A 65,492-nucleotide genomic window follows, 5' to 3' on the forward strand; every position below is an offset into this window, starting at 1 on the left:
CCAAACCTGTACTGACTTGTTATTGTTAGACATGACAGATTTTGGTTACACCGTTACTGACTTGTTATTGTTAGACATGACAGGTTTTGGGTTACACCGTTACCGACTTGTTACTGTTAGTTATGAGAGCATTTAGGTTACACCGTTACTGACTTGCTGTTGTTAGATACGACAGAATTTAGGTTACACCGTTACTGACTTGTTATTGTTAGACATGACAGATTTTGGGTTACACCGTTACTGACTTGTTACTGTTAGTTATGACAGCATTTAGGTTACACCGTTACCGACTTGTTACTGTTAGTTATGACAGCATTTAGGTTACACCGTTACTGACTTGTTATTGTTAGATATGACAGATTTTGGGTTACACCGTTACTGACTTGTTACTGTTAGTTATGACAGCATTTAGGTTACACCGTTACTGACTTGTTATTGTTAGATACACCGTTACTGACTTGCTGTTGTTAGATATGACAGCATTTAGGTTACACAGTTACTGACTTGTTACTGTTAGTTATGACAGCATTTAGGTTACACCGTTACTGACTTGCTGTTGTTAGATACGACAGAATTTAGGTTACACCGTTACTGACTTGTTACTGTTCGTTATGACAGCATTTAGGTTACACCGTTAACGACTTGTTACTGTTAGTTATGACAGTATTTAGGTTACACCGTTACTGACTTGTTGTTGTTAGACATGACAGGTTTTGGGCCGTTACTGACTTGTTACTGTTAGTTATGACAGCATTTAGGTTACACCGTTACCGACTTCTTACTGTTAGTTATGACAGCATTTAGGTTACACCTTTACCGACTTGTTACTGTTAGTTATGACAGCATTTAGGTTACACCGTTACCGACTTGTTACTGTTAGTTATGACAGTATTTAGGTTACACCGTTACCGACTTCTTACTGTTAGTTATGACAGTATTTAGGTTACACCGTTACTGACTCGTTATTGTTAGACATGACAGACTTTGGGTTACACCGTTACTGACTTGTTGTTAGATAATCTCAGTGGTGATCGGCATGGATCTTCTCCTACACGTTAGTGGATTAGCAGTCAGCCTATGGAAAGGATCAGCTTGTCTTTGCTTTTTTGATTTTTAGTATTTCGCTCCTGATTTAAGAAAATTGTGAACATCATCGTGCATGGTTTGATAGCAGTTGTAAAGAGGGCATCTGTTCTTTCTTTACAGATCAACGCTCGTCTTAAAAGATCTGGACTGGTTTCTGCGGGGGTTTGGACTGTAAAAACACGTTCCGATTTGAGCCGGTGTTACAGTGATGTCTAACGAAAGGAACTCCGGGCCATAGATCGATGTGTGCGGAAAGTTATTGACATGATATATGCTGTGCAAGAACGATCATGCACAGACGATGACTTATATATTGATGTGTGTGTGTGTGTGTGTGTGTGTGTGTGTGTGTGTGTGTGTGTGTGTGTGTGTGTGTGTGTGTGTGTGTGTGTGTGTGTGTGAACACAGAGGTGCTGGGTCTGGAGCAGTTCCAGATCGGCCATGAAAGAGGGGGTTCTCAGGACGTATCCAGAATCATGTGAGTCTGTACTCTGGTTTCCTCCGGCGACACAGTCGTCCCTGCATCACAGTTCTGACCTTGTTGATTGGGAGACCATTCCATCCTTTTATCTGAGAAACGAACAGATCCATCCTTGCTCTAATGGACAATGGTAAACATCCAAGATAGGCAAAGATGTCTAATGGAATTATACAAGTTGAGCATGAATGTTAGCAATTGTTCAGTACGTCTAATAGAGCTATACAACTTGAGCACGAATGTTAACCATCATTCAGTTGGTCTAATTGAACTATATAAGTTGAGCGTGGATGTCTGATGGAGCTATATAAATTGAGCATTGATTTTAACCATTGTTCGGAAGGTTTAATAGAGCTATACAAGTTGAGCACGAATGTTAACCATGGTTCAATAGGTCTAATAATGCTATTTAAGTTGAGCATGGGTGTGCAATGGCGCTATACAAATCGAGCATTGATGTTAACCATGGTTCTAATGGAGCTATACACGTTGAGTGTGGCTGATGACCATTGTAACGCCTGGTTCTAATGGCCAGAAGCACTTTTTCTGTTTCTGCAGTCGCCTGACCTACCACGATGATTTCTACACCCGGCTCACGCCAGCTACGTTTGAATGGTAAGTAGGGTGTGTGTTTTTGGGCGGGGAGGGGAAGGGGCGGGGACAGCAGAGGGGGCGGGGGGGCGGGGCGGGGGGGGGGGGGGTGGACACGGAAGGCGATTAGCGAAAGGACATGTCACAGGAACTCTATAAAAGCTACATCTCCTGCATCCACGCCTACCTACAAATGGCTGCTATGTGTATGGCTGTTTGTCATGTGTATGACCGTTTATTACCCCACTGTATTCTTTCAACGTGTATTTCCGTTTTTCACCCCACCGTACAGGTGGCCAAACACCGCTTCCGGGGACTAGCTGTGCATGCTGTGTATGTTCAATCCTGTTTCCGTATACAGTCCTACCGAACACTATCATGGATAATGAGATCTATAACGGGCATATTTTCACCATGCACACAAAACATATCATAAGGCACAAACAGGTCTGCACGTTTGTTGACCTTGAAGATGGGAGAAGTCTCCACACATAACTCACCAGACGCCGGTACTGGAATGGAACTGAGGACACATCAGTAAAGGTCAATTTCTGGCTGTTTCACTGGGTCTTTTGCTGTGCTTGCTGCTTATTGGTTATGCTGGAGACGAAAGCAGTCAAGAGAGAATAAGAAAGAAAGTAATAGAGTAGCAGAGAAAGACAGAAGAAAAAGAAAGAATTGAAATAAGAACTTGAGGAACGAAGTCAGGCTCAAACGTTTCGTTGTCTTGGTTCGCTAAATTGTCACCTGCGACGATTCAGCGTAGGCGACAATTCAGCGGTTAACACCTTTACTTTGAAAGCGAATGCTTCAACCATTCGGTAATTGCGCCCTTTCAAACAATAACTATAATGCCTATCATGATAGATAATAAATAACTAGAATTGGTAACCAGCGAGAAATAGTGAGAGTGAGAGATCAAAATAAGCTGGACTGTGGAAACTGCAGGCGTTCAGTTGCTTTGCCGCACATTTCAGTTGGGCTCAAGTGGAGAAGGAATCGGGCCAGCAGCTGGTGTACAAGCCTGGCGGGCTGCAGCTGTTTGAACGTGGCTCCACGGAGCATCTCCTGAACAAGTATGAGCAAGCCATGCGTCGCAACAATATTCCGTAAGTGAAGTGTGTGTGTGTGTGTGTGTGTGTGTGTGTGTGTGTGTGCGTGCGTGCGTGCGTGCGTGCATGTGTATGTGTTCCTGCGTGAGTGGATATTGGCATGTGTGTATTGTTGACACTGTGCGTTTGTGTACTGATGCGAATTGTGTGACCGCGCGCGCTTCACTTTGAACGCAAGTAACATACATGCAGGGTTCATTTATGGGCTCAGTCACGGATATGTTTGCACCTGACGTATTTATGTTAGTGTGTAGTCAGTACACATACATTACTTCTAATAGTCATCTTCAACTAATGCTGTAATCTGTTCGCCTTCGTACAAGTCCACAACCCGTCTCCCCCCCCCCCCCCGCCCCGTCCACCTGCTGGATGCACAATTCTGTCCACTGCTTATTTCCACACTTGTGTGATTTATCAGTGAGAGAACTCGTACAACTAGAAGTACTTATTCACATACACAACCGGCGGTACATTTGTTCTGGGAGTCTTCTGGCTTGAAACCGACACACTTATTCCAACACATGCGTCAGGGTGACATCATGTATGCATTCGTTTAATCATTAGACGTAGAAACTTGGTGATATATATTCACTTAACGTGTGTGTGTGTGTGTGTGTGTGTGTGTGTGTGTGTAAGAAACCATCACTGGTTCAACGGGCAGAAAGGCGATTCCCAGCAATGCAATGGGGTGGAGCGCTAAAAGGGCGCAGTGAGACACATGCAGAACACTGCTTGCCATCTACTGCACGCTGACCTATTTCCAGCCGTCTTGACTGTGTCTCGCCACTGGGTCCACATAGGCCCGGACGAGAGAGTGAGGCTGTCAACCTGCGCAACACTCCCTCACTTTAATCCAAGTCAAGCGCAAGTCATGACTTCAAATTAAGCCTTCAGGGCCAGGATTGGCCTCATCGGTCACCTCTGGACCCACGGCCACCGATCTTCCATCTGATATTTGAAGCCATGGTCATCTGCGAATCCGAAGGACGAACACCATGTGTGTACAATTATATATCCTAACTCATGGACGAGCGGCGCTTGTGAAAAGCTGTACACATCCATGGAACAGTCCCTGCATTATAAGTTGTTTTTTGTTCATATCTAGATTCGAACGTTGGAACAGCGCACAGCTGCGGGCCCGCTACCCGCAGTTCACCACGGGGCCCGAGGTGGAGACGCTGTTCCAGAAGGACGCGGGGCTGGTGGACGCCGCGCTGGGCATCTCCACGCACCTGCAGCTGGCCCGGGGCAACGGCGCTGTGGTCATCGACAACTGCCCCGTCCTCAGGATACGCAGAAACGCCTCGGGAAATGTTGAGGTGGGGAGGTCGGGGAGAGGGGATGGGGGGAAGGGGGGGGGGGTGGCGCGCGCGGGGTGGTGGGGTGGTGGTGGTGGTTGTTCGCCCTGTCACTGTCCGTGTGAGACAGAGGGTGTGTGTGAATGCATGGCACTGGTATGTCCATGTATAACAGACCCTGTCTGCTTGTCTGTCTGACTATGTATGTCTGCGTGCCCCTGAAATTTGATTGAATGACACAGGAAACGAATGATGAGCGCCCAATGGCAGCCGTCAGTCGGCTCTACCCAGCCTGACCAGCAGCATAACGCAGTGCGCTTAGTGAAGCCCTCAGTGCCTATCACAGTGGATTTCTTCCACAAAATTTTGCCACAGGACAACATTCTCGTTGCCATAGGTCATTTTTCAGTGCGCTAAGTGCGTGCTGCACACGGGACCTGGGTCACATCCGAAAGACTAGACACTCAGTTTGATTTTCCAGTCAAACTTGGGAGAAAGGGCGAGAGCGGGATTCGAACCAACACCCTCACAGACTCTGTATTGGCAAATGAGAGTCTTAACCATTCTGCCACCATCCTCTTGTGCTTGTTGCGCAGAAAGAAAAGATCTGAGCACATCACTCCTCTTTTGCAACATCTCCACTGGCTCCCTGTCTCACACCGAATAAAGTACAAGATCAGCACTCTATGCTACAAATGTATTCACAAATCAGCCCCTTCCTATCTCTGTGGCTGCCTTCACCTCTACACTCCATCTCGCTCACTACGATCAGCTTCGGATCCACTCCATTTACGCATACCCAGATTCAAACTCTCGACTGTTGGCCGCCGTTCTTTCTCTGTCTCTGGACCTTGCAAATGGAATGAACTTCCTCTTTCGCTTCGTCAAGTCTCCACACTCAGCTCTTTCAAGTCTGGCCTTAAAACCCACCTCTTCCCAAAATAGCCTCCCTTCCCTGCCTCTTCCTTGTCTTTAGTTTCTCCAGTTTTAGAGTTATGCGTGCGTGAGAATGACTGGTGCGAAAGCGCTTAGATTTGTTTATGCACAAGATTCAGCGCTATATAAGTACCATTATTATTATTATTTGTATGACCTTGGTCAGTCCATGTCAACAGACCCTCAGTGAGACGCTGAACTCTTTCCTGACGTCAGGTGACGACCACCAAGGGCACCTTCACGTGCCGAAAGCTGGTGGTGGCGGCGGGGGCCTGGCTGAACGACGTGCTGGGCTCCATCGGGGTGCACGTGCCCGTCACCGTCAGCCAGGAGCAGGTCACCTACTACGCCACTCCCCACATCAAGGATTTCACCAAGGACAAGTAATCATTGTTCTTCTGATACAGCCACACTACCCAGAAATCTGCTCTGGGTGTTCTACATAACACACGGTTTTATATATAACATTTCATGAATGTTACATATACACACCAAAATGTGACCAGCAAACTACCTACCTACCTACCTACACACACACACACACACACACACACACACACACACACTTTAACATACTTTCAAAACATACATATGTACATACCAGCCCCCCACCACACACACGTACACATACGCACTCATAAACACATAACCGCATAAACACACACACACACACACACATTTAGTTTTTCTCCCTACTATATTACGCCTTCATTATTTTCGCCGTCATTTTTGTCATGTTGTTGTTTTGTTTTTGCTCTTTTGACAACTGTAGGTTCCCCATCTGGTTCTACCACACGGCACAGTACGACTTCTACGCTCTGCCCGTCTACAGCAACTCTGGCACCAAGATCGGCATCGATGCAGGGGGCCCCCACGTGACGGGAAACACCCGGAACTTCACCCCTGACCCTGCCAGGGTCAAGATCTGCACTGACCTCCTGAAGAGGATTCTGCCCAAGGTGTGTGGTACTGTAGATCGCAACAGGCAACACTTATACCGCTTTCACCAGCACCTGAAGCAATGATGACACTGCTTTTAACAACTAAATGAAGCAATGCTTTCACCAGCACCTGAAGCAATGATGACACTGCTTTTAACAACTAAATGAAGCAATGCTTTCACCAGCACCTGAAGCAATGATGACACTGCTTTTAACAACTAAATGAAGCAATGCTTTCACCAGCACCTGAAGCAATGATGACACTGCTTTTAACAACTAAATGAAGCAATGCTTTCACCAGCACCTGAAGCAATGATGACACTGCTTTTAACAACTAAATGAAGTAGTGCTGTCACCAGCACCTGAAGCAATGATGACACTGCTTTTAACAACTAAATGAAGCAATGCTTTCACCAGCACCTGAAGCAATGATGACACTGCTTTTAACAACTAAATGAAGCAATGCTTTCACCAGCACCTGAAGCAACGATGACACTGCTTTTAAGAAATAAATGAAGCAATGCTTTCACCAGCACCTGAAGCAATGATGACACTGCTTTTAACAATGAAGCAATGCTTTCACCAGCACCTGAAGCAATGATGACACTGCTTTTAACAACTAAATGAAGCAATGCTTTCACCAGCACCTGAAGCAATGATGACACTGCTTTTAACAACTAAATGAAGCAATGCTTTCACCAGCACCTGAAGCAATGATGACACTGCTTTTAACAACTAAATGAAGCAATGCTTTCACCAGCACCTGAAGCAATGATGACACTGCTTTTAACAACTAAATGAAGCAGTGCTTTCACCAGCACCTGAAGCAATGATGACACTGCTTTTAACAATGAAGCAATGCTTTCACCAGCACCTGAAGCAACGATGACACTGCTTTTAACAACTAAATGAAGCAATGCTTTCACCAGCACCTGAAGCAATGATGACACTGCTTTTAACAACAGCGCACGCGCTTAAGCATACATGAAAATATATGTGTGTGCATGCTTGTTCAACACTCAATAATATCTGAATATGTGAGTGCACGTTTTTATCCACACAACCATATCTGAATGTGTGTGAGCATATTTATTCAACGCTCAAACATATCTCAATATGTGTGTGCATATATACTTTACACAAGCATATATGAACACGTGCGTGCATGTTTCTTCTGCGTTCCTTCCAAAGTGGTGAAAGGAATCCATCTCAAAGTGTGTGTGTGTGTGTGTGTGTGTGTGTGTGAACAGTATCTGGGGCCGGAGATGTACACCAAGACCTGTCTGTACACAATGACTCCAGACCGGAACTTCGTCATCGACAAGTGCTCACGCCAAGGATTCTCTGACGTCATCGTGTGCTGCGGCGCCGGTCACGCGTACAAGTCAGTGTGTATTTATATTCACGTGGTGTGTGTGTGTGTGTGTGTGTGTGGAAACTGGAGGGTGTGGGATGTTTGACGACCAAATTTCCAAAACAAATACCTGGAGCTGACAGCTGTAACATGGTTCCTATGGGGCCCAGATACAGCGCCGGACGAGCGTGTACAGGAGAACAGTTCTTCAAGGTTTAAGAAATTTGAAACAACTTGCCCGTTTGTGTGTGTTTGCACGCAATGCATGCGTCATGTGCATGTGCACTTTCGCATGCACTCATATTCTTCGTGTTGTTGCCATTTGCATGCATTCGTGAGTGTTTGTGAAAATGTGCATGCGCCTGTGTACCTATATACACACAGTCTGGTGTTGATATGAAGTAAGCAGGTGATTATGCACGTGTCAGTGCATGTACACGTGTGATGCCGTGTGTCCAGGTTCGCCAGCCTTCTGGGCAAGATCCTGAGCGAGATGGCGGTGGACGGCAGAACGCAGTACAACATCTCCGAGTTCAGCATGGACAGGCCCGCCATCAGTGACCCCAACTACGTGCCTGCCTTTCAGTTCGGAGTGTCGGAACTCAACCCGGGCAGCAAACTGTGAACCTCCTGCCCAGCACTACACTGCTGGCTTCCCGTGTGCTGTCATTCTACACAGCGCTGCCATTTAGTTTTCACATCATGTGTGGGTATGGAAACTAATCCCACACAGACGGTCCATGATATAAACACTGATAGCTTTCTTCAACCCGTATCCAAGACGAACGCAAATGCTACCAACACCAAATACAGTTTAGTTCAGTCTGCAAAACCAAAACCTCTTTCAAATGACATAACGCAGTTAATATCTACATGATATGTGCATAAGGCTTTAGTTCTTTTTTCACGGCTGGTTTGTGTATGACATGAACACGGGCAAAGTTTAACATTGTTGTCAAGAAGATTTATTCAGCAGAATTTCATGATTGCGATCTTTCCATGAAGCTTTCTGAGGTGAATTGCAGAAAAGTAATATCTGACAAACAGGTACAAAGCAGGAAGGTGAAAATCACGAGTCCGTGCATCTTCTGTGTGTGTTTACTTGTATGATATGAAAAGGTCATGACTTGTTTTGTTTCTTGTAAATCCATACCTGTTCTGTTGGATTTTCTTTCATGTAAATCCATACAATACTAATTCTCACATCTTGTAACTTTTTACTTTGTTTGACTGATATTGTGTTCAATCGATTCAAGAATCAAAGATTAGTTTGCTTTTGGTTCTGTTAAAGAATCAAAGCTTGTGTTCGTTTGCTCATTTTTTCATTGTTATAATTTGCTGTATTTTTACATGTAAATAATACTGAAAGCGGTTGCTAAAAAAAGATGAAATGTCTGCATATAGTGTGTGTGTGTGTGTGTGTGTGTGTGTGTGTGTGTGTGTGTGTGTGTGTGTGTGTGTGTGTGTGTGTGCATTTGTGTTTGTATGTGTGTTTGCATGGAAATACACGGATATTGATTGTATGTTGCTTATTAGAGAGAGCACGTGCATATGCCAGACTCATCACCAAAACTAATACAACACTGTCAGCACATCCACTTTCAGTCCACATCCGACAGACTGACAACACTGCAACGCTGTAACACTGCCACATCCGACAGACTGACAACACTGCAACGCTGTAACACTGCCACATCCGACAGACTGACAACACTGCAACGCTGTAACACTGCCACATCCGACAGACTGACAACACTGCAACGCTGTAACACTGCCACATCCGACAGACTGACAAACACTGCAACGCTGTAACACTGCCACATCCGACAGACTGACAACACTGCAACGCTGTAACACTACCGCATCCGACAGACTGACAACACTGCAACGCTGTAACACTGCCACATCCGACAGACTGACAAACACTGCAACGCTGTGACTTAATCGACCAAACTGGCAAACACTTCCATGCAATGACATTTCCACGTCAGGGTGTAAAGAACACAGGATGGTTGGGCTGAACACAGAGTGAGGCAGGCACCCTTCAACAAAACCAGCACCAGTAACAGTGACAACTTCAGTAACAAGAGAAAAATGTCTTGCACCGTTCTTGCAGAAAGCACACATGAGGCCCACACATAGACAACACACACGCACACATGAGGCCCACACATAGACAACACACACGCACACATGAGGCCCACACATAGACAACACACACGCACACATGAGGCCCACACATAGACAACACACACGCACACATGAGGCCCACACACAGACAACACACACGCACACATGAGGCCCACACACAGACAACACACACGCACACATGAGGCCCACACACAGACAACACACACGCACACATGAGGCCCACACACAGACAACACACACGCACACATGTACACTATAACTGACTGTTTCTGACTGCATGAAAAACAAAAGACAAAATGACAACAACAACAACAACAGCACCCCGACTTCTCTCTCTCTCTCTTCTCTCTCTCTCTCTCTCTCTCTCTCTGAATTTCTAAATGATTTCGACAAAACTGCTGGGCCAGATCAGCAGGAAATAAGTAGACTCAGTTAAATGCCGTAAAAAAACAACAAAAAACCAACAAAAACAAACAAAAAACAAAACAAAAAACTGCGGTTTGGAAAATAAAGGTCGGCTTCGTAAAATGCCGTAAAATACTGCAGCCTGAAAACTGAAGGTGAGGTTGATTAAATGCCGGACTCACCAAAGAAATCAACTCTGCTTTTCAATCTCCACATGTGTAGGCAGACATTCTTTTACAGAACCCGTACAATATGAATCAGAGCACAGCACAGAGCAGTCGTTTACATCGTTTACTCGGCAATTGTCAGGTTGAAAGCAAGCTCAGGGGATGCCACTTATCAACTATCAACAAAGGGACTAACACTGAGTTGCTTCCCTTAACAGTACAAACCGCAATGTGGTTGGGAAGGTATGTCAAACTAAACGATCCAGTCAAAGTGAACAGCTCAACATGTGTACTGTAAAGATAACATGTCGTAGGATAGTCAAACGTAGTTCTTTTGTTTTTGAAGGATTTCTCCGACTGGTTGCACCAGTGAAAGTACGAGTTTTGTCGACATTTTAAATAGCAGGGGTGCCTGAGGGTAAATGCGAACGGGCAAGTCTAACTGCAAACGATGGGTTTGGGTACATGTAGACAATTAAAACAGAAGCAGGTCTTTAACTCATTAGACATAACATGTTATTGGAGCATCGCACGAAACTGTTGTATTGTTGTTTTTGATCACACATGCACACAAACACAGAAACAGACACACATTTAAACACACACACCCCACACAGCACACAAACACATCCTTTTGAGAGTGCTCAGTAACTGTCATTCGCAAATAGACTCACGTCAAAATATGCTATGGTCTCATTGCAAAGGACACTATTTTGCAGATTCCTGTCAAAACTGACGTCACCAATATGCTTTCTTAAATTCTCCCGGCACTGGTAATACACATTTAGCATATTCGACCAAACCAATTATTTTAAATTGTGTCAAAGTTCAAGTCCTACAACTTGCTTCCCTTGAAGTCGGCAATGGTACTCGAAGAGAAGAAAGAGCGCGGAAATAGCCAGAAATAGCGAATGTTTGACTGGTTCTTTGAAATGGATATTCACTGAGGTGTTAGAAAAAGGTCGAAGCAGACGTTGAATTGTAAAATGCAGCCGTTAAGAACGCTTCGACGTGGGACAGTATGCGAATCGTTCGCAATTACACGCTGTTCGCAATTAATCATGCCTACCCAAATGTGTGTGTGTGTGTGTGTGTGTGTGTGTGTGTGTGTGTGTGCGCGCGCACGCTCACTCCCACATTCTGATTTGACTTGCCTTGATTTAATTTGTTATGGTTCCATATTTCTTTCATTTCGGTTGTGAATTTTGTTCAAACTGCTTGTGAGAGTGCATTTTGGATGTGTGCAGGTGAGTGTGTGTGTGTGTGTGTGTGTGTGTGTGTGTGTGTGTGTGTGTGTGTTCGCGCGCGCGCGCGTGTCTGTGTGTGTGTGTATGTGTGTGTGCATGTGACACAGAATTTGTTTTTTTAAACCTACAACTTTTTCAAACCTAACTTTACGTCATGATGAAGCATATCTGTTTGGCAAATCACCCAGCATGCCAGTATACAAACCAGTGAGACCTGCAAGTGAGAAATATCCAGACAAAAAGAGGGCGGGTGGAGAGAGAGAGAGAGAGGGTGGAGGGAGAGGGAGAGAGAGAGGGTGGAGGGAGAGGGAGAGAGAGGGGGTGGAGGGAGAGAGAGAGATGGTGGAGGGAGAGGGAGAGAGAGAGGGTGGAGGGAGAGGGAGAGAGAGAGAGGGTGGAGGGAGAGGGAGAGAGAGAGGGTTGGTGGAGAGAGAGAGAGGGTGGAGGGAGAGAGAGAGGGTGGGTAGAGAGAGAGAGGGTGGAGGGAGAGAGAGAGAGAGGGTGGAGGGAGAGAGAGAGAGAGGGTGGAGGGAGAGGGAGAGAGAGAGGGTGGGTGGAGAGAGAGAGAGGGTGGAGGGAGAGGGAGAGAGAGTGTGGAGGGAGAGGGAGATAGAGGGTGGGTAGAGAGAGAGAGAGGGTGGGTAGAGAGAGAGAGAGGGAGGGAGAGAGAGAGAGAGGGTGGAGGGAGAGGGAGAGAGAGAGAGAGAGGGTGGAGGGAGAGGGAGAGAGAGGGTGGGTAGAGAGAGAGAGAGGGAGGGAGAGAGAGAGGGTGGAGGGAGAGGGAGAGAGAAAGAGAGAGGGTGGAGGGAGAGGGAGAGAGAGGGTGGGTAGAGAGAGAGAGAGGGAGGGAGAGAGAGAGAGGGTGGAGGGAGAGGGAGAGAGAGGGTGGGGGGAGAGGGAGAGAGAGAGGGTGGGTAGAGAGAGAGAGAGGGAGGGAGAGAGAGAGAGAGGGTGGAGGGAGAGGGAGAGAGGGTGGAGGGAGAGGGAGAGAGAGAAAGAGGGTGGAGGGAGAGGGAGAGAGAGAGAGAGAGGGTGGAGGGAGAGGGAGAGAGGGTGGAGGGAGAGGGAGAGAGAGAGAGAAAGGGTGGAGGGAGAGGGAGAGAGAGAGGGTGGGTAGAGAGAGAGAGAGAGGGAGGGAGAGAGAGAGAGAGGGTGGAGGGAGAGGGAGAGAGAGGGTGGGTAGAGAGAGAGAGAGGGAGGGAGAGAGAGAGAGGGTGGAGGGAGAGGGAGAGAGAGGGTGGAGGGAGAGGGAGAGAGGGTGGAGGGAGAGGGAGAGAGAGAAAGTGGAGGGAGAGGGAGAGAGAGGGGGTGGAGGGAGAGAGAGAGATGGTGGAGGGAGAGGGAGAGAGAGAGGGTGGAGGGAGAGGGAGAGAGAGAGAGGGTGGAGGGAGAGGGAGAGAGAGAGAGGGTGGAGGGAGAGAGAGAAAGAGTGTGGAGGGAGAGAGAGAGAGAGGGTGGAGGGAGAGGGAGAGAGAGAGGGTGGGTAGAGAGAGAGAGAGGGTGGAGGGAGAGAGAGAGAGAGGGTGGAGGGAGAGGGAGAGAGAGAGGGTGGGTAGAGAGAGAGAGAGGGTGGAGAGGGAGAGAGAGGGTGGAGGGAGAGGGAGAGAGAGGGTGGAGGGAGAGGGAGAGAGAGTGTGGAGGGAGAGGGAGAGAGAGAGAGAGGGTGGAGGGAGAGGGAGAGAGAGGGTGGGTAGAGAGAGAGAGAGGGAGGGAGAGAGAGAGAGAGGGTGGAGGGAGAGGGAGAGAGTGGGTGGGTAGAGAGAGAGAGAGAGAGAGGGTGGAGAGAGAGAGAGGGTGGAGAGAGAGAGGGGGTGGAGGGAGAGGGAGAGAGAGCGGTGGAGGGAGAGAGAGAGAGAGAGAAAGTGGAGGGAGAGGGAGAGAGAGAAAGTGGAGGGAGAGGGAGAGAGAGAGGGTAGAGGGAGAGAGAGAGAGAGAGAGGGTGAGAGACAAAGGAGAGAGAGGGGGTGGAGGGAGTGAGGGAGAAAGAAGGAGAAGGGTGAGGGGGGACGAGAGAAAGGGAGAGAGAGAGAGAGAGAGAGAGAGAGAGAGGGAGAGAGAGGGAGAGAGGGAGAGAGGGAGAGAGAGAGAGAGAGAGAGAGAGGGAGAGGGAGAGGGAGAGGGAGCGAGAGGCATACAGAAAGACAGAGGCGGAGAGGTCACACAGAAAGTGTGTAATAAATCAAGACCGTGTAACGTCTTAGTTTCAAAAGCCTATGAGAGATAGGTATACCCTTGCAAAGCAAATGCTGCTGTAGCTCTCTGCAGTTGTTTGATGTGTTGGTGCTGCATTTCTTCTACACTGATATGTAAAAACTGGCACACTTCTGGTAATGATGGTATTTCTATATGAGAAACATGACCTTCAATGCAAGCGACAAAAAACAACAACAAGCAAACAAACAAACAAAAAACAACAACAAAAAACCCCCACAAAAAAACAAAAACAAAACAAAACAAAAAAACAACAAAACAAACAAAAAACAAACAAAAAATAAAAACAAAAACACAACAGACACACACACAAAAAAGAAGAAAAAATGAGAGAAGCATAAAAAAATCTGTCCCTATGAATCTAACACTTTTAAACAACAGATTTATGTACACAGGAAAGGGGCAACAGATGTATATATATGAACAGCACCAACGCTGTCTGCACATGACAACAGCACCGTTCTGTGACGAGCTCTCCAGGCTTTGCGTGTGTGTGTGTGTGTGTGTGTGTGTGTGTGTGCGTGTGTGTGTGTTTTCCCCCTAAAATCATACTCCGTGATTCACACCACTGACCGCATATAGTGACGATCCCTTACTTGTCTGTCTTCACGCAGCTGATTTCAGTCTGAACCTGGTCATGGTTATAATGCATTCGGGTCTGCAAGACTGGGGTCAGCTCTATGTTTTTCCCATGTTCCCACGTCTCTCCCCCCTTCTCTCTCTCTGTGTGTCTCTCTCTTCCCCTCTCTCTCAATCTCTCCTTCTCTCCCCCCTTCTATCTCTCCCCCTCTCTTCCTCTCTCCCTCCCCCTCTCTGTCCCTCCCTCTCTCTTCTCTTTCTCTCTCCCCTACACTCTCTTTCTCACCCCCCTCTCTTCTTATCACGCTTACCAATATTACTGGAGACAAAAAAAAAAAAAAGAAAAAAAAAAAGAAAAAAAAGAAAAAAGGTCATCGGTCTGTCTTTAGAATCTCTGATTATCATAATAATTAATTTTTACGTCAGAATGTTGAAAGCTGAGGGTTTCACTGTGTGCATGGGGGTGGAGGGAAGGAGACTGGGGTAGGGGTGGGGATAGAGAGTTATCGTTGTTTGATGCTTAGTAATAGTCTTTTTCATTAGCTTCTCGTGTGATTTCCAGTGGAGTTTCGTCGTTGATATCTTTCTTGTTAACACGTCTGTGTTCATTTGATCTGGCTCTACCCCCCACATCCCTCTTTTTCCCGTTTTTTATACCACAGGGCTGGGTGGGGAAAAAGCATATGTTTTTGCTTATCTCATTACCCTGGTGAAATAAAATTTCGTCTCGTTTCGTTTCGTTTCCTCTCTCCATTTTTTTTTCTCTCTCCCTGAATGTTCCCCATCTCCCCCCTCTCTCTCTTTCTCTCTCTCCCTCTCTCCCCCTTGTCTCTCTTTCTCTCTCTTTTTCTCTCTCCCCCTCTATGTCCCTCCTTCTCTCCCATTCTCTCTCTCTCCCTCTCTCTCTCTCCCTCTCTCCCATTCTCTCTCTCTCTCTTTCTCTCTCTCCCTCTCTCCCATTCTCTCTCTCTCCCTCTCTCTCTTTCTCTTCCCCCTCTCTGTCCATCACCCCCACCGTCTCTCTCTGTGTTCTAAACAAATTTTATTCCACAGAAACATCAAAGCATCTCTCTCTCTCTCTCTCTCTCTCTCTCTCTCTCTCTCTCTCTCTCACTCTCCACCTCCCAGTGCTCTTTCAGTATCTCAGCTCCGTTTCAATCATAAATCAAGGTGGGTATACTTACTTAGAAAGTCGGAGAGGAAGAGGCAAAGACAGGGAAGAAAGAAGAATGTGTGAAAGACGATGATCGATTGGACAGAGACGTGGAGAGACAGACACTGGGGCAGTGACTGAGGCATGGGGGTGGGGGTGGGGGTGGGGGTGGGGAGGTTATGGGGAGGACGATTTCTGCAAGGTGTGGCGGAAATGGCTTCTACCACAGTGTGAATGATCTCACAATCCATCTGTGTCATTGGGCCTGCAGCTGCCTCTCATCTCTCTGTCTCTCCGTCTGTCTCTGTCTGTCCGTCTGTCTCTCTTTCGATCTCTTTCAGTCTCTCTCCCTCCCTCCCTCCCCCCTCTCTCTGTGTCTGTCTGTCCCTCTGTCTGTCTCTTTCCCTCTGTCTGTCTGTCTGTCTGTCTGTAGTTGCCATCTGATGTAAGTTTACAACAGATGCCCGCCTTCGGTAAACGAAGAATATCACGGAGTGTGAGACACGGTGGATTCTGAAAACTTGACACATTCGAGCTTTCAGTGAAAAGGGGGATTTGAGACACAGTCATCAGCTGTGTTTTCAGGGTCGGAATAAAGTAATGTGATGCAGTGGTTGAGCGTTAGATTCAGTCAGCAGTTTGAAGTGCTCCACACTCTGCATGTCGGAAACTTGCACAGGACTGCTTTTGAGTTTGATTTGATATGGATACTTATATAGCGCCTATCCTCGTTCGAAGACCAAGCTTTAAGCGCTTTACAAACTGGGCGTCATTTGCACAACAGGCTGCCTACCTGGGTCGAGCTGACTGACGGCTGCCATTGGGCGCTCATCTTCTTCTTCGTTCGTGGGCTGCAACTCCCACGTTCACGAGTAGGCTTTTACGTGTATGGCCGTTTTTACCCCGCCATGTAGACGGCCATACTCCGTTTTCGGAGTCAGTCAATATTACACATATTTATACAACCACCATCAGGGACCCCTTTGCCCTTTTTTCTCCACTTTTATCCCTCCCCCCTCCACCTTTCCCACTGCCCCCTCCTTCTCCAAACACACGTAATCTTCCAGAGCCCCCTGCCCCCCCCCCGCCCCCCCCCCAACACACACCGAAAGTGCCGACTCCACACCTCTCTGCCACCTGTCCTTTTGACCCTTCCCCCGTCACACACAGGACTTCCAACTTTGAAGTTTTCACCCCGAGTCCTTGACTCCATCCGACAACATTAAATCACGGCCCCGACACAGGTATGCAGGGAGGGTTGGGGGTGGGGGGTAGTAAGGCACGGTGAAGACACCCAGGTTAGTTCACTGTGGTATGTTTAAGGCCGCTAGCAGTCAGCTAGGGACACGAGAATGCACATACATCAGTCTTGAGGGGTAGGGGTGGGGTGGGGGTGACGCCAACGCCGGCTCAGACCCGAAGCAAGCGGGACTGTCCCAGTGGCACGAAAGGTGAAGCGTGACCTATGGAAGGAGGGAGAGGGGTGGGAGGGGGGGGGAGGTTCTTGCATTGACATGTCACAACGTCCTTCCGTCCGCCGTCCTGCATGTCACATCTGCCCCCCCCCCACTCCCTCCTTGTCGGTCAGCAGAACTGCCACGTCTGGCTTTGTGGAACCGGGTTCAAAGATGGGCGACTGTCGGCGCCCGGCATTATTTACCTCCTTCTGTCCGTCACTGTCAGTCGTGTGGCTGTCAGCCTGGCCAGGAATAAAGCAGGTGAGATGGGCGGCTGTTGTCACACCAAAAGGGTCACTTGACTGGTCCCTCACTACAGACAGGGAACTCGCTGCTGTCAGGGACTGGTCAAACACAAAGGAACGCGTCGTTGATCAAAGTCACACAAAGGAACGCGTCGTTGATCAAAGTCACACAGAGGAACGCGTCTTTGATCAGTCACACAGAGGAACGCGTCGTTGATCAAAGTCACACAAAGGAACGCGCCGTTGATCAAAGTCACACAAAGGAACGTGTCGTTGATCAAAGTCACACAGAGGAACGGGTCGTTGATCAAAGTCACACAGAGGAACGCGTCGTTGATCAGTCACACAGAGGAACTGATCAAAGTCACACAAAGGAATACGTCATTGATCAAAGTCACACAAAGGAACGCGTCGTTGATCAAAGTCACGCAAAGAAAAGCGTTGTGATCAAAGTGACACAAAGGAACGTGTCGTTGATCAAAGTCACACAGAGGAACGCATCGTTGATCAAAGTCACACAGAGGAACGCGTTGTGATCAAAGTGACACAAAGGAACGTGTCGTTGATCAAAGTCACACAGAGGAACGCATCGTTGATCAAAGTCACACAGAGGAACGCGTCGTTGATCAAAGTCACACAAAGGAACGCGTCGTTGATCAAAGTCACACAGAGGAACGCATCGTTGATCAAAGTCACACAAAGGAACGCGTCGTTGATCAAAGTCACACAAAGGAACGTGTCGTTGATCAAAGTCACACAGAGGAACGCGTCGTTGATCAAAGTCACACAGAGGAACGCGTCGTTGATCAGTCACACAGAGGAACGCGTCGTTGATCAAAGTCACACAGAGGAACGCGTCGTTGATCAAAGTCACAGATAGGAACGCGTCGTTGATCAAAGTCACGCAAAGAAAAGCGTTGTGATCAAAGTCACACAAAGGAAAGCGTCGTTGATCAAAGTCACACAAAGGAACGCATCGTTGATCAAAGTCACACAGAGGAACGCGTCGTTGATCAAAGTCACACAGAGGAACGCGTCGTTGATCAAAGTCACAGATAGGAACGCGTCGTTGATCAAAGTCACGCAAAGAAAAGCGTTGTGATCAAAGTGACACAAAACAACGCGTCTTTGATCAAAATGACACAAAGGAACTCGTCGTTGATCAAAGTCACAGAGAGGAACGCGTAGTTGATCAAAGTCACACAAAGGAAGGTGTCGTTGATCAAAGTCACACAAAGGAAGGTGTCGTTGATCAAAGTCACACAAAGGAACGCGTTGTGATCAAAGTCACACAAAGAAACGCGTCGTTGATAAGAGTCACTCAAAGGAACGCGTTGTGATCACACAAAGTAAAGACGTTGAAAGACAGAGCCAAAGTGCAGCAACCAACAGGCTTCCGGCATTGAACAGATATGAAGATGCAGGTAACAGAACCAGTCCCGTTGAGCTACACATGATGGCTGTACTGGTGACGGAGGAAGATGGCAGGATGGTAAAGAAGACGCTCATCTGTGAATGCAGTGCCCGTGAGGGTCTGGGTTCGAATCCCGCTCTCGCCCTTTCTACCAAGTTTGACTGGAAAATCAAAGTGAGCGTCTAGTCGTTCGGATGAAATGATAAACCGATGTCCCGTGTGCAGCATGCACTTGGCACACTGAAAAAGAACCCATGGCAACACGAGTGTTGTCCTCTGGCAAAGCAGAAGAAATCTACTCTGGAAGACACACAGATGTAATTATTTGTATTTGTATTTGTATTCCTTTTTATCACAACAGATTTCTCTGTGTGAAATTCGGGCTGCTCTTTCCAGGGAGAGCGCGTCGCTACACTACAGCGCCACCCATTTTTTGTTGTTGTATTTATTTTTTCCTGCGTGCAGTTTTATTTGTTTTTCCTATCGAAGTGGATTTTTCTACAGAATTTTGCCAGGAACAACCCTTTTGTTGCCGTGGGTTCTTTTACGTGCGCTAAGTGCATGCTGCACACGGGACCTCGATTTATCGTCTCATCCGAATGACTAGCGTCCAGACCACCACTCAAGGTCTAGTGGAGGGGGAGAAAATATCGGCGGCTGAGCCGTGATTCGAACCAGCGCCCTCAGATTCTCTCGCTTCCTAGGCGGATGCGTTACCTCTAGGCCATCACTCCACGCATACATTCAAGGCCTGACTAGTGCACTGGGTTCTGCTGCAGTCAGGCATCTGGCTAGCAGATGCTGTGTAGCGTATATAGATTCGTGGGGTGGGTGGGTGCGGGTGTGTGCTGTTTATCTGGTTGTGGTTTTCCGCAATTTATCTTTATTCTTATCTGTCTATTATAATCAATGTGCAATATAGTAGGCTATGCTTATGATCATATTCAAAATAATGTTTCTTAATTCTTTCTGTTTTTACATTAAGAATACTAGTTATTACCTGCAGTGTGCGGATGTATGTATGAAACGGTGTATGTGATATTTTTCACATTTGTGTCTTCGTAATATTCGTAAAAGCTGTTGTTGAGACTTTTAAAGTTATGGTCCCCAAGTTGTTTACTTGTCTATGTTGTGATAATGCACCTGACCAAATTTCTCCAGTTGGAGATAATAAAGTTATTCTTATTCTTATTCTTGTCCCAACACAGTGACGCCATCCTTGAGAAACTGAAGACTGAAACTTTTATTGTTTACACAGTAACGTGGAAGTACTATTGTGTAATTGTTACCTCTCAGGACATGATATGAATGTGTTTCATGTGTGAAGGTTCATACAGTGTAGTTGTTACCTCTCAGGACATGATGTGAATGTGTTTCATATGTGAAGGTTCATACAGTGTAGTTGTTACCTCTCAGGACATGATGTGAATGTGTTTGATATGTGAAGGTTCATACAGTGTAGTTGTTACCTCTCAAGACATGATGTGAATGTGTTTGATATGTGAAGGTTCATACAGTGTAATTGTTACCTCTCAGGACATGATGTGAATGTGTTTGATGTGTGAAGGTTCATACAGTGTAGTTGTTACCTTTCAGAACATGACGTGAATGTGAATTTCACGTGTGAAGACACGGTGTGATTGTTACCTGTCCCGGAAGAAGAAAACACGAGAGGAGGTCATTTCCTGCCGCCTCTTCTCACTCATCCTTTGTTTGAAAAAAACCCCCACAAAAAACAACCCCACACACACGCCGAAAAAGAGCAGCTGGCATCATCACACAGTTCTGCTGATGAATAAATAAAGGGAGACAGGAACAAACATCAGACCCACAGAACTAACGCAAAGGAAAATACACACACACACACACACACACACACACACACATACACGCACACACACACACACACACACGCACACACACACACACACACACACACACACACACACACACACACACACACACACACACACACACACACGCACACATACAACAAAAACAAAACAAAAACAAAAAAACCGTGCGTTATAATATCAGCACATTCCTTGTTTTCAGCTGTCGACAAAGTCCGGGTTTGGTGTATGTGATGCACGTGGGAATGATCAGCAGTGAAACCAGTATCACCTGCACATGATCACCATGCTTAACGCATTCAGAGAAATGATCACAGTGATTGTTCTCTTTTTCTCTTTCTTTTGTGTCACCTTCGCAGCAAACTGAACAAACTCGATGGATCGAGTTGTCAACGGAAAAAGATGTTGTTGACAGAAAACCTTCATCCGTCTTCGTTTTGCACGTGCAATAGAGTACATCTTGTAATCGGCTTCTTCCGTGTGTACTTGTGTTCTCCACAAAAACAAAGGGACTTCAGCATTTTTTTTCTTGAAGCCGGAAATAACTGTTCCCTGTGCCTTTTTCTTTTTTCTTTCTCTTTTCTGCTTATGTTGGCCCAGTTCTCATGTGCACGTATGTGTGTGTGTGTGTGTGTGTGTGTGTGTGTGTGTGTGTGTGTGTGTGTGTGTGGAGGCGGGGGGTGATGGGTGGGGGTGCCAAACCATCTCAACGATCCCACTGTTCATCCACCCCACCCACCCCCTCCCCACATACACCCGTTTCCATCCCATGTAAAATGAACAACAGACCACAGTGTCTTCACCTTTAATTCATCTCAGGTTTTCAATGATGACACATTCCATGCATGATGACAGATCACAATGTTTTTTCCATGACGACACGCAAACCAATGATCTGAGTTGTTTTCGTTCAGCACGACAGCAAGTGATCAACGCTCATGGTCGGTCAAAGTGTTTCCCGCTTTTCCAACAGAGAAAAAAGAAAAGTATTGAATGAATATGCCTATCATCTGAAACAAGCACTTGTCAGTTTTGCCAGCAGAGGAAACAAGAAAGTATTGAATGAATACTATCATGATCTGAAACGACCATTTATCAGTTTCACAGTGACTTTAACACGTCTTGTCGTGTCGTTGTCTCCTTATTAATTTATCCTAAAATAGTTTGTCACATAAAAATCTTGTTTCAATGTGCTTCAACAGACAGACCGTGAAGTCGTGTTTCGTAGAATCAAAATTGACAACTCGTCAGGCGCAATTTCCCGCAACGACGATTCATCGAAGCGTCAACAAATTGGAACGAAAATATCATTATGATTTTCGATTTGTGTTCGTACCTTGTTATGTACCCCCCCCCCCCCACCCCCCTACCCCATGCCCCGATATCCCTTGTGACCCCGGTACACTTGGTTATTACTCTATTCTATTCTATTCTGAACTGTGATGAATTCTGCACAAACGTGTACTGACATGCTTTCCCCCACTTCTTGCTTTCTGAGCTTATCACTCTGAGTTTTCTGAGCTCCCTTCGAGTTTATTGAGCCTCTCACTTTGAGCCTCTCCCTCCGAATTTTCTGAGCCTCTCCCTCCGAGTTTTCTGAGCCTTTTCTGAGCCTCTCCCTCCGAGTTTTCTGAGCCTCTCCCTCCGCACCATTCTTACTCGAAAACCTTCACTTGGTCCGCTCATGACGGAACGAACTGCGACACCATTTCCAGTATGTCGCCTCTTTGTCAAATCGCGGCGGTGGGGATAAAAGTCATTGAAACCACTGTTCATACTGCTGCCTCTCGTTGACAAGACTCCACAACGTTTTTCACGAGATTTTAATGAATCTTCAGCCTATAATGCTTCAAAGGAAAATGAACAACAAAATGGACATAAAAGGAGCGATAACAACATAGAGGTATCAGTGACATAACATACCATCTGCGAGACAGCATAGGTATAATGGTATAAAACATGTGACATACTATTTGTACGACAACATTGACTTTATGGTATCAATGATGTAACGAGCTATCTGCACAACAAGACAGGTATAATGGTATCAAACATGTAACAATGTTTGCACGACAACATCGACTCAATGGTATCGATGACGTAAAAAACTGCACAACAATTCAAACATCATGGTATCAGTGACATAAGATACTGTTTGCACGAAAACATAGACATCATAGTAGCAAAGACTGAACTTATTAGCAATGCACCGCGGCTGTAGTGCAGGCGTACTTTTGACAGTGTGTATAACAGTATGCCGTCACAATGAAAGCGCTAACATTCATCACTTCTCTCTAAGTATTTTATTTCTTATTGTTCTTTACCAGTATCTCCATATGTCAAAAATATGCAAAGCAAATATCGTCATAAAAAAACATGTTTTGGGAGTTTTCTTTTTCCAAGCGGTTCTGCTATATATTGCTGCTGAAACAAACATCGCCTCGCTGATAAATACTTCTCGTTATTTTTTTAATAGGTTGTGTTATCCACTGTGCATTGTCGCCGCCGTTAAAACACACACAGACAGTATCATGTGTACGTATCGATTGTCCAAACAGTTCTCTTAGGTACTGTATACCGTCACTAGAACAAATGTCCACTTTTCCAACAGTTCTATTAATATAATGTACAAGTATCGTGCCGAAAAACTATTATCCATTTATCAGACAGTTTTGTTATGAACTATACATTACCATGTCAAAAAACAAGTCTCCACCTTTCAACCGCTCTGTTACAGGTTGTGTGCCACCATCCCCCCCTTCTCCCCAAACAAAGTCTCCACCTTTCAACCGCTCTGTTACAGATTGTGTACCACCACCCCCCCTTCTCCCCAAACAAACAAAGCTTCACTTTCCAACCGTTCTCTAGCGGAATGTCATGCCCAAAACAAAATTTAATCACCACTGTCCAACCATACTGTTACAAAATGCCATGCCAAAAAACAAATCTCCACTTTCCAATCATTCTGTTACAAAATGCCATGCCAAAAAACAAATCTCCACTTTCCAATCATTCTGTTACAAAATGCCATGCCAAAAGACAAATCTCCGCTTTTCAACCATGCTGTCACAGAAAGTCAAGGCAAAATAACAAATTTCCACTTACCAACCATTCTGTTTCTATGTATTGCCAACCCCCCCCCCCAACCCCCCCCAACCCCCAAAACAAACAAACAAAAAACAAACAAACCGACAACAGAAAAACAACAACGAAACACAACAAAAATACACATCTCCACTTTCCAACCATTCTGTTACAACATGTACACCACCACCATCACCACTGGCTGTGATGGAACCCCTCTCCTCCCTCCACCCCCCCCCCCCACCCCAACCACCCAACCTGCCCCCCGACCCCCCACCCCTCCCATGTCTCTCAGAAGCAGGCAAACCAGGTGATGTTGGCCGAGGGAGCCCTCTCGTCGTACAGCCTGTCGTCCTTGCCCACGTACCAGGCGGACATGCGGACAGTGCCCTCCGAGCTGATCATGAGGTACCAGTGGAAGGCGTTGGTCTGCAGCTCATACTCGTCAGGCTGCAGGGCCTTTTTGTCGCTGATGTGGTTCATGGCCTGGGCGTACACCACGTTGAGGTCGGGGTCCGCCCGCACGTTGTCCGCCTCCGTCAGGAAGTCCCCGGACCGCTCGTCCAGCTGGTGGAGCCCACCGCCATCAGATGGTTAGTGTGCTTGTCGTAGGACAAGCATTAGTTGTTTTGGCGTGTGTTTTTCTTCCCCTACACCTCTCTCTCTCTCTCTCTCTCTCTCTCTCTCTCTCTCTCTCTCTCTCTCTCTCAAAGACTAGAGGCTCTATATATAATGTAATATTGTGTAGTGTAGACCCTGTTTCAGGGCGGGGACTGGATGAAAAAAAAGCGCGCCAGTGCTTAACTATTGTCCTCGAAAATAAATTATTTTGTCTTGTCTTCTCTCTCTCCCCTCTCTCTCTCTTCTCTTCCTTCACACCTTTCTCCTTTCCACCCTCCTCCTCCCAGCCCCAAGCACCTCAAGGTAATAATGCATACCTTTTCTAAGGCGTGGTTACCAGTACAAATGCTGCTCAAAGCGCCTGAAAAGCAAACTTAACTTTAAAAAGAATCGTAAAAATTCTTGTTTCGACAAATCACTCAATTTCTTCACACATAAAAATCGATACTTGGAGGAGGTTGCTGCAATTGCTTCCCCCTCCTCCCCCTCCCATTGTAAAGACCCTTATTCCTTCTCCTCCCGTGCTAATTCCATCCAGCCCTGACATGGCTCTTCGCGGTCGGCTTAGCCACAAGCAACTGATTTGATCCCGCCCTAACAACATCCTCAGGCTGATGGAAGTAAATGCTGCACATCCACCCTGTTACCAAACACCCTTCTCCTCTCCCCTCAACCCCCCGCCCCCCTCCCCGCCACCCATGCCACCCGCCCACCCCGCATTCATGCTGCTCATAAATGCTGCACATCCACCCTGTTACCAAAAACCCTTCTCCTCTCCCCTCAACCCCCCCCCCCCTCCGCCACTTATGCCACCTGCCCCCCACCCGGCACTGACCCCCAGGTTAGTGTAAATGCTGCACATCCATCCTGCTGCTACCCACCCGGCACTGACCCCCAGGTTAGTGTAAATGCTGCACATCCATCCTGCTGCTACCCACCCGGCACTGACCCCCAGTTAGTGTAAATGCTGCACATCCATTCTGCAGCTACCCACCCGGCACTGATCCCAGGTGAGTGTAAATGCTGCACATCCAACCTGCTGCTACCCTCCCGGCACTGATCCCAGGTTAGTGTAAATGCTGCACATCCATCCCGCTGCTACCCACCCGGCACTGACCCCCAGGTTAGTGTAAATGCTGCACATCCATCCTGCTGCTACCCACCCGGCACTGACCCCCAGTTAGTGTAAATGCTGCACATCCAACCTGCTGCTACCCTCCCGGCACTGACCCCCAGGTTAGTGTAAATGCTGCACATCCATCCTGCTGCTACCCAAACGCCAACTGTCCTAAAACCCTCTTGGCCCAGAGAGTAAGGGTGTAACTGGGGCAAGGCTTCTGTAAAGAAATTCTGGCCCAGATAGTCTGAAAAACAGCTGGCTCATCTGCTGTTGTGATGGTCATAGTCGGACACGACAGACTTGGATACACCCTCCTACCAAGCACCCCTCCCCTCCCCTCTCCATCCCCCTCCCCCCTTGCCACCCGCCTGCCACCCGCCCACCCGGCACTGACCCCGAGGTTGATGCGGATGGAGGCGCCCTGTTCCACGGCCTCCCTCAGCAGGTTGGGGTTTCCCTCCACGATCCGTCCCTGGTCCTCCGTCTTGAGCAGAGCCCGCCAGGGCCGGGTGTCGGCACTCCACGTCATGGCCTTGCTTTCCTCGCCCCTCTTGCCGGACGACTGCCCGATGCCGTACTCGTAGCTCCGCACTGTGCCTGGAGTGCACACACACCGAGGAGAAGTGTAAATGAACTGGTGTTCACCCACCCACACACCAAGGATAAGTTTAAATGAGCGCGCTTTCATGTTCATACCTGGTGCGGAAACGCGCTCTCATGTTCATACTTGGTGCAGAAACGTGCTTTCATGTTCATACTTGGTGCAGAAACGCGCTCTCATGTTCATACTTGGTGTAGAAACACGCTTTCATGTTCATACTTGGTGCAGAAACGCGCTTTCATGTTTATACCTGATGCAGAAACACGCTCTCATGTTCATACCTGGTGCAGAAACGCGCTCTCTCATGTTCATACCTGGTGCAGAAACGCGCTCTCATGTTCATACCTGGTGCAGAAACGCGCTCTCATGTTCATACCTGGTGCAGAAACGCGCTCTCATGTTCATACCTGGTGCAGAAACGCGCTCTCTCATGTTCATACTTGGTGTAGAAACGCGCTCTCTCATGTTCATGCTTGTTGTACACACCCACCAAGGACACGTTTGAATGTGGATTGTTAGCCAAGTGTTCGCGGAGGAAACGAGAGAATCTGACCGCACTGGTTCGAATCCCACGGTCGTCAGTATTTTCTCCCCCTCCACATAGACCTTGAGTGGTGGTCTGGACGTTAGTCATTCGGATGGGACGATAAACCGAGGTCCCGTGTGCAACATGCACTTAGCGCACGTAATAGAACCCACGGCGACAAAAGGTTTGTCCCTGGCAAAATTATGTAGAAAAATTCACTTCGATAGAGGAAAAAAACAATAACCAAACCTGCAGGCAGGAAAGAATACAAAAAAATGGGTGGCGCTCTCAGTACAGCGCTTTCCCTGGGGAGAGCAGCCCGAATTTCACACACAGAAATCTGTTGTGACAAAAGAGTAATACAATACAATACAATACAATAAATGAACGCGCGCTCTCATGTCCATAACTGGTGTATACACCCACCAGTGGTAAGTTTAAAAGAACCCGCGCTGTCACACGTTCATATTTGGTTTACACACACACCAAGGATTAGTTTAAATGAACGTGTGCTCTCGTGTTCATGTTTGGTTTACACACACACCAAGGATTAGTTTAAATGAACGTGTGCTCTCGTGTTCATGTTTGGTTTACACACCCACCAAGGATGTTTAAATGAACGCGTGCTCTCATGTTCATAACTGGTGCACCGTCCCACCAAGGGTATGTTTAAATGAATGCACAGTCTCATGTTCATACTTGGTTTACACACCGACCGAAGATACGTTGAAACGAACGTGCGCTCTCATGTTCATACCTGGCGCACACAACCACCAACATTGATTTCTCAACAAACCTTACGTATTCAGTCACCACGAAGGATTGGTTTTGATAAATGTTATTTAATAAAGAAAGGAATGACTACAATATATAGTTTATTCTTTTCCTTATTCTAAAGAAAACATATACGTTTATTTATATCTAATGATGCTGAAGGGTTGAGTAAACTTGATGCATTGATCAAATGATTTTCATTCAACAACAGAGAGGAAGAACATTTTGAGGACTTTGCACCGCGGAAAGTGTGTGTGTGTGTGTGTGTGTGTGTGTGTGTGTGTGTGTGTGCGTGCGTGTGTGTGTGTGAGGGAGAGAGAAAGAGTGAGGTGGTGTCTGGGGGGAGCACACACGAGCCGCCCTAATTTTCTGTGATCATTAGGTGTGGAGCTGATGGCAATTGATGTCACTTTTAAAAAACTCCATGCGTTTACCAAATTCTTCTATTTGAAGCCAATAAAGTGACTGGAGTCTTCGGTCCTGAAGAAGAATAGAGGTCAACAACCCCACTTGTCATTTTCAAAACGACAAGAGCAGCAGGAGAGGGTATACATCTTAAACCCGTCAAAGACAGCACCTGAGGATTAGCTTCGGTCGTTTGTTATACAAGTCTGTCACGGCCCAAGATTCTCTTCCGCGTGAAACTCGTCACATGTCCCGGAAATGGTAGGACTAACCCACAGCATGACTCATCCTGACCTGTACAAACTCACACTTCGCAATAATAGCAGGACTGTCCACAGTTTGATTCAACCTGACCTGTACAAACTCACACTTCGCAATAATAGCAGGACTGTCCACAGTTTGATTCAACCTGACCTGTACAAACTCACACTTCGCAATAATAGCAGGACTGTCCACAGTTTGATTCAACCTGACCTGTACAAACTCACACTTCGCAATAATAGCAGAACTGTCCACAGTTTGATTCAACCTGACCTGTACAAACTCACACGTCACAGTCGTAGCAGGACTGTCCACAGCATGACTCATCCTGACCTGTACAAACTCACACGTCACAGTAGTAGCAGGACTGTCCACAGCATGACTCATCCTGACCTGTACAAACTAACTCTCTTCACAGGGGCCGTCGTGGCAGAATGGAAGAGGCGTTAGACTTGTGACCCAGTGATCATCAGCGATCAGTGCTCCCGGCCCCGTTTCGGCAAGTTGTGTCTCTGGTAAAGGTATCTCGACTGTCCTCACTCTACCCAGGTGTGGATAGGTACCTGACTTCAGCTGGGGAAGGTTACGACGGCGGAAGGAGCGGACTGGGCCCCGCCTTTCAATGCCGAGTGTTGAACACGGTGATTATGACTCCATCTGCCCCGACAGCCGTACAGGGATACGGGACCTTTAATCTTTAACTCCTTCAGGAACACTCCCACCCCACCCCACTCCGGACTAAAACTAGCTCTTTTCGTTAAAATCATTTTTTTTGCGTTAGGTGTGTGTGTGTGTGTGTGTGTGTGTGTGTGTGTGTGTGTGTGTGTGTGTGTGTGTGTGTGTGTGTGTGTGTGTGTGTGTGTGTGCGTTCCCTCCCAGTGCCGCACTGACCAGTGGTGTGGGCCAGGATGTAGTGGAAGGCCGTGTCCCGGCTGATGTCATACTTGGCGGGCACTGACCACCCCGCCTGCATCACGGCGTCCAGCAACTGGGCCGCCACCACGTCACCCGCCACCCGCAGGTTGCTGGCCTCGAAGGTGACGTCATTGATGGTCACCCGGATGCGGTGTCCGGCACGAACCTCGGAACAGAAGAACGGTAAAGAGTAAAACAACAACAACAACAACAAACTAACAACAACAACAACAACAAAAAATCCAACAAAAAACAAAACAAAACAAAAACAAAAAACAAAAACAAACAAACAAACAAAAAAACAACAAAAAACCCAACAACAACAAAAAACAAAAACAAAACAAAAACAAAAAAACAAACAAACAAACAAAAACTGTTTGGCTTTTTGGACAGGAACCAGTGAGAAGTAAAACGAAAGACCTCCCTTCAGCACAGAACAAGAACTTCCCTCTTGGTACGCCAGACGATCAGCCAGGACTTCACCCCTCTTCAGACACCCAGACCTCCCTTGGAACGCCAGACGCACTTCCCATCCGATACAATGAATGCATCTTTGTTAATCTGAACGGAAAGTATGTGCCAGACATCCAGGACTCACCTCCAAGAACAACGCACCCTTCAACGAACCAAGGCTCAAGCCCTGAACGACTTGGCCTCAAGGGAGTGTTTTTGCCAACAGGTCGTTACGCTCTACTTCACGCCAACTGACACACTCAGTCCAGCCACATCCAAACGCCACAGTGCCCACCAACCTGCTCAATCAGCTCCTTCGTGGTTCCGAACTCTGGGTACCCGGTGGAATCGTGCTGATAGATCACGCGCCAGCACGTGTCGGCGTACCAGTCCAGCGACACGGCGTCCGAGTTGTGGCGGCTGCCCACCCCCTTGCCCACCGCCCAGCGCACGTTGTCCCGATGCCCATTGGTAGACCAGGAGGAGAACCAGAAGAAGGGGCGTGGGTGGAAGTGGATCCGGCCTTTGTGGATTGTCTGGCCTGAACGGCAGGTACATGTCAGGGGTGTGGGTGGTGTGTAAGGTGTGGGTGGTGTGTAAGGTGTGGGTGGTGTGGTGTGTAAGGTGTGGGTGGTGTGTAAGGTGTGGGTGGTGTGGTGTGTAAGGTGTGGGTGGTGTGTAAGGTGTGGGTGGTGTGGTGTGTAAGGTGTGGGTGGTGTGGTGTGTAAGGTGTGGGTGGTGTGTAAGGTGTGGGTGGTGTGTAAGGTGTGGGTGGTGTGGTGTGTAAGGTGTGGGTGGTGTGTAAGGTGTGGGTGGTGTGTAAATACTTTATGTGAGGGGTAGGGGTAGTCTGTAAATATTTTATGTGAGGGGTGGGGGGTAGTCTGTAACTGCGTTATATGAGAGGGGTGCGGGAAGTCTGTAAATACTTTATGTGTAATAGGTGTGGGTTTCTGTGACTGTGTTATATGTGAGGGGTGTGCGTGGTCTGTAAATTCATTTTTTTAAGAGAGGGGTGTGCGTGGTCTGTAAATACGTTATATGTGAGGGGTGTGCGTGGTCTGTAAATACTTTCTATGTGAGGGGTGTGCGTGGTCTGTAAATACTTTTTTTATGTGAGGGGTGTGGGTGGTCTGTAAATACTTTCTATGTGAGGGGGGTGCGTGGTCTGTAAATACGTTTTATGTGAGGGGTGTGGGTGGTCTGTAAATACTTTCTATGTGAGGGGGGTGTGTGGTCTGTAAATACTTTTTTTATGTGAGGGATGTGGGTGGTCTGTAAATACTTTTTTTATGTGAGGGGTGTGCGTGGTCTGTGAATACTTTCTACGCGTGAGGGGGGTGCGTGGTCTGTAAATACTTTTTTTATGTGAGGGGTGTGGGTGGTCTGTAAATACGTTATATGTGAGGGGTGTGGGTGGTATGTGAATACGTTATATGTGAGGGGTGTGGGTGGTCTGTAAATACTTTTTATGTGAGGGGTGTGCGTGGTCTGTAAATACGTTATATGTGAGGGGTGTGGGTGGTCTGTAAATACGTTATATGTGAGGGGTGTGCGTGGTCTGTAAATACGTTATATGTGAGGGGGGTGGGTGGTCTGTAAATACGTTATATGTAAGGGGTGTGGGTGGTCTGTAAATACGTTATATGTAAGGGGTGTGGGTGTTTTGTAAACACGTTATATGTCAGGGGTGTGGATGTGTTTGACGTTCTGTCAAGTACCCCTGCCCATACCCCCCCCCACTCCCCGTCCCCCGCTTCCCCCCCCCCCCCCGCTCCCACACACACTCACCGATGTGTTTGACGTTCTGCCCAGTCACCACCCCAGTGCTGGTCTCCACGGCCACGTTGTGCATGGGGAAGGCGTAGCCCCTGTCCCTCATCACTGCGCGGACCGCCATGGTTCGGGCCGCTGTCCACAGGCTCTGCAGCGACCCGCGGGCCGCCGACCCGTCGATGTAGTTGGAAAAGACGGGGCGGTCCCTGTCGCTCAGGTCCTTGGTGTACCAGTACAGGTCCTGCCGCAGCTCTGTCGCTCGGCCAGAATCCTGTTTTGGGGGAGGCTAGTAAGGCTGGTTATAGGTCCCTGCTTGCTTATCACATTGCAGCTTTCTTGTTATTAGTGTGTATTTTCGCGTTTGCTCGAATGGGCTTTTTTTTGTTGTTGCTTTTATTGTTGTTGTTGTTCTTTTGACATCACTCTTTCTGTTGCGTTGGCGAGAATGTGCTTTTTAATTTTTTTAATTTTTTTTCCATCACTTTTTTTGTTTGTATGGTAGGTGTAAAAGAAGTACGTATGTATGTGACGTCTCAATGCCCTCAAGGGGCGCAACACATGTTGCCTTGCCTTGTTCACAGCCTGTCGCCTGCTCAGTGACGTGCCTTGTCAGACAAACTCATTGGTCAGTTCCCGGTCAGTGTCCTAGTAGAGGTCAGTCAACGACCTGTTCACTTAAGTGTGTGTGTGTGTGTGTGTGTGTGTGCGCGCGCGCACGCACGGGTGCGCAAAAAGTATATGTGTGCCTTTCAACACGTCCGCACTGTTTTTCCTGAAGGCTGGGAAGGTGATACTGGGTCGTGTAAGAAGGGTGTGAATTTATATCACGTAAAACCGTCTCATCCCCTATATTTTTGCACCTGACACTAATGATTTAAAACTACTTTTCTCCTGTCAGATCTGATGTTGTCTTGTCTTCCGCGGAGTGAAGATGTTTGGAGTTGATGCCTGCTTTTTGACCGCGTGGCTTGAAATGGGCACGTGCTTTACATGCAAAACGCTACGTCTGAAAAGAGAGAGAGAGAGAGAGAGAGAGAGAAGTGGGGGTGGGAGGGTTGGGGGGGGGGGGGGGAGGGAAGAGATATTTATGTACGAATAATGTGTGCATTTTTAATACTCTTAATAAAAGCAGTTCATTATCTAAAATGGTGTGTTTGTGAAGATTCCTGTTGTGTGTGTGTGTGTGTGTGTGTGTGTGTGTGTGTGAAACCCATAAAAATCGTTACCCCAAAATAGACAAACTGCGTAAAATTCATACGCCACTGAATTTGTTGTTCAGAGCTGCTGTTGTTAACAATTACAGCCCTTTGTAAATACCCAACGGCACGCGTGGCTTAAAAATAGGTTCGTACGCGGAGAAAAAAAATCAGGTATCAGAGAATGACGTCGCCTTATGAATATGCACAGCGCCACCTGCTCTCACAGCTTGTCATGGGAGAGAATTTGCCTGTCATAAGCTGGCAGAGTGCAGGGCCCTGACAGAGGTCATGACGCAGGTGACAGCGAAATCCGTTGTTTACCGGCATGGGGAAACCGCTAAGAATGCCGGGAAAACGCTGTACAACTGCGGACTTGATAGACATCGACCTAAAAAAACGATATTTTGTTGTTGTTTGGGATGGACAATTGAGGATTTCTCTTTCCTCCCATTTTCTTGTTCTTTCTTCCTTTTCTCACCGTGTGTCTTGCTTTCTTCCTCCTTCTTTCCCTCCCTAACCTCATTACTTTCTGTCTTCCTCCTTCTTTCCCTCCCTAACCTCATTACTTTCTGTCTTCCTTCTTTCCCTCCATAACCTCTGTCTTCCTCCTTCTTTCCCTCCCTAACCTCATTACTTTCTGTCTTCCTCCTTCTTTCCCTCCCTAACCTCATTACTTTCTGTCTTCCTCCTTCTTTCCCTCCCTAACCTCATTACTTTCTGTCTTCCTCCTTCTTTCCCTCCCTAACCTCTGTCTTCCTCCTTCTTTCCCTCCATAACCTCATTACTTTCTGTCTTCCTCCTTCTTTCCCTCCCTAACCTCTGTCTTCCTCCTTCTTTCCCTCCCTAACCTCATTACTTTCTGTCTTCCTCCTTCTTTCCCTCCCTAACCTCATTACTTTCTGTCTTCCTCCTTCTTTCCCTCCATAACCTCATTACTTTCTGTCTTCCTCCTTCTTTCCCTCCCTAACCTCATTACTTTCTGTCTTCCTCCTTCTTTCCCTCCCTAACCTCTGTCTTCCTCCTTCTTTCCCTCCCTAACCTCATTACTTTCTGCCTTCCTTCTTCTTTCCCTCCCTAACCTCATTACTTTCTGCCTTCCTTCTTCTTTCCCTCCCTAACCTCTGCCTTCCTTCTTCTTTCCCTCCCTAACCTCATTACTTTCTGTCTTCCTCCTTCTTTCCCTCCCTAACCTCTGTCTTCCTCCTTCTTTCCCTCCCTAACCTCATTACTTTCTGTCTTCCTCCTTCTTTCCCTCCCTAACCTCTGTCTTCCTCCTTCTCTCCCTCCCTAACCTCATTACTTTCTGTCTTCCTCCTTCTTTCCCTCCCTAACCTCTGTCTTCCTCCTTCTTTCCCTCCATAACCTCATTACTTTCTGTCTTCCTCCTTCTTTCCCTCCCTAACCTCTGCCTTCCTTCTTCTTTCCCTCCCTAACCTCTGTCTTCCTCCTTCTCTCCCTCCCTAACCTCATTACTTTCTGTCTTCCTCCTTCTCTCCCTCCCTAACCTCATTACTTTCTGTCTTCCTCCTTCTCTCCCTCCCTAACCTCATTACTTTCTGCCTTCCTCCTTCTTTCCCTCCCTAACCTCTGCCTTCCTTCTTCTTTCCCTCCATAACCTCATTACTTTCTGTCTTTCGGGAGAAAGCGTGTCACGACCAAGGTCGAGGTTTCGTTTCAGTTTTCAGTTTCAGTTTCTGAAGGAGGCGTCACTGCGATCGGAAAAATCCATATGCGCTACACCACGTCTGCTAGGCACATGGCTGACCAGCAGCATGACCCCACGCGCTTAGTCAGGCCTTGAGTGCATGCATATCATATCTGTGTACCCATCAGAGTGGATTTCTGCTATAGAATTTTGCCAAAGGACAAGACTCGTTGTCATGGGTTCTTTTGCAGTGCGCCAAGTGTGTGCTGCACGCGGGACCTCGGTTTATCGTCTCCTCCGAATGACCAGACGCTCAGTTTGATTGTCCAGTCAAACTGGGGAGAAAAGGCGAGAGCGGGATTCGAACCCAGACCCTCACGGACTCTCTGTATTGGCCAGTGAACTTATTCTGCCACCTTCCTCCTTAACAACAACAGCAGCAACAACAACAACGACAACAATAGCAACAACAACAACGACAACAATAACAACAACAATAACGACAACAATAGCAACAACAAGAACTCTCTGTATTGCCAGATGAGCGTCTTAACCATTCTGCAACCTTCCACGCTGGTAATGCTGAAGGTTGTTTAACCTGCACAAGCCCTGTGTCAGACCCACCTCCAGATGGATGACGCGGCCCGAGGTGCAGATCATCATGTAGCGCCGGGGACTCTCGGCGTCCACGTGGGTGCCGTTGTGGGCCAGGTGACTGAGGGACTCGGCACACACCTCGTCACGCCGCTTGTGCAGGTTGTCCACCCGTAGGTGATACGACTCTGTCACACCTGCTATGGCCACCTGACAGCACGGTGATACCACTCTGTTACACCTGCTATGGCCACCTGACAGCACAGTCACACCACTCTGTTACACCTGCTATGGCCACCTGACAGCACAGTGATACCACTCTGCTACACCTGCTATGGCCACCTGACAGCACAATCACACCACTCTGTCACACCTGCTATGGCCACCTGACAGCACAGTCACACCACTCTGTCACACCTGCTATGGCCACCTGACAGCACAGTGACACCACTCTGCTACACCTGTTATGGCCACCTGACAGCACAGTGACACCACTCTGTTACACCTGCTATGGCCACCTGACAGCACAGTGACACCACTCTGCTACACCTGCTATGGCCACCTGACAGCACAGTGATACCACTCTGCTACACCTGCTATGGCCACCTGACAGCACAGTCACACCACTCTGTCACACCTGCTATGGCCACCTGACAGCACAGTGATACCACTCTGTCACACCTGCTATGGCCACCTGACAGCACAGTGACACCACTCTGACAGACACAGTGACAATCAATAGATTATCTAATATAATGCTTCCTGAGAAAAACAAAACAAAAACAACCAAGAACAAAAACAAATAAAACAAACAACAACAACAACAAAAACAACAAGAACAGCAATCTTAAAAAAAAAAATCCATACACGCAAAGAAAATAATAAAATAGAATGAAATAAAGATAGAAATAAAAGAAAGGAGCAGAGATTCTTCCTCTGTCAGTGTGTATAACATTAGCACATCAGTAGATCATCGATTGCTCATATGAGTTGCTATGACACGTGACTGCGTATTTCCTGATTCAAAGAAACGAAACGTGAGCCGCGTTTGTGTAGAAGTTGAAAGATTGTCCAACACAGACACAATGGTTTGTGAACTATACAAACTTTTCAAGAGCGATGAAACCAGTCAGCTTATAATGGAATACAAACGTGTGAGCATTGCCAAGAAATTTGTTGTCAATTGCTGTCAGAAACGTTAAAAAAAACAAAACAAGAGAGGCAAAGCCTTCAAGACTCACTTGTGATACACTTTTTTTTTTTTTTTTTTTTTTTTAAATCCAAGCTTTTTATGTATTGAGTATAATGCATTTACTGTTATATTTATATTTTTTATATTCTCTAAACTTGTCACTTTGATCTGATATTCGACCCAACAAAAGATCTGTCATTATTTTCATTTTTTGTTCAAACAGGAACTTCTTTTGCTAAGCATGGAAGTTTTATTTATTGCAAACGTTTTGGTGCAGACAGTAAAACAAGGGAAATTACTCTGCTGGGGGACTTAGTTTGCTTTAAACTGATCTTTCTCATCTTAAACGTTACATTTTGAAATTATACTCAATACATAAAAAGCTTGGATTTTTTTAAAAAAGTGCATCATAAGTGAGTCTTGAAGGCCTTGCCTCTCTTGTTTCAAAATGTAATGTTTAAGATGAGAAAGATCAGCTTAAAGCAAATTAACTCCCCCTAGCATTACAGAGTAATTTCCCTTTTTTACTATCTGCACCAAAACGTTTGCAAAATAAATAAAACTTCCATGCTTAGCAAAAGAAGTTCCTGTTTGAACAAAAAATGATAATAATGACTGCTCTAGCTGTTGGATCGAATATCAGATCAAAGTGCCAAGTTTAGAGAATACAAAAAATATAAATATAACAGTAAATGCAGTTTGCATATAATTAGGCTTCATTCTTTATTTTTTGGTGCCCATCCCAGAGGCGCAATATTGTTTTAAACAAGATGACTGGAAAGAACTGAATTTTTCCTATTTATATGCCTAATTTGGTGTCAACTGACAAAGTAGTTAAAGAGAAAATGTCAATGTTAAAGTTTACCACGGACACACAGACACACACACACAGACACACACACAGACAACCGAACACCGGGTTAAAACATAGACTCACTTTGTTTACACAAGTGAGTCAAAAAACCAGCACCAATAAAACCCACCACACTCTGTCACACCTGCTATGGCAAACACACACACACACACTCACACGCACACGCACACACACACACGCACACACACAGACACACACACACACACACACACACACACACACACACACACACGGCACTGACCTTGACGTCTTTCCCAGCCAGCACGTGGTCCATGAGGGTGTCTTTGTGTCCTGCCCACGCCATGCCCTCCGCTGTGTTGGCGTACACCAAGGTCCACGGCCGTTCACACACGCCTGGAGACATACATTGTGCAGCGTGGACAGGACTCGGTGTGTGTGTTGTATTGTCTGTGTACACGCACACACACATACACGCGCGCGCGCGCACACACACATACACACACACACACCACACTACATGCTCACACATATGTGCACATACATTGTACAGCATGGATAGGACCACGATCAACGTCTGTTGTATTACCATTGTACATATCCACACCCACACACCCACTCCCATATATCTCTCACATGCTCATACACATGTACACATACATTGTACAGCATGGATAGAACGATCAGTGGGTGAGTTGTATTGTCTTTGTACACACCCACACCCACACCCACACCCACTCATCCACACCCACTCACCCCACACACTCACACATATGTACACATACGTACATTGTACAGCATGGATAGGACCACGATCAACATCTGTTGTATCATCTTAGTACACACCCACACTCACACACCCACTCCCATATATCTCGCCCCCTCTGCCACCCCCCCATTCCCCCCACACCTCACACATATGTACATATACATTGTACAGGACCACGATCAGTGTGTGTTGTGTTTTCTTTGTACACACCCACATCCACACACCCACTCGCACCCCCTACACCCCCACGCCCCCCCCCCCCACACACACATAACATTGTGTAGTGTAGTTAGATCACAGACACTTTATGTTTGTGGTTTGGTGCACACCAGCATCTACGGCCGTTCACACACGTCTGGTGGCATACGGGGACACACACACGCACGCACACACACACACACACACACACACACACACACACACACACACACACACACACACACACACACACACACACACACACACACACTTACTGCGGACATCGGGTTCCTTTCTGTACCCCGCTCCGGCCTGCCCCCAGGTGTACATCACCACCAGCAGACTGGTCAGCACAGAACACATCGTTCTGACTTCCCCTCTTTCTGTTTCTGCAAGCTGTATACAGAAACACCAGCATTCTAATAGCACGGATTACACTGTTGTCAGCTTCCGCTCATTCTCTACATAAGCTCCACTAAAATCCGACAAAAAATGTTTGTTTGCAAATCTAATGATCAAGTTGAAAAAACAACAAAAAAAAAAAAAAAAAATAAAACGGAAAACGGAATTGTACAAAATTAACAAAAAGCATGTATGATACAGGGCATGGAGAGGTTATTATATAATACAGGGCATAGAGAGGTTATTGTATAATATAGGGCATATAGAGGTTATTATATAATACAGGGCATAGAGAGGCTATTGTATAATACAGGGCATAGAGAGGTTATTGTATAATACAGGGCATAGAGAGGCTATTGTATAATACAGGGCATAGAGAAGTTATTGTCAATGGTCCCCTAGCCTTTAACTGGCTATCCGGGCAGAATCAGCACACAGTGTATTTAGACTATCAAATTATCAAGTAAAAAATATGGACAAAACAGAACAAAGTGTGTTTGGACCTTTTGATAATCAAGTAACAAAAACAGAAAACAGTGTGTTAGGACCACCAAATTATCAAGGTACAAAATACAAGGGATGTTCATTAAAGATTTCCCCCGATTTACTTCCGTTCATGTTAGCAGGCTGAAATGGCACATGTATAATGATGATTATATCTATAGTTCACGTGGTAATTTGCATCTTTGAACTCATAACATCTGATCTTTTACAGGTGCTATGGTTGAGTGAAGTGTGATAATGGAACTTGCTGAATGTAGAACGGTCATCACGTTTCTGAACTTTAGAGGCCGCACACCAAGGGAGACGTTCGATGAGATGCAAGAGACTTATGGGGAGGATGCCACATCGTATGATGTGGTCAAGCACTGGCATGGTCAGTTCAAGCGTGGTTGAATATTGGTCGGAAACAGCTCCCATTTCCGGTCGACCACAGTGCGCCATTGATGAAGACACCATCCAGGAAGTGGGGGCCGCCATTTTGAAGGATCGCCGCATAACCGTTCGCCAACTAGCCCAAGATGTCATGATCAGTGTGGGGTTTGTGAAAAAACAACAACAACAACACATCATTGACCATTTGCACATGCGGAAGTTGTCTGCTGGATTTCCCGCTTGCTCACACCTTTCCAGAAACAGGAACGAGTCAAGTGCTCCCAGGCTCTGTTGGCCATGTGCCAAGAAAACCAGGAGGACTTCTTCGACAGACTAATCACACAGGATGGAACAAGGTCCATCACTATGATCCAGAGACTAAAGCCCAGTTGAAGCAATGGAAGCATTTTTGACACACCACCTCCAAAGAAGGCACGTGTCCAACCCTCGGCGGGCAAGGTCATGCTCACGGTCTTTTGGGACCAGCGTGGAGTAGTGATGATGGATTTCCTGGCAAAGGGTACCACAATGACCGGGACATACTACGCTTCATTGCTGCAGAAACTGCAGGAGGCCATCAAAACGAGATGCGTGGCATGGTGACCAAACGTGTCCGCCTCCTGCAAGACAACGCCCCGGTTCACAACTCGCATGTTGCCCAGACGGGAACACGGTCCTGTGGCTATGAAATCCTCTCACCCCCTTACTTTCCCAACCTCGCACCATCTGACTTCCACCTCTTTCCAGCCATTAAGTCATTTTTGAGGGGTAAGCCCTACCCAGACGATGAAACGCTTATTTCCGAGGTTAAGTCGTGGCTTCTGGCGCAACCTGCAGATTTCGACAGGTAAGGTCTTTTCAGCTGCATTAAGCGATGGGAGAAGTGTGTCACCTTTAGTGGTATATATGTAGAGAAAGGCTAATAACTGTGCTAAGTTTCGTTCCTCTCAGTCCATGGGAAGTAGGTCAGGGGAAATCTTTAATGAACATCCCTCGTATAGACCAAAACAGAACACATTGTGTTGACTACCAAATTATCAAGTAAAAAATATAAACAAAAATATTCAAGGCTTCCTTGAAGAACATAGGTGAATGCAGCAGCAATGTAGAAAAGAAGATGGCAAGAGACAAGACAGAAAGAGGGTGATGTAAAAGAGGACATTTTCAGCATAGAATTTCCAGAAGGTGGGGACACTTCTCATGACTAAAGAGCTCCCGGCATCTCTCCGGAAAGCTAGACACACAGGACACAGAGTTCCGAGAACACTGTATACAACGCACAGTTCATGACTTGATGGCTGAACTCCAAAATTAAATGAATGAAGCAAGGCTGAATGCGCCAATCATTCCGCTTAGTTTGTTACAGACAGGTCAGAAAGACACACGAGAAAAGAATGAAATGTGTATGTCTATCAAGCAAAAATAGCATGAAATAATGATATGTAAATCATAATGATTAATGTATGTAATTTCCAATTGGGATGATAAAGATGCATCATATTGTAAAGATAAAATGTGCTTATGTGTGACTGAGGTATTATAGTTAGTCGTGTCCAACGATGACCATCAGAACAGGAGGCAACTGCTGTCCCGACTGTCTGGGCTATAATTTAGTGGAGAGTGTCTTGTCGAAGTTTCATCACCACTCTCTCGGCCAAGAGGACTTTAGGAAGGCCGGCGTGGGGATAGATCCCAAAGGCCATCTGGACCCCAAGGCTACAGCACAAAGAGCCAGTGCGATCTTGCCTCCTAGTCTGATTCATAGTCCTTCATGAAAGACTAAGCTTTAGATGACTTCCCACTGCAATGGAAAAAACATTGATCATACTGCTCTCACTTTGCTGTTGGCCCAAGTGTAAGCTTTATGTCATTCTGTGATGGAAGCTGAGCGTTGGGTCAGTACAATAGTGCTGATACATGGCTGTCAACACAGTGCCTTGATGGCGAATGGCAGTGCACGACAGGTAGTCAGAGCCCAACCCAGTGTTCACAGTGTTCAGAGCCCAACACAGTGTTCACAGTGGTCAGAGCCCAACACAGTGTTCACAGTGTTCAGAGACCAACACAGTGTTCACAGTGTTCAGAGACCAGTGTTCACAGTGTTCAGAGCACAACCCAGTGTTCACAGTGTTCAGAGCCCAACACAGTGTTCACAGTGTTCAGAGACCAGTGTTCACAGTGTTCAGAGCACAACCCAGTGTTCACAGTGTTCAGAGACCAGTGTTCACAGTGTTCGGAGCCCAACACAGTGTTCACAGTGGTCAGAGCCCAACACAGTGTTCACAGTGGTCAGAGACCAACACAGTGTTCACAGTGTTCAGAGCACAACCCAGTGTTCACAGTGTTCAGAGCACAACCCAGTGTTCACAGTGTTCACAGTCTCCTCGCCTTGTCGCCAAAGTACATCTACCCAGCGAATCTTTCATGAATCATATGCAAATAGAAAGGACAACAATTTCCTGATTTAAACACAACACAAATAAACAAACAAAAAACCCCCAAAACGGGTCACACGGGAAAGAAAAAAAAGAAAAAAAAAGAAAAAAGATTTTACTAACAGGAAACGAAAATGTTAGGTGAACACCCATATGAACACGCTGCAAAGCATCTTCGATTCAACAATGATGAAATACCCATTGCCTATATCAACACTGCTTCTACAAACATTGATACACACACACACACACACACACAACTTACCAGGCGCTATCTGCAGAAATACAACCCCCCCCTCGTCCCTCAGCGGAACTCTCTCCAAATAAATTGGCGGCTTCACTTCCTGTGCTGTGAATGAAACTTTTCCCGGCGGTAACAGGAAATCAGAAGAACACAAATCAGGATCGACAACAACAGAAAAACCCTGGATACTTTCTTGAAAGTAGACGAAAACAAGACCCGACGAACAAGACCAATAAATGAACAATCCTTATCGGCGTTTTTTCCCCCTTTCAATAAATTGTTGTGGCTGACAAACGATCTTTTTTTGCAAAGTGAACGGATGGTGCGTTCTTTCAAGAATGGGGAATGGTAAAGATGGTCAACTAGTATTGTCCTTTTTTCAGGAGTGTGAGTGTGTGTGTGAGGGTGTATGTGCGTGTGTGGGGGGGTGGGGGGTGGGGGTGGGGAGGGGTGGGGGAGGGGCGTTTGGGGGGCTGGGGCGGGGGCGTGGGGGGGGGGGGGGGCAAGGGCGACCCAGTGCCTGGCTGGGATGTTGTGGGCCCCTCCCCCCCCCTACCCCCACCGGGTGGTGATCATATAGGTGTGACGGGGCACGTCAAAGCATCAAAGCCAGAGTCCCTTTTGTGCCCCTCCCCTCTGACAGCCAGGCCTGACAGGACGGAGATGGATAGTCACTACCTCTCTTTCTACCTCTCTCTCTCAGTGTGGGGGTTGGGGGCTGGGGTTAGGGGTGGGGGGCGCGAATGTATGTGTACGTGTGAATGTGTGTGTGGTGGTGGTTAGGGTGGTGGTGGTGGTGGTGGTGGTGGTGGTGGTGTGTGTGTGTGTGTGTGTGTGTGTGTTTGTTTGTTGGTAGTTGTTGTTGTTGTTGTGGTGGTGGTGGTGGTGGTGGTGGTGGTGGTGTGTGTGTGTGTGTGTGTGTGTGTGTCTCGGTCTAACGCAGTCATTCACAGACCTGCAGATGGATACGGAGGGCATTGAACACAGAAACAGCACCACTCGTTCTTTGTTTGAGTTCTGTGTGAATATGTATTCAACAATATTTCTCCTTTTAGCATTTCCTCATTCACATCCTCGTCTCTATACCGGATGCCCCCACCATCACTGTCTCTCGCATCCCCCTCCCTTTTACCTCTCCTTCCTTCCTTTCTTTTTTCTTTCCTTTAGGAATATATCATCCCGCCCCTCTTTCTGTGATGGTTCGTATTATTCATATCAGATGCCTTTTTCTCATTCTCTATGAGAAAAGGTATTTCCGTTCTTCTCCGAAGTGTGGTATACCTGTTGCTTTGTTTGTCTCTGTTTGTTTCCGTCTGTCTGCCTGTCTTAATCATCATTATACACAGCTAGGAATAAATGTAAATGCACTTACATAGCAAACACTTTCTTTATTCTGTCTGTCTCTGTCTCTCTCTTTGTCTTTCGTTAAAGTAACCTCTCTTTTTTTTCACACATCCTCACCATCTCTGTCTCTCGTTAAAGTCTCCTTCTTTTCCAAACATCCTCACCATCTCTGTCTCTCGTTAAAGTCTCCTTTCTTTTCCAAACATCCTCACCATCTCTGTATCTCGTTAAAGTCTCCTTTCTTTTCCAAACATCCTCACCATCTCTGTCTCTCGTTAAAGTCTCCTTTCTTTTCCAAACATCCTCACCATCTCTGTCTCTCGTTAAAGTCTCCTTTCTTTTCCAAACATCCTCACCATCTCTGTCTCTCACGGTTTTCCGTTTTGTGTTTCCTGTCTTTCCCTGCTTTCTTTTGCTGTCCCCCCTTCCGCCCCCCCCCCCCCCCTCTCCAGTCAGATGCCCTTTCTTCTCACGTGCTTGGTAAAAAACAAACAAACAAACAAAACTCGGTATCGCGTCTCTCTTTCCGAAGAGCTCGCCTGACTGTCGGTCTGTCTGCCTGTCTGTTCCTCTCTTACATACCTGTCACGAATGGGTACAGAAGCATTAATAAATCTTTCTTTGCTTCGGTATCGTCTGCATTCTGCATATTTTTCCTTTTTTTGGGGGGGGAGGGGGTGGGGGTGGGGGGCAGGGGCGGAGGCGTCATTTTATCTCTTCTCTTTACCACACACAGCCGCCGGTCGGCGCCATCTCGTCCTCTCGTTTGTCGCCTTCATTTTTCCATCTTATACATGTTCCTTCTTTTGCTTTTCCACCTTCCTCTCTCTCACTATACGCCCTGTTTATCTGTCTGTCTGTTTGTCTGTCTCATACCTGAAGCTTTTTTGCATTTGTTCAAGAAAAAAAAATCACATTCACATACCTCTCCTCTACTTTTTTTTCCCCCCCTGACAACAAGGATGACAGATCATAGACTGATAGATCTGTATGTGACTTCCTTGACTGTCCCCGACACACACACACACACACACACACACACACACACACACACACACACTCACACACACACACATACACACACACACACACACACAAACATATACTCATACACACGCACTCACACATATGCTCACACATGCACACATGCACGCACGCATTGACATGCTATATGTGGTGGCTGTGACAAGACTTGAGCCTACAGTCACAGCAGGTGGGAATGACAGAGGACAACACACACACACACACACACACACACACACACACACACACACACACACACCGCGCGCGCGCGCGTCTTTTGTTTCAGCAATAATCTTTTCCTCGTAGTTTGTCACTGTTTCTGGGTATCTTTAATTTACACATCAGAATGTTTTACTGGTTGCAAAATCGCAAACAGCGTTAACATTGAAAACAAACAGCAGCACCAACAGCAACAAAATTTCTGTCCGTTAAAGTAAAATCGTTTATTTCAAATGTAAACAAAAATAAAAAAATCACCATGTTCAGTCTGTTCCAACCTTGCGTTGCAATACAGTTTGAATCGTGAAAAGGCTTTTCCTCTGGTGTTTGTGACCTCATCTTCTTTTAACTGTGCATGTGGTGTTTGTGACCTTATCTTCTTTTAACTGTGGTGTTTGTGACCTCATCTTCTTTTAACTGTGGTGTTTGTGACCTTATCTTCTTTTAACTGTGGTGTTTTTGACCTCTTCTTTTAACTCTGGTGTTTGGGACATTATCTTCTTTTAACTGTGGTGTTTGTGACCTCATCTTCTTTTAACTTTGGTGTTTGGGACATTATCTTCTTTTAACTGTGGTGTTTGGGACATTATCTTCTTTTAACTGTGGTGTTTGTGACCTCTTCTTTTAACTCCAGTGTTTGGGACATTATCTTGTTTTACATGTGGTGTTTTGGACATTATCTTCTTTTGCTAGTGGTGTTTGGGGCATTATCCTGTTTTAACACACCTTGTTTTACCTCAGTGTGCTTTACCTCTGGTGTTTGGGACCTCGCCTTGTTTTACCTCTGGTGTTTGGGACCTCGCCTTGTTTTACCTCTGGTGTTTGGGACCTCGCCTTGTTTTACCTCTGGTGTTTGGGACATTATCTAGTTTTACCTCTGGTGTTTGGGACATTATCTTGTTTTACCACTCGTGTTTGGGACATTATCTTGTTTTACCTCTGGTGTTTGGGACATTATCTAGTTTTACCTCTGGTGTTTGGGACATTATCTTGTTTTGCCTCTGGTGTTTGTTTCACCACTGCTGTTTGGGACATTATCTTGTTTTGCCTCTGGTGTTTGGGACATTATCTTGTTTTGCCACTGGTGTTTGAGACATTATCTTGTTTTGCCTCTGGTGTTTGAGACATTATCTTGTTTTGCCTCTGGTGTTTGTTTCACCACTGGTGTTTGGGACATTGTCTTGTATTACCACTGGTGTTTGGGACATTGTCTTGTTTTACCACTGGTGTTTGGGACATTGTCTTGTATTACCACTGGTGTTTGGAACATTGTTTTTTTTCCCCACTGGTGTTTGGGACATTGTCTTGTTTTACCACTGGTGTTTGGGACATTGTCTTGTTTTACCTCTGGTGCTTGGGACATTGTCTTGTTTTACCACTGGTGTTTGGGACATTGTCTTGTTTTACCACTGGTGTATGGTACATTATCTTGTTTTACCACTGGTGTTTGGGACATTGTCTTGTTTTACCTCTGGTGCTTGGGACATTGTCTTGTTTTACCACTGGTGTTTGGGACATTGTTTTGTTTTGCCACTGGTGTTTGGGACATTGTCTTGTTTTACCACTGGTGCTTGGGACATTATCTTGTTTTACCTCTGGTGTTTGGGACATTATCTTGTTTTACCACTGGTGCTTGGGACATTATCTTGTTTTACCTCTGGTGCTTGGGACATTATCTTGTTTTACCACTGGTGTTTGGGACATTGTCTTGTTTTACCACTGTTGTTTGGGACATTATCTTGTTTTACCACTGGTGTTTGGGACATTGTTTTGTTTTACCACTGGTGTTTGGGACATTATCTTGTTTTACCACTGGTGTTTGGGACATTGCTTTGTTTTACCACTGTTGTTTGGGACATTATCTTGTTTTACCACTGGTGTTTGGGACATTGCTTTGTTTTACCACTGGTGTTTGGGACATTGTCTTGTTTTACCACTGGTGTTTGGGACATTGTCTTGTTTTACCTCTGGTGCTTGGGACATTATCTTGTTTTACCTCTGGTGTTTGGGGCATTATCTTGTTTTACCTCTGGTGGTTGGGATATTATCTTGTTTTACCACAGGTGTTTGGGACATTATCTTGTTTTACCCCAGGTGCTAGGGAACTCATTTTGCTTTATATCTGGTGTCTCATAAACCTGTGAAAGTGGAAACGCTCAGGGACACACCTGAATCAGAGTTACGCCTGCGAACGAATGACCTACTGGGACGAAAACCATAGAGGGCTGAGTCCCCTTCAGAGAGTTGGAGGACTGTTGCGTCCTGTTTGATCGATGGGGCTGCACACTAGTGCCTGATCGTGGATCGTCTCCTTTACGTACAAGTCAGCGGTGACAGGCCTGCATGGGGTCTGGCGGGTTATGAAGAGCTGTGTGCATTCCTCATTGCTGACTTGTCTTTGGCCAGTGTCGGAGGACACACGCTATGCAGGATCAAAGAGCTCAGAGGGACCCACAACAGTGTGAGTCATTAATGAAGGTGTCAACAGTGTGAGTCATTAATGGAGGTGTCAACAGTGTGAGTCATTAATGAAGGTGTCAGTAGTGTGAGTCATTAATGAAGGTGTCAATAGTGTGAGTCATTAATGAAGGTGTCAATAGTGTGAGTCATTAATGAAGGTGTCAATAGTGGAAGGTGTCAATAGTGTGAGTCATTAATGAAGGTGTCAATCTCCACAACAGTGTGAGTCATTAATGAAGGTGTCAATAGTGTGAGTCATTAATGAAGGTGTCAATCTCCACAACAGTGTGAGTCATTAATGAAGGTGTCAATCTCCACAACAGTGTGAGTCATTAATGAAGGTGTCAATAGTGTGAGTCATTAATGAAGGTGTCAACAGTGTGAGTCATTAATGAAGGTGTCAATAGTGTGAGTCATTAATGAAGGTGTCAATAGTGTGAGTCATTAATGAAGGTGTCAATAGTGTGAGTCATTAATGAAGGTGTCAATCTCCACAACAGTGTGAGTCATTAATGAAAGTGTCAATAGTGTGAGTCAGTAATGAAGGTGTCAATAGTGTGAGTCATTCATGAAGGTGTCAATCTCCACAAAAGTGTGAGCCATTAATGAAGATGACAGTCTCCACAACAGTGTTGTTTCAATTGCCAAAGACGCGGAACCGTGATAGCATCCGTCATTCTGACTCCCTCGTTTCATTCAGATCTAGTCGAAAAACTCACCTCTTCCCTCACTAATAAGTTCAGTTCTGGTAGATCCACTTCTTTGCGTGTGGTGTGCTTGACATGCATGTTTATGAATGTGTATTTGTGTGTGTTCGTATGTTTGATAGCGTGCGAGAAAGTGTGCGCGCGACGCACGCGCGTTTGTGTGTGTGTATTTAGTTTGTTAGTCGCATTTTGGTGTGTGTTCGTAACATTGATGTGATGTGTTATATAACCAAAAGTGTTTTGTAAAGCACCTAGAGCAGATTTATGGATAGTATGCTGTTGAAGTATCCATAGTCATCAAACCCATGGCAGTCTTCACAGGTATGGCCTGTGTGAAGATGATCAACATCAAAAAGATACAGAAGGCAAAAGAGACCCTGCCTTTCACTGAAAATGCCCGTGTGTGTGTGTGTGTGTGTGTGTGTGTGTGTGTGTGTGTGTGTGTGTGTGTGTGTGTGCATGTTTGTGCGCGCGCTCGCGTGCGTGCGTGCGTGCGTGCGTGTTTGTGTGTGTGTGTGTGTGTGTGTGTGTGTGTGTGTGTGTGTGTGTGTGTGTGTGTGTGTGTTGGTTTAACACAGAAAGATAGAGACGAAGTAAACAAAACAATTTATAATAATTTTTCTGCTTTATTAATTTTTTTTTTCAGCGTGTGTCTTTCCGTGCGCGAGAATGAGCTTTGATGTGTGTGTGTGTGTGTGTGTGTGTGTGTGTGTGTGTGTGTGTGTGTGTGTGTGTGTGTGTGTGTGTGTGTGCACGCGCGCGCGCGTGAGTGCCTACGCGCGCGCGCGTGTGTGTGTGTGTGCGTGCGTGCGTGAGTATGTGTGTGTGTGTGTGTGTGTGTGTGTGTGTGTGTGCGCGTGTGTGCGCTCGCTCGCTTCATTTTACTAGTAAACACACAAACAACTCAAAAGAGTGAGAGAGGAAAAATCTCAGGCATGTGAGTTTAAAAAGAAAGCAGTAAAAACTGATAGAGACAAATGGGATGTTTACCCTGCGTCGTCATTTACGCCATGGAAGAGACAGATAGGGTAATAAAGTGGTGTAAATAAATATGTTGTTGTGTCTCACCTTTTGTACAATACAGCGTGAAGAATGCTGCTTTGCTGATTGCCATTCAAAGAAAGCAAAGGCAAAACTTCAAAGTAAAAAAAAAAAGAAAAAGAAAAAAAAAGTTTAATTGTCAGGCTTCTGGCCCACAGGAACAGAGAAATGCGCAGCAAAATACCGTGAAATTTATAACATGTTTTGACTTACATACCGTTGGAAATTTTTTTTTCTCTGATTAAGTGCTTTGTAGATATACATCGACAATTTCAAGATTATTTAAGAAATTTCGCTAGCTAAGATCTAACGACCAAAGATGGGCGTCTGAAGTGTTTAAGCGGTATTAACTGATGTCTCCATTCCGTATATTTCGGACTTTCAAACTGAAAGTGCATTTCATTACAATTGTATTACAATAAAAAGGACAGTAACTATCAACATTGTTTATGTTTAATTCAAGACATACCCATTCTGAACTTAGCAAGGCAACTTCTTCTTCTTCTACGTTCACTCGTATGCACACGAGTGGGCTTTTTCGTGTATGACCGTTTTTACCCCGCCATGTAGGCAGCCATACTCCGTTTTCGGGGGTGTGCATGCTGGGTATGTTCTTGTTTCCATAACCCACCGAACACTGACATGGATTACAGGATCTTTAACGTGCATATTTGATCTTCTGCTTGCATATACACACGAATGGGGTTCAGGCACTAGGAGGTCTGCACATATGCTGACCTGGGAGATCGGAAAAATCTCCACCCTTTACCCACCAGGCGCCGTCACCGTGATTCGAACCCGGGACCCTCAGATTGAAAGTCCAACGCTTTAACCATTCGGCTATTGCGCCCGTCGCAAGGCAACTTCGAAACTTAACATTCCTGAGCTGGTGTAGATAGGCTTTAGGGGCTATAGTGTGGTTGAAGCATGCATACATTTGAAAGAAATCGTGACTTTTAGTGCAGCATGCCATTCTTGACGGGAAGAATCAATTAGCATTTCCCCAACCTTGTGCTTTTCAAACAAAGCCCAAACCATAACTTTATAAAACATTACGTACACGGCACGCCCATGTAACAGAATTTTGACTTTGCAAAGATAATAACATATCGTAAACTTATTTTTATTTTTATTTTTTTGGGGGGGTGGGGTGGGTGTGGGTGTGTGTGTGTGTGGGGGTAACTATATTTATTCACACATACTAATCGTTGTCAGATTCTAGTTTCAGTTTCTCAAGGAGGCGTCACTGCGTTCGGACAAATTCATACACGCTACACCACATCTGCCAGGCAGATGCCTGACTAACAGCAAGACCCAACGTGCTTAGTAAGACCTTGAGTACATACTTATATATTATATTTGTATACCTATCAGAGTGGATTTCTTCTACAGAATTTTGCCAGAGGACAACACTCTTGTTACCATGGGTTCTCTTTCAGTGCGCTAAGTACGTGCCGCACACATTCATCCCAATGACTAGACGCTCAATTCGATTTTCCAGTCAGTCTTGGGAGAAAAGGCGAGAGGTGGATTCGAATCCGCACCCTCACGGACTCCCTGTATTGGCAGGTGAGCGCCTTAACCATTCTGCCACTTTCCTCCAGAATTTAACAGACTTTATATATATATATATATATATATATATATATATATATATATATATATATGTATGAAAAGTGAACAGTTTCCTGTTTCTTCATACGTCAAGTGTCTTGGTGACTTTGGACTCACACCCAAAAAATGTTTCAGTGCTGAATTCTGTGTATTCTTGGTCATCTGTTAAATCCCACATTTCAGACCCGTACATTAGTATAAGCTGTATTTGGCAATCACACATCTTAAAAAATACCTGTGGTGAATGTTCTGCAATGGATCGAAGTACTTTTATTATTGCTGACACGCCTTTCTTTGCTCGATCTGCGAGATCTTAAAGTGAATAAGAAAACGTAAGTCTTCCGGAGAGATAGATTTGACATGTTAACAATTAACATTTAGAGAGAGAGAGAGAGAGAGAGAGAGAGAGAGAGAGAGAGAGAGAGAGAGAGAGAGAGAGAGAATCACACAAGATACGCACACAAGACACGAACTTGCATTGAAAGAATTGGATTCAAGCAGCCAGCGTTTTAGATGAACAAATTGTAGAGACACTGAGAGCGAACAAACGAAGGAAATTTTATCTTACGAGGGTAAAAAGTTGGCACAAAGTACTTGGTTACAGTCGGCCCTCTGAGCAAGAATGACAGATGAGAGAAAAACAGAAGAAGAAAAATCCGCCGGGGATGTTAAAATCTTGTGAGGGATTGGGAGTTGAAAGAATGAGAGACAGAGAGAAACAGAAACAGAGAGAGGCAGAGAGAGAGAGAGAGACGGAAATCGAGAGAGAAACAGAGAGAGAGAGAGAGAGTGACAGAGACAGACTGAGAGAGAGGGAGAGGGAGAGAGAGAGAGAGAGAGAGAGAGACAGAGAGGGAGAGAGAGACAGAGAGAGACAGACAGATAGAGACAGAGAGACAGAGAGAGAGAGAGAGAGAGAGACAGGGAGAGACACAGGGAGAGAGAGAGAGAGAGAGAGGGACAGAGAGACAGAGAGAGACACAGAGAGAGAGACAGAGAGAGAGAGACGGAGCGAGAGACAGAGAGAGACAGAGACAGAGAGACACAAACAGAGAGAGGGACATGGAGAGAGAGTGGGGGAGAGAGAGAGGGAGAGAGAGACAGAGACAGGGAGAGAGAGACAGAGAGAGAGAGACAGAGAGAGAGAGAAAGACAGAGAGAGACACATAGAGAGAGAGACAGACAGAGAGAGAGAGACAGACAGACAGACAGAGACAGAGACAGAGAGAGACAGAGAGAGAGATAGAGAGACAGAGACAGATAGAGAGAGACAGACAGACACACATAGATAGAGAGAGACAGAGAGAGAGAGAGACAGAGACAGAGACGGAGACAGACAGACAGACAGACAGGTGGCATTTCGCAATGATGACGTCAACAAGGAAACAGCCACACGTCATACCACCCGTCAGTCTTCTTACATCGAATTCAGCATCCATATGAAACAACGCTCTCTTGCAATCCCACGCTGTCTCGCACATTGAGAAGAAGCTTGGGGGACGATGCCACGCTTTCTCGCACTTTACGAGAAAGCGTGTGATTGCGAGAAAGCGTGTGATTGCGAGAAAGCGTGTGATTGCGAGAAAGCGTGGTCGTTCCTCTGCCGCCCTTTTCCTCATTTGCATAGGTGGCGCCCCCACACTTTCTCGAAATGTGTGAGAAAGCGTGGGAAGTCACCTTATTTTTATTTAAAAAATATAAAAGTCTTTGTCGTCATGGTTGGTTTCTTGTCTTTCCATAACATAAGAACAAGAGAGGCAAGGCCTTCAAGGCTCACTTGTGATACACTTTAAAAAAAAATCTAATCGTTAAAATGTGTTTTGTATTTGTTATTATATAGCTTTGGGTTTAGAAAAAAAAAGAGAAAGAAAAAAAAGAAAGAAAGAAAAAAGAAGAAGAAGAAGAAAAAAAGTCCTGAAGGCAGATTCGAACCCCGCGTGTTCAGGTGAGAAGAAATTGTCTTACCCAATACACTATCGTGGCTCCTTAGCTGACTTTCAAAAATCTAACATTTAAACATGCTTTTTTAAAGAGCGATAAATCGATTGCGATATTCGCAGTGAGAACGCTGTTTAAATAATATTATTCTGGTGTATCTTGGGCATCAAAAAATCTTTAAGGGCAATTTAAAATTCTTTTTAAGTCCGCGGTGGCTATAGCCGCAATCACGCTGCAACATTTAGCCGTTTTCTCTGGATCCAGATAGATGTACAAGTTTACTTACACCCGCCGGGAATGTACGACATGGTTGATTCAATTTCTCTTTTATGTTCATTCTAGTTTTATAGTTTTAAAGTTGACATGGAAATTGAGTATTTTGTTAAACTAATAACATGAAGAGCCAAGTACAAGTACTTCTAAACGTCGTATGAAGTGAAAAGGACATCATTTTGAGAAAGGTCAAGACTGGAAATTTTTACGTTTCATCAAGGGTATTAACTCTCATGTTTTATTATTTTTAACTGTGAATTCCGACTGATTTTGTTGATATTTTTATGGCAGTTTGGGGCATAATCCAGTAAGTGATGAGGCGTTCACAAATCTTTCTCTGAATAAACATTTAACGGTCTCCTCCAACTTTCCATCATATGTTATCATGTATTATCGATTGAATATAGGACTGAACGGGCAGGTCAACAACTTGAAACAAAATGGCGTCCTTCGCGTTCGCGAGGAATATGAGCACACGTTTTGAATATGTATAAATATGTGTACGCAATTGATTTTTGCCCATGACCTTCAGGGCTCAGCCAATAGATCTATGAAGGCCACTCGTAGTATTGATTTTAGTATTTTCCGAAAAAGACCACTTGGACGAATGAACATAGTGAAAGCCCTTTACACTGAGAATAAAACACACAAGCTTTTTATGTATTAAGTATAATTTCAAAATGTAATGTTTAAGATGAGAAAGATCAGTTTAAAGCAAACTAATCCCCCAGCATTAATTACAGATTAATTTCCCTTTTTTTACTATCTGCACCAAAGACATGCAAAATAAATATAACTTCCAAGCTTAGCAAAAGAAGTTCCTGTTTGAACAAAAAATGATAAAAATGACTGCTTTTGATGCTGTGTCAGAATGTCAGATCAAAGTGCCAAGTTTAGAGAAAACAAAACAAAACAAATATAACAGTAAATTCAGTTTGCATATAATTTGGCTTCTTTTTTTAATCTTTTTGTGCCCATCCCATAGGTGCAGTATTGTTTTAAACAAGATGACTGGAAAGAACTGAATTTTTCCTAATTTTATGCCAAATTTGGTGTCAATTGACAAAGTATTTGCAGAGAAAATGGCAATGTTAAAGTTTACCACGGACACACAGACACACACACACAGACACACACAACCGAACACCGGGTTAAAACACAGACTCACTTTGCTTACACAAGTGAGTCAAAAATGAGAGAAAGACAGACAGACAGAGAGGGAGAGAGAGAGAGAGAGAGAGAGAGAGAGAGAGAGAGAGAGAGGGCGACAACGACAATCATGATAATAATGATGGTGGCAGAGAAGACGTCGACGGCGATGACACTGAATGGACACCCTTGTATAGCATTTCACATCGGACGGATCATTGCAATGCACCAACCTCAGTTTCAACATCGGAATTACAGTTGACAACAAACTGAACCTGTGGCAATATGTATATCTGAACCAGAAAGATAAAGTCTTGAATCTAATTTTTCATCACGGATGTTGTGAATAACATCGAAATGAAACAACTTTCTATAATAAAAAAAGTGACAGAAATGTGTTTCACACTGTTGTATATTTCGCGCGGAAACCCCCTAACACACACACACACACACACATTGGACCCCCCCACACACACGCACATACACACACACCTTGGACCCCCCCCCCCTCCCACACACACACACACACGTGGGCTAATAATCCATCTTTCCCCAATTCCCTTTTGTACTGTATAAATGCTCCTCTTTCTCCCTCTCTCTCTCTCTCTCAACACCCAATCCCTCACTAGAGATTTTTGCAGCCACGGCGAAACGTGAAATAATATTTCCCACCCCAACAAACTACACCCCCACCTCCGCCCACCCCTTCCACCCCTTGTTCCCCGTCCCTCTCCCTCCCACACCCATTTGTGGCAGCGTTGATCCATGTCACGGCCATACCCCGTGTGACTCATCTGCCATCCACAGGATCAGTGCAACACGTCTGCTCATCTGTCGGGACAGGATGTGGAGAGAGAGAGAGAGAGAGAGGGGGAGAAAGAGAGAGAGAGAGGGGGAGAGACAGAGACAGGGAGACAGACAAAGACAGAGAAGAGGCGTATAGAGACATACAGGGCGGAAGAGAGAGAGAGAGAGAGAGAGAGAGAGAGAGAGAGAGAGAGAGAGAGAGACGGTCGAGACAGACAGGGCGTGAGAGAGAGAGAGATTGAAAGAGAGAGGGAGAGAGAGAGGGGGAGACAGAGAGAGAGAGACAGAGAGACAGAGAGAGTCAAAGAGACAGAGAGACAGAGAGAGTGAGAGAGAAAGTGAGAGAGACAGAGAGACTGATAAAGATACACACAGAGAGAGATGGAGACAGAGACAGACCGATGGAGAGATAGATACACAGAGAGAGACAGAGAGAGATGAACACATAATGTTCATGACCTCACACGGATGGCAGAGCGATGAGTCATCAGCGGAAGTGACTGTCACCACGTGACATCTGATCCTTGACGTTCTGTTTCTGCCGCCATTGTCAACAACGACGTTTTCTGTTCTTCTTCCTGCCCTCCTTCCTTCCTTTCTCTGTTTATTATTATTATTATTATTATTTTTTGTTGTTGTTGTTATCTTTGAAGTTTCGAAATGAGGTGCAAAGGCATGAATAAATAAATGATTAAACAAATAGATGGATAAACAGATAAATAAATTAATAAATAAATCACAAAAAAAAAAAAATCAAAAATCAAATGATAACCAAGCAACCGAAGCAACAAGTAAATAAATAAATAAATAAATAAATGAATAAACAATGAAACAAACAATAAATAGAAAGGAAGGGAGGACAGAAAGGAAAGGAGAAAAAGAACAGACAACACAAAGACAGTGACAGTAAAGAGGACATTTCTGACGCAGTTTCCAGAAAGTGGATAGATACTCTTTATCACACTGAGACCACCCGGCATCCCCACAGGGAACGCTACCTGAGAGAGAGAGAGAGAGAGAGAGAGAGAGAGAGAGGGGAGAGGGAGAGTTAGAGAGAGGGAGGTCAAAAGTATAAAACTATTAGAGAGAGAGAGGGGTGGGGTTTGGGGTGGTAGGGGTAAAAGTACAAAACTACTCTGAATGGCAAACAATCAGATGAATATAGTCACACTTTTGCTGTTGTCAGTCATTTCCACGTGACAAATGCAGCTACCACAACAGTGACTACTACCACCACCAGTATTACCAGGACAACTGCAGTTACTATCACGAGTGAACAAAAATGATTACATTTAAATGGATGTGTGCTGAAAATAAACAAACAAGACAAACGGACCAAAAAGAAAAAAAAGAAGAAAAAACATAATAAAAGAAGAAAGTGAGAGAGAAAAAAATCAACGATAACTAATCTATGCCAATACATGAGAGATAATGTCGCCTTTGTGGCTGTCAAGGAAAGTTTCCATTGTAGAGGAAAGGAGTTCTACAGGGATGCACCTGAAAATACAGAACTATTTTTGGACATATCAATTCGGGTGTGTGGTAAAATGCTCTTGTCAAAGTCATATTTGCATGAGGCTCGGGTAAACAGTTATTTTTATCATTGATTATCATTATCATTATGATCATTATCATTTTCGGGTATTGTACTGCCACGTTATTGTGCACTTTGCACACGAGTAAGGCTTTGTTGAATTCTAGCTGTGTATTTATTTACACATATATCTGTTTAGCTATGTATTTATTGTAATGGAAGGCTTGTTTTTCTGAGGTTGACAATGAAGGACCTGGTGAAAACTATTTTGGCTGTTCTCTTGGGAAGGGCATTAAGCTTCTCATGATGACCATCTGCAGCAAAGCCCCTGACTACAGACACCTCATCAATGACAGAAGGACAGCGAGCCTGAAAGAACATTCTATCAGCTGTCTATGTCATTGTCTATGTAAGGCCTGAGTTGATCATGCGTGTCAACGTTTTACCTGCAAAGTCAATAAGAGACTGCCACTTGAGTTCACCTTGTATCGTGACTTCAAAGACGCTATTTCAATGGAGAGTTCACCTTGTATCGTGACTTCAAAGACGCTTTTTCAATGGAGAGTTCACCTTGTATCGTGACTTCAAAGACGCTATTTCAATGGAGAGTTCACCTTGTATCGTGACTTCAAAGACGCTTTTTCAATGGAGTTATCATCGACGTTAGAAGTGAGATCAACAGGAGAGGCTGATGGATTGAAAGGCAGTACAAATAATGTCTGAAATTTAACAATCAATGGCGAGATACAAAGAGAGAGAGAGAGACCATGAAAGAGAGAGCGATGGAGAGAGAGAGAGAGTTCAGATGATAGTTATTGTCCCTTCTGAAGGGGTAGAAAACTGAGATACAGCAACCTCAGAGTTATTTCTGTATATCTCTACACGAAGATACCACTTAGTTGTGGACAATCAGCAGAACACAATCTAAACTAAAACATGTAGCCTCTCTGGTTCTTTTGAATGATTTATATATGAATATTGCTATATTATTGTTAGAGAGACAAAGAGTGGAGAGAAGGAGAGAGAATGAGAGAGAGAGGAGAGTAGAGAGAGATACTTTGACACTGACCCTTTACTGTCATTAGCTTAACAGCCCATGTGACGGGGGGTACAGAGGAAGTTACAGTGTCGTTTTATCCAATCATTTGAAAAAAAGTAATACACAACAAAAACACTAACGCATCAAATATTACGAAAATCATATAAATAAACAACAACCAATAAATACACAAAAACATCATCATCAGATTGACCATCCAAATAGCAAATCTACCCTCTTATATTCTATGCTTCAGGATAATTATTTGGGAAACCATTAATGTTTGGAAACATTTTGTATTAACAGGCGGTTTGATATGTTATTTTTCTTTTTCCGAATATTCACTGCGTCTGAGACGTATTTTGCAACTGAGAGGATAACACTTTCGTCATTTGATGTTAAAACACTGACTGGGTCTTTTCTCTTTGCTGCAGCTGTATTAAAGAGTGTACACTTTTCCCGAACCTCCTCAAAAGCAAAGGTTACCTTTGCAACTGAATATGAAATGTTTCTCATCTTCTTTTCCCTCGCCACACATTGGACAAGGAGATGTTATTAATCCACCTGTCTCAAATCATCTTTTGTTAGCATTCAATCCAACTGTTATCAACATAAATCTAGCAAGACTGACTCTGTGCCACCTATTTGTTACGATTGAAATGTATTTTTGTCTGAAATGCTGTCTTAAAAGAAAAGAACCAACTATATTTATCATTACTTTCCATTTCTCCATGCCAATTTTGCTTATAACACGCTATCAATCTATCTTTAAATTCTGAGATAAACGCATTTTCGTAACCCACTCCTCGACACATCCAAACCAGTCCAAATCCATGTTCAGTTAAAAGTTTTGGTTTTTTTTAATTTGATAAACCCAATTCTGTTTACCTCTCTCTTCTTGCACTTGCATCATCACATACGCTTGCTTACATAATCTGGAAGCCGGTAGTCTAGTAGAGAGAGACAGAGACAGCGAGAGAGATGGACACACACACACACACACACACATATATATGTATATATGTATGGAAACACACACACACACACACACACACACACACACACACACACACACACACACACACACACACACACACACACACACACACACACACACAAAGAGAGAGAGAAGGTAGACATTATTCAGTTACAACGAAGGCCGACGTGAAAGCCAAAAGAAGAAAGAGAACCGACATTGTCAAGACTTTCCACACAATACAGCCTTTCTCCTGACTGAATTACGTCCACCAGAAAACCTTGGCAAGTCAGCTGACGTGGCTCATTTGCATAAGCATCCACGTACAACCGATAAAACAGATGGGGCGGGGGAGGGGGGGGGGGGGGGGGGGGCTGGAGAGTTTTTGATGATGTCGTCCGTCCAGTATGTAGATGAGCTGAGACAGCCCTCTCTCGCTGCCGCGTAAAACACATGAGAGGAGCGAGTGGTATGGGTGTTCGTCTGATTCACCGCGCGTCGCTGACACAAGGCACGCACAAACGCACACCCCTCCCCACACATACATGAACAGACGCACACACAGACTAACAGACAGTCAGACAGACACAGAAACGTTACAGAGAAAAGTTTAGGGAAAATTCATCAAATGATACAGCAGACACAAATTTTTAGGGAAAACTAATTAAATGATACACTGTACACAAATGTAGGAAACCTGACTAAACAGATCGGAATGGAACGTGTCTTTATTGCCAAGTATACAGGGGTCACAAAGAATAAAGCGATATGATCTCAGAGTAAAGTCAAGGTAAGACAAACTGAAAGATCTGCCCGGATCGTTGGATAGACTGACATCGGACACACTTGCTACAGTTGTGGGATAGGCCACGTACAGATAGCTGGGGTGGTATTTATATTTTCGTCCGCACTCACTGCCCCCCCCCCCCCGCCCCCTATCCCCCCACGCCCCCAATCACCTCCATCCCCGACCCCCCTGTCCCCGACCCCTTCCCTATGCACTCGATCAGAAAAGACATCTCAAGGACTTTTCACTTCCGACTGCTGTCAGCAGATCGTCATAGCTGCTTGATAGTTTGGCCACATTTCATTGGTGATGGTTTTATCATCAGTGTATTTGATGTTTGGTACCTTGCGTGGTGATATCATCAGTGTATTTGATGCTTGGCACCTTGCGTGGTGATATCATCAGTGTGTTTGATGCTTGGCACCTTGCGTGGTGATATCATCAGTGTATTTGATGTTTGGTGCCTTGCGTGGTGATATCATCAGTGTATTTGATGCTTGGTGCCTTGCGTGGTGATATCATCAGTGTATTTGATGTTTGGTACCTTGCGTGGTGATATCATCAGTGTATTTGATGTTTGGTACCTTGCATGGTGATATCATCAGTGTATTTGATGTTTGGTGCCTTGCGTGGTGATATCATCAGTGTATTTGATGCTTGGCACCTTGCGTGGTGATATCATTAGTGTATTTGATGCTTGGCACCTTGAGTGGTGATATCAACAGTGTATTTGATGCTTGGCACCTTGCGTGGTGATATCATCAATGTATTTGATGTTTGGTACCTTGCATGGTGATATCATCAGTGTATTTGATGTTTGGTACCTTGCGTGGTGATATCATCAGTGTATTTGATGTTTGGTACCTTGCGTGGTGATATCATCAGTGTATTTGATGTTTGGCACCTTGCGTGGTGATATCATCAGTGTATTTGATGTTTGGTACCTTGCGTGGTGATATCATCAGTGTATTTGGTGTTTGGCACCTTGCGTGGTGATATCATCAGTGTATTTGATGTTTGGTACCTTGCATGGTGATATCATCAGTGTATTTGATGTTTGGTGCCTTGCGTGGTGATATCATCAGTGTATTTGATGCTTGGCACCTTGCGTGGTGATATCAACAGTGTATTTGGTGTTTGGCACCTTGCGTGGTGATATCATCAGTGTATTTGATGTTTGGTACCTTGCGTGGTGATATCATCAGTGTATTTGATGTTTGGTACCTTGCGTGGTGATATCAGTGTATTTGATGTTTGGTACCTTGCGTGGTGATATCATCAGTGTATTTGATGTTTGGTACCTTGCGTGGTAATATCAGTGTATTTGATGTTTGGTACCTTGCGTGGTAATATCAGTGTATTTGATGTTTGGTACCTTGCGTGGTGATATCATCAGTGTATTTGATGTTTGGCACCTTGCGTGGTGATATCATCAGTGTATTTGATGCTTGGCACCTTGCGTGGTGATATCATCAGTGTGTTTGATGCTTGGCACCTTGCGTGGTGATATCATCAGTGTATTTGGTGTTTGGTACCTTGCGTGGTGATATCATCAGTGTATTTGATGCTTGGCACCTTGCGTGGTGATATCATCAGTGTATTTGATGCTTGGCACCTTGCGTGGTGATATCATCAGTGTATTTGGTGTTTGGCACCTTGCGTGGTAATATCAGTGTATTTGATGTTTGGTACCTTGCGTGGTGATATCATCAGTGTATTTGGTGTTTGGTACCTTGCGTGGTGATATCATCAGTGTATTTGATGTTTGGTACCTTGCGTGGTGATATCATCAGTGTATTTGATGTTTGGTACCTTGCGTGGTGATATCATCAGTGTATTTGATGCTTGGCACCTTGCGTGGTGATATCATCAGTGTATTTGATGTTTGGTACCTTGCGTGGTGATATCATCAGTGTATTTGATGTTTGGTACCTTGCGTGGTGATATCATCAGTGTATTTGATGTTTGGTACCTTGCGTGGTGATATCATCAATGTATTTTGCGATAACGCCTCATGCCACATCTCAACTTGAGGACTGTTGCCCGGGTCATAAGTCAAGACTGCGTTTCCTGCAATGGGGGAATTTGGAAGTGGGAGGGGCAATCTTCAGCTGCAGCTGACGTTAGAAAACGCAGGCAGTTAACACAAGCCAAAAATCGGTTTTCTAGACCCCAGTAAGACACTTACATATGGAATGGTTGCTTTATCCATTGCCTAAAGCCCATTTGACAGTGTCAGCCATACTGGGCCACACCAGAACGGCTGACTATTCTATAATGTTTTGAAGCCCAGCCAACTGCAGTGGTCCTCTGAGGACTTCAGAATCGGATAGCTTGAACTTCATGGCAAACACAGGTTACCGTGGCTTTGCCTCTGTGACACAAAATTATTTCACCATCTGTACATGTGTATCCATTGATAAACTATATATATGTATCCATTGGTTACTTATATACGTGTATCCACGGGCTAATCACACATATATATGTGTCCATTGGTTAACTATATACGTGTATCCATGGGCTATGTACGTGTATCTATTGGTTAACTATATACGTGTATCCATTGGCTAACTATAATTCCATACGTGTAGTAGTAGTAGTAGTAGTAGTAGTAGTAGTAGGCCTCCTTCGGTCATGGCTGACCATGGATAGAGTATATCCGACCTAATGTCTAACTGGGCTGTCTGCTTGGACCAAGCAGCGTCGCCTGTGACTGTAGAGACCGATGCGAGAAAGACAGTCTCTGTCGCAGCGGTCACATGTGTAAGCTGATGCTGGTCTGTTGGCTGCCGTCCCTTTTCTGCGAGCTCGATTTTCTGCTGCAGCAGCTGACAGTTTGTCCTCACCAATCCGTAGCTGATTCTTGAGAGTGCTTCTCCAGCTGTTGCGGTCATCTGCAAGGTCCTCCCAGGACTCATTGTTGATCTCAAGCACCTTCATGTCACGTTTGCAAATGTCTTTGTGTCTCAGCTGTGGGCGGCCGATGCTTCTCTGCCCCGTGGCGAGCTCTCCATAAAGGATGTCTTTTGGGATGCGACCATCTTCCATGCGGCGAACGTAGCCCAGCCAGCGCAGCCGACGCTGTCTCAGCATGGTATACATGGTCGGGAGGCCAGCGCGAGTCAGGACTTTGGTGTTTGTCACCTTGTCTTGCCAGGAGATGCCGAGTATGCACTGTAGGCTTCTCAGGTGGAAGGTATTGAGCCTTTTCTCCTGACGAGCATGTGTGGTCCACGCCTCACTGCCATACAGCATATCCATACGTGTATCCACTGGTTAACTACATACGTGTATCCTTTGGTTTACTGTATACGTGTGTCCATTGGTTAACTATATATGTGTTTCCATTGGCTACAATATACGTGTATCCACTGGTTTACTATATATGTGTGTTTATTGGTTAACTATATATGTGTATCACTTGGTTGATTATATAAGTATATCAACTGGTTATAACTATATACGTGTGTCCATTGGGTAAATGAATACACGCATCCATTCATAGAAAAGTTATGAATTATTATTATTTTTATTATCCATGGGCTAACTATATACGTCCGTTGGTTAACTAGACACGTAGGTCCATTGGTTTACTATATGTGTATCCATTCGTTAACTATGTGTGTGTATCCATTCGTTAACTATGTATGTGTATCCATTAGTTAGCTATGTGTGTGTACCATTAGTTAACTATGTATGTGTATCCATTCGTTAACTATGTGTGTGTATCCATTGGTTAACTATGTATGTGTATCCATTAGTTAACTATGTGTGTGTATCCATTAGTTAACTATGTATGTGTATCCATTGGTTAACTATGTATGTGTATCCATTGGTTAACTATGTGTGTGTATCCATTGGTTAACAATATACGTGTGTCTGTTGGTTAACTAGATACGCACATCCACAGGCTAACTATATACGTGCATCCATTGGTTAACTTGACATATGTATCCATTGCTTAACTATTTACGTGTATCCATGGGCTATGTACGTGTATTCACTGATTAACTATATACGCGCATCGATAGGCAAACTACATCCGTGCGTCCATTGGCGGCAATCACAGCCACACACTGAAGCAGGAGAAATCTGACCCCCGTCTTCCCCCCCCCTCCCCCCCACCCGAGGACATTGTGTGCAGGGTGTTGCATGAACGTCAAAGGACATGCATTTTACTTCTTTAACAGAATGTCCAAAACAGGGCATGTTACGCTTGTTTCTGATTTTTACATGCTCATACTATGTTCAGACCAGAATAGTTTATTCGGTGTTATGAATGAAAAAATCACGATCTATGCCATGCTGGAGAAGCCGTTGGTAAATTTCGCCAAGTCATTCAGCTGTGTCCAAAGTGAGTGTTGGAAGTCAGTCACATGGAGATGAGGTTCCTTTCACCTGACGTACGCACAAGGCTGCTGTCAAAGGACTATGTGACTGGGGCCACTCCACTCCTCTCGCCCACCCCCACCTTTCCTGTATTGACCTATCTACGTCCCTGCCCCACCCACCCCCCGACCCCCACCTGGCAGGCAGGTGGCCAGGGGGCACTGTGGGCCCGGGGTTTGACCCTGTGTAGTGGGCGTTGTGTATCTCATGATGTACCAACAACCATCCACGTTGTCATGTCAAACACCAAGCCCCTCGTCACAGTGACGTGATGGTGATGACAGACGTCACTAACGCTGTCGTCAGCACGTGTTTTCGTCACTCTACGTGTGTGGATCAATTTCCTCAAGGCGGGTTCAGCATTGCTGGGTGGGGTGGGATGTTACGGTACATAGGCCATGTATTGCCAGATTGGTTGACGTTGATGTGAGACTACACTACAAGGCCATGTGTTATCAGATTAATTGATATTAATGCTATATTGAATAGTACACAGTCCATGTATTGCCTGATTAACTGACATTAATGTTGTATTGTATGGTACAGAACTTATGTGTTATCAGATTAAGTGATATTAACGTTATATTGTACAGTACAGTCGCCATTTATTGTCCAATTAACTCACGTTGATATTAACAAACTTTGGCCAGCGTTCCGAGGCAAAGAGACTGAGGAGGAAAACCCAAAGCCAGCCAGCCAGCCAGCCAGACAGACAGACAGACAGACAGACCAGCATCAGCCTCACCTGTGGGCAGTGTGGGAGGAAGTGTCACTCCCGTACAGACCTGTCCAGCCACACCCGACGCTGTGTCAATCACCACCCAGAGGACAGCTGGATTGTCTCCCGAGACTGACAGATGCCAGTCTGTGTGACTGAATGCTGTAATGCTGTGTGACTGAATGCTGTGTGACTGAATGCTGAATGCTGTGTGACTGAATGCTGTGTGACTGAATGCTGTAATGCTGTGTGACTGAATGCTGTGTGACTGAATGCTGTAATGCTGTGTGACTGAATGACTGAATGGTGTGTGACTGAATGGTGTGTGACTGAATGCTGTGTGGTGTGTGACTGAATGCTGTGACTGAATGCTGTGTGACTGAATGCTGTGACTGAATGCTGTGTGACTGAATGCTGTGACTGAATGCTGTAATGCTGTGTGACTGAATTCTGTGTACTGAATGCTGTGTGACTGAATGCTGCGTGACTGAATGCTGTAATGCTGTGTGACTGAATGCTGTGTGACTGAATGCTGTGTGACTGAATGCTGTGTGACTGAATGCTGTAATGCTGTGTGACTGAATGCTGTGTGACTGAATGCTGTAATGCTGTGTGACTGAATGCTGTGTGACTGAATGCTGTGTGACTGAATGCTGTGTGGTGTGTGTCTGAATGCTGTGATGCTGTGTGACTGAATGACTGAATGCTGTGTGACTGAATCCTGTGTGGTGTGTGGCTGAATGCTGTGTGACTGAATGCAATGTGACTGAATGCTGTGTGGTGTGTGTCTGAATGCTGTGTGACTGAATCCTGTGTGGTGTGTGTCTGAATGCTGTGTGACTGAATGCTGTGTGACTGAATCCTGTGTGGTGTGTGTCTGAATGCTGTGTGACTGAATCCTGTGTGGTGTGTGTCTGAATGCTGTGTGACTGAATGCTGTGTGACTGAATGCTGTAATGCTGTGTGACTGAATGACTGAATGCTGTGTGACTGAATGGTGTGTGACTGAATGACTGAATGGTGTGTGACTGAATGACTGAATGCTGTGTGACTGAATGCTGTAATGCTGTGTGACTGAATGACTGAATGCTGTGTGACTGAATGCTGTGTGACTGAATGCTGTAATGCTGTGTGACTGAATGACTGAATGCTGTGTGACTGAATGCTGTGTGACTGAATGCTGTGTGACTGAATGACTGAATGCTGTGTGACTGAATGACTGAATGCTGTGTGACTGAATGCTGTGTGACTGAATGACTGAATGCTGTGTGACTGAATGTTGTAATGCTGTGTGACTGAATACTGTGTGACTGAATGACTGAATGACTGAATGCTGTGTGACTGAATGACTGAATGCTGTGTGACAGAATGCTGTAATGCTGTGTGACTGAATGCTGAATGACTGAATGCTGTGTGACTGAATGCTGTAATGCTGTGTGACTGAATGCTGTGTGACTGAATGACTGAATGCTGTGTGACTGAATGACTGAATGCTGTGTGACTGAATGCTGTGTGACTGAATGACTGAATGCTGTGTGACTGAATGCCTGTGTGACTGAATGCTGTGTGACTGAATGCTGTGTGACTGAATGACTGAATGCTGTGTGACTGAATGCTGTAACGCTGAATGACTGAATGCTGTGTGACTGAATGCTGTAATGCTGTGTGGCTGAATGACTGAATGCTGTGTGACTGAATGCTGTGTGACTGAATGCTGTGTGACTGAATGCTGACCGTGGACTGTGGATGACACGCATCATGACGAACCACCCCGTGCTTCAAGGTCCACACAGGACAGAGTAGATAGAGCCGTGTAGGTCGCGAGTCATTCCCCGTGTCACAGTGTTCAGTCCCACCTTCATTTCAACGGC

The 65,492-nt window shown here is 45.5% G+C and overlaps 2 protein-coding genes across 2 annotated transcripts in view; one reads left to right on the forward strand and one right to left on the reverse strand.

Moving 5' to 3' along the window:
* The window catches only part of LOC143280831 (monomeric sarcosine oxidase-like), a 10,423-nt gene extending 1,230 nt beyond the window's left edge, over nt 1-9,193 (forward strand). The window contains exons 2-9 of the mRNA XM_076585539.1: nt 1,495-1,564; nt 2,123-2,179; nt 3,133-3,264; nt 4,373-4,586; nt 5,718-5,884; nt 6,274-6,460; nt 7,693-7,826; nt 8,256-9,193. Coding sequence (XP_076441654.1) covers nt 1,495-1,564; nt 2,123-2,179; nt 3,133-3,264; nt 4,373-4,586; nt 5,718-5,884; nt 6,274-6,460; nt 7,693-7,826; nt 8,256-8,421 — 1,127 coding nt within the window. The 3' untranslated portion in view covers nt 8,422-9,193. The remainder of the gene's footprint in view (nt 1-1,494; nt 1,565-2,122; nt 2,180-3,132; nt 3,265-4,372; nt 4,587-5,717; nt 5,885-6,273; nt 6,461-7,692; nt 7,827-8,255) is intronic.
* A 14,860-nt stretch (nt 9,194-24,053) lies between these two features.
* LOC143281385 (uncharacterized) lies at nt 24,054-38,034 on the reverse strand. The gene is made up of 8 exons (XM_076586591.1): nt 37,919-38,034; nt 36,960-37,072; nt 34,683-34,862; nt 31,230-31,485; nt 29,738-29,979; nt 28,962-29,151; nt 25,898-26,100; nt 24,054-24,329 (listed from the first exon to the last, which is right to left on the reverse strand). The coding sequence occupies exons 1-8, from the start codon at nt 38,004-38,006 to the stop codon at nt 24,054-24,056; spliced, it is 1,548 nt and encodes a 515-aa protein (XP_076442706.1). The 5' UTR covers nt 38,007-38,034.
* Between the last annotated feature and the right edge of the window lie 27,458 nt (nt 38,035-65,492).

Source organism: Babylonia areolata, chromosome 4 (genome assembly GCF_041734735.1).
Source record: "Babylonia areolata isolate BAREFJ2019XMU chromosome 4, ASM4173473v1, whole genome shotgun sequence".
Taxonomy (NCBI): Eukaryota; Metazoa; Mollusca; class Gastropoda; order Neogastropoda; family Buccinidae; genus Babylonia; species Babylonia areolata.

Coding starts and splice junctions, on each gene's coding strand:
- LOC143281385 (XM_076586591.1), bottom strand. CDS start 38,006: ATGTGTTCTGTGCTGACCAGTCTGCTGGTGGTGATGTACACCTGGGGG. Junction 37,073..37,918: donor AAAGGAACCCGATGTCCGCA/GTAAGTGTGTGT, acceptor GTATGTCTCCAG/GCGTGTGTGAACGGCCGTGG. Junction 24,330..25,897: donor CCATCCGCATCAACCTCGGG/GTCAGTGCCGGG, acceptor GGGCTCCACCAG/CTGGACGAGCGGTCCGGGGA.